The sequence below is a fragment of the Syzygium oleosum genome, unplaced genomic scaffold (genome assembly GCF_021117445.2).
Source record: "Syzygium oleosum isolate NSW1041296 unplaced genomic scaffold, Sole_v2.1 Sole_v2.09, whole genome shotgun sequence".
NCBI lineage: Eukaryota > Viridiplantae > Streptophyta > Magnoliopsida > Myrtales > Myrtaceae > Syzygium > Syzygium oleosum.
In genome coordinates, this window is record NW_026607493.1 from 3,663,602 (window position 1) to 3,733,466 (window position 69,865).

General features: G+C 40.6%; 7 protein-coding genes and 1 pseudogene across 16 annotated transcripts; 4 read left to right on the top strand and 4 right to left on the bottom strand.

The window, feature by feature from the left end:
- The first annotated feature begins 3,973 nt into the window (after nt 1–3,973).
- Nucleotides 3,974–10,412, top strand: LOC115673549 (probable ethylene response sensor 1). Of its 3 annotated transcripts, none has more exons than XM_030595757.2 (6): nt 3,974–4,140; nt 4,966–5,895; nt 8,093–8,461; nt 8,580–8,846; nt 9,111–9,238; nt 9,690–10,412. In XM_030595757.2, exons 2-6 carry the CDS (start codon nt 4,987–4,989, stop codon nt 9,925–9,927), a joined length of 1,911 nt encoding a protein of 636 aa, XP_030451617.2. In that variant the 5' UTR covers nt 3,974–4,140; nt 4,966–4,986; the 3' UTR covers nt 9,928–10,412. The 3 variants fall into 3 exon arrangements, with proteins under 3 accessions (XP_030451617.2, XP_056170773.1, XP_030451618.2); XM_030595758.2 differs by lacking the exon at nt 3,974–4,140 and adding an exon at nt 4,221–4,351; XM_056314798.1 differs by lacking the exon at nt 8,580–8,846.
- A 990-nt stretch (nt 10,413–11,402) lies between these two features.
- On the bottom strand, nt 11,403–13,785 carry LOC115673629 (60S ribosomal protein L19-1). The gene is made up of 5 exons (XM_030595844.2): nt 13,624–13,785; nt 12,548–12,670; nt 11,991–12,304; nt 11,734–11,786; nt 11,403–11,653 (listed from the first exon to the last, which is right to left on the bottom strand). Exons 1-5 carry the CDS (start codon nt 13,733–13,735, stop codon nt 11,629–11,631), a joined length of 627 nt encoding a protein of 208 aa, XP_030451704.2. The 5' UTR covers nt 13,736–13,785; the 3' UTR covers nt 11,403–11,628.
- Nucleotides 13,786–14,697: 912 nt separating this feature from the next.
- LOC115673684 (protein SEED AND ROOT HAIR PROTECTIVE PROTEIN-like) lies at nt 14,698–15,722 on the top strand. The gene is made up of 2 exons (XM_030595931.2): nt 14,698–14,910; nt 15,415–15,722. Exons 1-2 carry the CDS (start codon nt 14,700–14,702, stop codon nt 15,720–15,722), a joined length of 519 nt encoding a protein of 172 aa, XP_030451791.1. The 5' UTR covers nt 14,698–14,699.
- LOC115673683 (inositol polyphosphate multikinase beta-like) lies at nt 15,214–18,929 on the bottom strand. Of its 5 annotated transcripts, none has more exons than XR_008817222.1 (3): nt 18,527–18,928; nt 16,479–17,517; nt 15,214–15,601 (listed from the first exon to the last, which is right to left on the bottom strand). XR_008817222.1 is itself a non-coding variant. In XM_056314801.1 (3 exons), exons 2-3 carry the CDS (start codon nt 17,461–17,463, stop codon nt 16,579–16,581), a joined length of 693 nt encoding a protein of 230 aa, XP_056170776.1. In that variant the 5' UTR covers nt 17,464–17,517; nt 18,527–18,929; the 3' UTR covers nt 16,330–16,578. The 5 variants fall into 5 exon arrangements, 4 of the variants coding, with proteins under 4 accessions (XP_056170776.1, XP_056170774.1, XP_030451789.2 ...); XM_056314801.1 differs by lacking the exon at nt 15,214–15,601 and having other exon boundaries at nt 16,330–16,774; nt 16,967–17,517; nt 18,527–18,929; XM_056314799.1 differs by lacking the exon at nt 15,214–15,601 and having other exon boundaries at nt 16,330–17,517.
- A 3,603-nt stretch (nt 18,930–22,532) lies between these two features.
- LOC115673701 (sucrose synthase 2-like) lies at nt 22,533–30,342 on the top strand. 4 transcript variants are annotated; one of them, XM_030595951.2, is made up of 15 exons: nt 22,533–22,700; nt 23,494–23,626; nt 24,471–24,622; nt 24,733–24,925; nt 25,100–25,218; nt 25,318–25,534; nt 25,698–25,793; nt 25,910–26,083; nt 26,844–26,960; nt 27,061–27,227; nt 27,598–27,822; nt 27,895–28,216; nt 28,310–28,554; nt 28,634–28,772; nt 30,025–30,342. In XM_030595951.2, the coding sequence occupies exons 1-15, from the start codon at nt 22,603–22,605 to the stop codon at nt 30,061–30,063; spliced, it is 2,436 nt and encodes an 811-aa protein (XP_030451811.2). In that variant the 5' UTR covers nt 22,533–22,602; the 3' UTR covers nt 30,064–30,342. The 4 variants fall into 4 exon arrangements, with proteins under 4 accessions (XP_030451811.2, XP_056170308.1, XP_056170309.1 ...); XM_056314333.1 differs by having other exon boundaries at nt 27,901–28,216; XM_056314334.1 differs by having other exon boundaries at nt 27,943–28,216.
- Nucleotides 30,343–31,681: 1,339 nt separating this feature from the next.
- LOC130139005 (putative invertase inhibitor) lies at nt 31,682–32,709 on the bottom strand. Its single transcript, XM_056314897.1, has one exon. It carries the CDS (start codon nt 32,439–32,441, stop codon nt 31,896–31,898), a length of 546 nt encoding a protein of 181 aa, XP_056170872.1. The 5' UTR covers nt 32,442–32,709; the 3' UTR covers nt 31,682–31,895.
- Nucleotides 32,710–46,565: 13,856 nt separating this feature from the next.
- On the bottom strand, nt 46,566–47,768 carry LOC130138981 (RING-H2 finger protein ATL64). Its single transcript, XM_056314815.1, has one exon. It carries the CDS (start codon nt 47,513–47,515, stop codon nt 46,670–46,672), a length of 846 nt encoding a protein of 281 aa, XP_056170790.1. The 5' UTR covers nt 47,516–47,768; the 3' UTR covers nt 46,566–46,669.
- Nucleotides 47,769–58,359: 10,591 nt separating this feature from the next.
- On the top strand, nt 58,360–59,026 carry LOC115668856 (uncharacterized; annotated as a pseudogene).
- The last annotated feature ends 10,839 nt before the right edge of the window (nt 59,027–69,865 follow it).

Consider the following 69,865-nt stretch of genomic DNA (forward strand, 5'->3'; position numbering starts at 1 on the left):
TAGAAAGATAGATCGGCCTCGTACCCGTACTTCGCGCGGCTAATCAAAGTCGAGGCAATGAGAGACATAACAACGGTCGATCCTACTATATCAATGCTTAATCGCGAGTAGGATCAAATTTTCTCGAAAGATCATTTCCGGTCGGAATTTGCTTATGTTTCGACTTTGAAATCCTCAAATCGCACGGGCTAAATAGAAGATTATGCTTCCACAGAAGACTAACATATATAACAAAAGACTGTGGCCAATAAACTTGTTTATTAGGTAAGTAACAAAGTGGCACTAGCCAAAAACAAATCAATAAGTTGACACCGCAAGTAAAGCCCCATATGTCCAATCGCCATCCGCGCCAGTAAAAGATGGAGCACATTGCCTCCTCCACCGTCGTATTCTCTTCGAGAGCAATGCACCGGGACAACAGTGGTCCTTTTAAAAATAAATAAATAACCTGTGAAATATAATAATTTGACAATAGGAGAGTGAAAGAGTGAGGTAGAGCATCATGTGCTAAATCGATTCCTTCCGCGGCAAAACAAAAAGCAAGAAAAATAATAATTATTATGGTACGCTCCATAATATGTAATAAGTCCTTAACATATTGTACGGATGTCATTTATTACTAAACTTTTTAGTTTTGACAGTTTAATTTTAAACTTTCGTGCGAAATCTCAATACAGCCTTTTTGGAATTAAAGAAAATTAGGAATGAATTGGCATCCGTAGAAATAGGTTTAGGATTGTTTTGTAATTTTCCACATGGTTAATTCTTCGTATGTCTATGTATTTTTGGGATTTGATCGGTGAAGTCGAGGTACGCCGTGGAAGTTCGTTATCGATGCATCTCGAGTTTATGCTTGCCCAAAGAACAAAGTGATTTGAGTTTCTTCGATCTTTTGTTGCGTCGGTGTAACTTTACTTTCTCATCTTATAGCATGCAATACAAAGTCGGGGACATTGCCATTTACTCACCGCATGCATGCGCTTGTGGAATTGGTGACCGAACTCACTCCCACGTTGGGGTTGCGCGGGTGTGCGAGTATTTAAAACGGTAGATCCAAAGAGATATCAAATCCGAAGGAAAGGGGGATTTCTTCGGGACTCGAGAGATTGAACAAAATTTGGGACGGGATCCACTTTTTGGGGAATAGGAGTCGAAGCAATAACAAGAATGTCTCGAGCGAAACATTTTTCGCAATTCCTGAAGAGATAGTTCATTGATAGATCGAGGGAATTGAGACAAGATTCGGCATTTTTGAACCATGAAACGCTCGGTCTGTATTTCGATTGTAGGTGTAACCAACTTGCAACACCCACATCGGGTATTTAGGACGTGAATGCTAACTATTCTATATTCTATTCCATAGATGAGTTTCTGAGCCAATATACACGTTTAATAATGACACAAAATTTATGTTTCTGAAATAGAAATTTGACACAAAATTTCTCCCTCTCGAACGGGCGGTGGGAGGTGGCCAGCATCGGGCAGTAGGCGGCGGAGGACGGCGAGAGGTGGCCGACAGCGGGAGGCGATCGGCGTTGGGCCACGGGTGGCGGCGGGAGGTGGCGAAGGATGGCGACGGACGACGGCCAGTGGGCAATGGAGGACAGCCAGTGGAAGCGGGAGGCGAGCGGCGGCAATAGCGAGCAGTGGGTACGCGGCCGGCTAGTAGCGAGGGCGAGCGATGAGAAGAGTTATTTCTCATTTCCGTTACAAAAATAGAAAATTAGAAAATTTTTACTTCTGATTTATGTTCAAAACTTATTTTTGGAGTAGAAATTTATTTCAGAAATAGAAAAATGAAATTGCGTTGCAAAATGGATTTCTGTTCCAAACATGTTCCCTGAAACAGAAAAATAGAAAAACAAAGAAATAGAATGGTTATCGTGCGCGCTCTTGGCTTTTTGTTTTGGTTTGATGGCATCTTTGTCTTTGATTTGATTAACATACCATTTAGCAATATTTCAAAACGGAGCTTTCGACATGTTTCCCTATTTCACCATAGATCGGATCGAATTAAACCCTGAACATATCCCCGAACTAATCAATCACGACACATACTAATCGAAGTACTTCATTCCGTCGAGATCGCTCTAAAGCCGCACGGGGACCAAACCGTTTTCGTAAATGATCGGGGCGAACCAGATGGAACGAGAGGATCGCAACACTCAGCGAGGACTATTCCGACGCATAAGAAACCTCGAACACGTGTCGCGTGAATTCGCGACGGCCACGGTGGGGTGTGACCACTTGCCATGAATGGCGAGGACCTCGATCCAATTATGCTTTCGCTTCGGGGCTAGTTTTGGCATCGGCAAGTTGATCTCCTCTTTCTAGGATTCGGACCACATTCCATGAACTTTCATCTTTCTCGTGCGCTGCACCGGACCACATTCTTTGAACCTGAGAGGAGGTGGGGGCCTTCTTCTGTTCCGCCGGCCTTGATTAGTGCCGAGTTGCGTCGTACTTTGTCCTTCTGTTCCATCACAGCGCAAAGTCACTCAGGAGAGGGACGTATCGGTCGCCGTTTTCATTCGCCGACAAAATCATTGATTAACGAATTGCATCGCCCGGACAAAGCGATTATCACGAATTAAAATTAATATCACGAAAAATCTCAAACGGACACATTTATAATAAATTTATTTTAAATTAATTTTTTATCATAAAAAATCTCAAACTGATATACTTGCGACGAATTTATCCTCTGTTAGTTATCACGAAAAACTACAAACCAGTACACCTGTAACAAACGGAGGGTAAAACCTCAAACTGGTACCTCCGTTAACTACCACGTATCCTTCAACTAAGCAATTTAACGGTAAAATGTATCAGAAACTAACGGAGGGTAAATTTGTCATAAATTTGAAATTTTTAGTAGTCAAAAATTAATTTGGAATAAATCTGTCACATGTATACCGGTTTGGGGTTTTTCGTAGTATTAACCCTACTAATTAAGTATCTCTCGGTCTAGAAATTTTTTTTTTTTTTTTAATTAGGGTTCATCTTTTCCAATCCAGGTAAAAAATGGGCTATCCATCGCTTCATCCGAAGATTTTCAAAAGTACCATTTGCACAAATATGATCTCGGACAGAGGATAAGGGCAACTATCCATCCGTGCGTATGAATATTCCATTGAAAGGCCCCAGTTGAAGATCCAAGCATTGCAGATGTCACTTACTCACGAGATCACACAACCGCGTGCGATTCTTGCTTTCCATTTCAACGCGGATTTTTTCAAAAAAAAGCATAGCTGTTTTTTTTTTAGTCACTACTGCATTCCGCACCACCTAAGAAGAAGAGGGAAAAACCTCAAGATAGGCTTTTTACTTGGACGACCGTCTGAATATTCAATTAGTAAATTAGGGATTAATAAACAATAGTATCCATGTGAATATTTTAATCAGCTTGCTACGGAAACACGACCTTAGGCACGCCTTCATTTTTTTTTAATTAATCCCCCATCACCTAATTTGGGAGGAGAGTGGGACCCTTGATGACCCTAAAATGTCCTTACAATCATCATATGGGTGGGGCCATTTGACCTGACACCAAAATACATCGCATGCTAAAGAGCTTAATTATTTTTGAAGATTGCACGTCACCGATCTACAAAGTGTATAAACTCTTTATAAACATATGGTCTCCTCTCACTTATTAATTTAAGATTTTGAGTTGAAGTTTCATGCGATTACGCTTATTTTATGAACGGAGTCTGCATTTCGCGGCGCATGTGTTTTGATTTTTTCGCAGGAAAATGCTCGAAAACCTTTAAAATGTGTATTCGACACCCTAAAATTGGCAGGTAATTCTCCCAATAATTTCGAAAATGTGGATAAAATTTTGAATTTTGATGAAAAATGAAAAGGATTGCTTTTGACCTTTTCTTGGAAGCCAAAATAAACGACACTGGTCTCTCTCCAAAATTCTTTCCCTCCGAAACATGTCTGCCAAACAAAACAAGAAGTTAGAAAAGAAGAAGAAGTGCCACCTTGTCCGTGACGCCGTGGCTTTACTCAGTTCCCGTTCCCTCCTCTCCCCCTTCAGTTCTCTGCCTTCTCTCTCTCTCTCTCTCTCTCTCTCTATCTTCATGGGGAATTACAGATTCGGCAGCTGATATCACTTCCTCTCCTTCTTGTCCGGTACCCATTTCTCGTTGCTTTCTTTCTTTCCTTTTTTCTTTCTTGTCTGTTGATTTTCTTGCATGTTTTCCTTTCCTCGTTGTTAAGTTCAATTCGAAGTCTTCGGTACGAGCAAGACCATGCTAAGAATAATCCTTTTTGGGGTAACTAGAGTGCTTCATTTGCGCCGAAGAAAAAGGAGAAGAGGCAGAGGCCAATTCCCATCTGCTTGGTCTCTCTCTGTCTCAAAGAATTTGTTTGGCATTTTACGGATGTGGGATACTGGGGATAGAGTTTTTAGCTGTTATATTTGGTTGATCAGTGGGTGTAGTATGATGCCTGTCCCTTTGGTCTGGATCATGTGCTTGCCTTTTCTATTGGAAAACTTTCTGTATAATTATCTTCAGACATCAAAGCTTTCTCTCTCTCTCTCTCTCTCTATCCCCCTCCCTCCCTCTCACACGCGCACGCACTGACAACGATGGAATCACTTGGAAGGTCCATTAATTTGTTTATTTTTCAATCTAGCTGAACTTAAGCAGAGTTCACCATATTGGATCATTAGCTTTTCCTTGCCCAATCAAGCATCATCTTGATAATGCGACACATTGACCGATTTCGTCGTCGGATGTGCTCAGTCTCTGCCTCAACCATTCCGAGTTTGTGATAGAAGTTGTTGGTTGTTCATAACCCACAACAGAATTTAAACCAGATCCATTTTTGAGGGCACAGAAAGCAGCAGTTCAAGCAATTGATAGGAGCTTTGCACGTACACCAAAGTTTTGTATGCTTTTTTGTAGGTCATAGTGGGTGGTGATGTTAATTGTTTTTTTCTTGAATACTCAGGTTTAGAGAGGGGTTTACTATATGATGGAGGCCTGCGATTGCATCGACACCCAATGGCCTCCTGGAGAACTACTTGTGAAGTATCAGTACATATCGGACTTCTTGATTGCTTTGGCATATTTTTCGATTCCCCTCGAGCTCATATACTTTGTGCAAAAATCTGCGTTCTTCCCATATAGATGGGTGCTGATGCAGTTTGGTGCGTTCATTGTTCTTTGTGGGGCGACTCACTTTATAAATCTGTGGACAATGAATATCCATTCAAAAGCTGTTGCTATGGTGATGGCAATTGCGAAAGTTTCTTGTGCCATTGTGTCATGTGCAACAGCTTTGATGCTTGTCCACATAATTCCTGACTTGCTGAGCGTAAAAACTAGGGAATTGCGTTTGAAGAGTAAAGCTGAAGAGCTCGACAGAGAAATGGGCCTCATTCTTACACAAGAAGAAACTGGACGGCACGTTAGGATGCTAACTCATGAGATTAGAAGTACTCTTGACCGCCATACTATACTGAAAACAACTCTTGTAGAATTGGGGAGGACATTAAGGCTTGAGGAATGTGCCTTGTGGATGCCATCACGAATGGGCACGACCTTGCAGCTCTCCCATACTCTACACCATCAGCTATCGGTTGAATTTACCATTCCGATAAACCTTCCCACAGTCAATGAAGTTTTCAGTAGTGGACGAGCGATGCGTATTCCCTATACATGTCCTCTGGCTAGGATCAGACCTCTTGTGGGCAGAAATATGCCACCAGAAGTTGTCGCAGTTCGAGTACCTCTCTTGCACCTATCAAATTTTCAGATTAATGATTGGCCTGACCTTTCGGTGAAAAGCTACGCAGTGATGGTTCTGATTCTCCCTACAAACTGTGGTAGACAATGGCGAGAGCATGAGTTGGAACTTGTTGAAGTTGTTGCGGACCAGGTTTGTCCTGTCTTACTTAATTGAAAATTTCCTGGGTACCTTCTCTTCTATGTACGTGGACACAATGCCTTTCACAAGTTTGGCACTGGGCGTACCTTCTCACAGTTGCTTGTATAGCTGTAAATCTTTAGAACTTAAGCATGGTAGTCCACAAAGCAGTGGTTGAAAGAAGGATGAAAACAAATAATAAAGACCACTATGAGTGGAATTAGAGGGGCTTTACTGTAAGGTGGCCTAGGCAACGCACAGCTATGAATAAGTTTCATGGAATGGGAATCGCATTTCAAGAAGTTTGCTCTCCCTATATCCCCGTTTGGTGGATATATAATAACATGGAACATTATTGAACTGAGAATAACAGTAGCTTTGCATAATCACAAGCTAGAAGCTATTCTGGCCATTACCTTGCTTTTGCACAGGTCCCTCTCACTGGATTTTGATATCATGCTAATACAGCAGAGAAGTGGTGCTTTGATATCTTTCCCTCCGAAATTTATTAGTCGTTATACTCTTTCTTGATGCTATTAGTTCTGATTTTAGCATATCCTCCACTATATAACAATTTCAGACGTCATCTCTATTTCAACAATTGTAAGGGAGAAGTATGCTGCTACAGTGTGGGCCACATGCAAGTTCATTAAGATGCATGTTCCTGTCCTAGTGGTTTCCAACTGAGAGTAGATGCTAAATCACTAACGAGCTCTTCATGAATTAAATATGTCGGCTTGTCTCCTGCTTCTGGTTCTTTCCTTATTCTGCTTTTCACTTCCCCTGCCTGATCCATGTCTGATGTCAGGACTGTCCATCATGCATTTTAAATAGTGGTCGACACCGGACGTTGCGGTCAGTATAAAATGGTAGCGGCGGCCGCTACCGCTATTGGCCACTATTGCAGCGAGAATCTGATACTTGCCCATAGTGGCTGCTATATCTGCTATTGCGGCTATCGCGGATTTATGGCTGCTATTTGTGATATTGCAGTGGTTGCAAGAAATATCTCGGAAACTCAAGAAACAATTTCTTTCCAAATCTTGCATTCTTTCGCAAAATAAGAAGAAGAACAAAAAAAGAAAAAGAATAACAAAAGATAAGATCATGAGAGAATAAGACGGTAACTTTTTTTGTCAAATGTTTTTAGGCGGGTGGTATTTATGTATTGTGGTGATAAACCATAATTATTGTTGTTTTCATGTGTGTCTGTGGTATTCTAATTCCTATGTGTCAGGATATTTGTGTTTAGGTATATTGTGCGATATCTCTTTGTTTAAACGTAAACATGTCATGTATTAGTGTGATTCTTCTGACTTCCTAGTTTATCTTTTCATCACTTATAGCCATGTGTGAGAGTAATTCATCAATCCAAACTATATCTCCTATCCTCTCTGTCAAATCTATCCATAAATTTATATAACTCAACTTTTTGGCACCCTTAAATACTTGAACTGCTCTCTAACATAATATAGATAAATAAACCTTATACACTTCACACAAGTTAATTGAGGACTTTGGCATGTTTTTGCAAATTTTATGAAATTGCACAACCACTATCACCTATTAGGAAGCCACTATGTCAGCATCCATGACAACTGCGGTGTGACGGTTTCCGCAACCGCAATTTAAAACCTTGACTGTCCTTGTTTAAAGTTTGGGCCTTTGGGGTTTAGTTTAGCAATTGCTACATGAAACCTTCTGCGGAGTCTGAAAATTAAAAACCTAGAAGGAGCAGGCGATACTGGTGGATAAATTGGATATATCTGCTGCTATAATAGGATCGGAGTGTATTGGAAGTAAGAAGAGGGTACAATTTTGAAGATTGATTCTAACTAATTTTGAAACTCTGCCCGCTTGTTAGTTTCTTTAGATAATCTCTCCTTGAGAGAGATATTATGGTCTGGAACATCACTCAAACCGGAGAAAGAAAGAATGTGAAGGTTTCCTCGCCTTATGTCTACTTTGTGGTGGTGTGTTGGCATTCTTTGGATGATAGTCTTGTGTTACATTGGGGAATATGTTGTCTTCATCGTCTTGAAGCTTCTCATCAATCATTCACGACTTTGATATTTCCGTCCACAAGTGCCATTCTATACTTTTTTTTTCCTTAGGTTCCTTAGTTTTTATTGCTTCAAAAATCATGAAACTGGTTCCAGGATTTCCATGTTATCTGGCTGCTGAATTTGCATCTCAATTTCATATTTAGGTAGCTGTGGCTCTCTCACATGCTGCTATTCTTGAAGAATCCATGCGAGCTCGGGATCAGCTTGTTGAGCAGAATATTGCTTTAGATTTAGCTCGCCGCGAGGCAGAGATGGCAATCCATGCTCGCAATGATTTCCTAGCAGTAATGAATCATGAAATGAGGACACCATTTCTTTCAATTATTGCGCTCTCTTCACTGCTTCTAGATAACGAATTGGCTCCCGAACAAAGGGTTATGATTGAAACCATACTGAAGAGCAGCAACCTCTTGGCGACACTTATTAATGATGTTCTTGACCTTTCTAAACTTGAGGATGGCAGCCTCGAGCTAGACATTGGAACATTCAACCTTCCTGGTAGCATCAGAGAGGTAAACATAGCAACTTTTTGCTATCAGTATTTAAGAAGTTTACAATAATCTTCATTTTGTCCATTAATTTGCTTTATCCGAGAAGCAACATGATTAATTGGTTATCTTATAAGCCCAGGTTATTAATTTGATAAAGCCCATTGCTTCTGCGAAAAAACTATCCATGACTGCATTTCTGGCTCCTGACCTGCCTACCCATGCTGTTGGCGATGAGAAACGCCTTATGCAAACTATGCTAAATATAATTGGGAATGCGGTGAAGTTCACAAAGCAAGGCTATGTATCAGTTGTAGCTTCCATTGCAAAACCAGAGTCTTTAGCGGAGTGGCGACCACCCGATTTCCATCCAGTCTTTAGCAGTGCCCACTTCTACCTGAGAGTGCAGGTTGATGGTTTTTGCAGTTTAGCTTCATTTAGCATGTATAGATTGTCCTTTTGAGCAAAACTCCTTATCTTCAGCTCTCTCTCTCTCTCTCTCTCTCTCTCTCTCTCTAGGCTTGCTATATATTTTGCTTTGCTTCACGTTCTCTTGCTCTGATAAATTTGAATTACAGCGCATCCCATATCAGAAAACATGGCTATCTTTTGTAAAAATCGATCTGGGTTATCATTGTCTTAATGACGCAACTGACTTGGATTCTCATAACAGGTTAAGGACTCTGGCTATGGCATACAGCCACAAGATATTTCTCAAATATTTACGAGATTTATTCATCCTCAAAGTGGATCTAATCGAGGTAGTGGCGGTGCAGGACTTGGACTTGCCATTTGCAAAAGGTAGATTGCACACTGCTTAACGCTTTTGCTCAAATTGCAACTTTCTTTTCTTGTGTAAGCATATATGGTCGTTTGGACGCTTTACTGATTGCTAGTTCCTCAAGCATATGAAGCCCTATTGTCTCATGCACACTGAACCGTGAGTCAGAATGTCCAACCTTGGGAGGGCTTCAAATAAGTTCAGTTGAGTCAGAAAAGATCCATGGATCTTTGAACCTTAAATTTAGGCTTCTCAAAGCATAATATCAAATAGCAACCCTCGAGGTTGTGGATTGATTTATTTGCAGCGGTTACTATTTTATTTTTCTGATCCCTTTTGGACACTCCTGATATCTCAGAGATAATTTTCTCGACCCTTTTGTCTACTAAAGTTTGCAAGCCACCGGATGAAATTGCATTATCTTGGTTTTGTGATCTGAGATCTCGCCTACTCTCCTTTTCATGATTTTAGATTTATAAATCTCATGGGAGGTCACATATCCATCGAGAGTGAAGGCCACGACAAGGGCACCGAAGTCACTTTTATCATCAAACTACAGAAATGCAGCAATGCAAATGACTCGGCAGCACACAAGAGCACACCTAGAGCTCAGTCTGGTCATGGAAGCGCCGATTTTGCTCAGCACAAACCTCACAGAGATACTGACAGAACGGTCCCCTCTAGCTCCCAGTATCAAAGAAGTTTTTGAAGTCTCGAATGCAAGTTGGTGTATCCCAACGAGGTCTTCCCAAGATATTGTTCAGGTGAAAAATGGGTATTAACTGCATAATGCCTCTTCATCTTGGAGGCCTACACATCTGATACTTGAGTGATACTTCAAAGCATCAACTTTATGTCTTGATTAGAGAGGTCTCGAGGTTGTGAGTAAGAAGTTTTGCAGGGAGGCCCTTCTATTTTTTTGTAAGTAAAAGAGTTTTTGTATGATCCAGTAATTATCATATACTACTGAAGGTGGATTGGGATGAATTCTCTAGAACGCGGGGGAGCTGACGCAAGTGTCCAAGCAGTCTTGTGAGTATAACTTTCTGACTGTTCCAGTAGAATAACCGTTGATCCCTGTACTCTCAGTTTTCTTGCGTCTGCACTTGCCCTACATAATCGTAGGAACCAGGTCCATGATGCACTATTGTATAGTTTGGGATGATTCGCAATGATGATGGTTCACATTCTCTATATGCGGAGCAATGACTAACATGCACTTTAAGAGTTATTAGCAAAATCTATTACCAAATCACTCTCCTTCTGCAAATTTCTTAGTATTATAATAGCAATAACTATTAGTATTGTTGTTGTTCTTTGCCTTTTTCTTTCCGGGCGGGGATTGGGGGATGGCCGAATCGTGGCCGAATTGAACGCGGCACGAGCAAGCTCTCGGAATTACTCGCCTAATTTTTGCGAATGATATCTCAAGCTTTTCACAAGAGCCTCTCACGCAGATTTACATGCGATGGAAGCTTTGTCCGGAGGAACTCTCCATTTTCTGGGCAAAATATGAATCTGACTAAGTCTGGAGTTTTCTTTGCAAGAAATGTGTATTGATTAACACGACTTGATATCTGCCAGTAGTTTTCTTTTGCTCAAGAAAGCATTTGAGATTTGTTCCTGCGACCTTATTCAAAACTCAGATTTTACCTATGCCAGAGATTAGGCAAGACGATGCTCTAACTTGTGAAAACAGACCTTTTTATCCTAAACAGGATGCTAAATTTTTCATCCGGCTGGTCATTTTGTTAAGTCCCAACGAAGAATTTCCCATCTTCCACTCCAGAAGCAGACCTTAATTCAAAACATAATCGTTTTTGGGGTCAATTTTCTTGATAGACAAGATTAACACACGGTGCTTGCCTGTTTTAAGCAGCACAACGCTTCTTACCTGAAGTATGCAGGACAATATCAGCTTTGCTTATTCTGACGCAAGATAAACCCCCACATGATAACAGAAAACCACGAATTGTGATCATTTTCGACTCTAGTCACGACAAATGTAACTGCTATAAGTAACGCACCCTGCTGCATCTACGACGTATGGGTGTACCAGCTTCCAATGCTGCCACTCTCTCTCTTTTTCAGAAGAGAAACTTCATTCATACAAATTGATAATGCGCAAAGATGGATCTAACGAAGTGAGTAAGGATGAATCAGAGAAAAACAGCCACACCCGAGTATTCAAAATAAGTGCAACACTAAAAGAATGAAATCCACGGTAATAATTGGAAAGACAAGGATCTAAATAGAACTTTCAAAATCATCAGACTCCGTCTTTCTACCAGATGAAAGAGTAAGGTCCAGGACAAACAGAAACAATTAGGCAAAAATAATCTAACATAGTTACTAAAGACACAAGGAACACCAAAATTTGTGTACTCTTCAGTGTTCTTCATCACGGGTCTCACTTCTTTGCCTTCTTCGGTACCCTGAAAGCCAAATAAAATTCTCTCAGATAAATCCAACTGTGGATAAAGAGAAATCTGCCCATTTTGTTGCATATACTAACTCAGCTGCAGGTGCTGTAGCTGGTGGTGCTGCTGCTGGCTTCTCACTAGGTCCCTGTTCAATTTAGACAAGGGAATCAATTTAGAATCCACCTATGATACATAAATACATTTTCATTCATCTGTTCTCAGAGCTTGTTTTACTTCATTTGGCTCTTTAAACACAAGATAATTACTTTTGGACTCAAACTACGAAATTCAACTTAATTGATTCCCTCGTCTAATCATTATATATTGTCTAGCTGGTGATAAGAGTCACCTGGGCCAAACGCTCCTCCCTCCTAGCAAATTTCCTTTCCCGGCTTGCCTTGTTCTTTGCCCTCTTAGCCTCGAATTGGTCAGACAATGTCTTCTCTCTGGCCTTCTCTGCTTTCGACTTGTGAATGCTCTCCATCAGCACACGCTTGTTCTTGAATACGTTACCCTTCACCCTCATGTACATGTCATGGTACATGTGCTTGTCAATCTTCTTTGATTCCCTATATTTGCGGAGCAAACGCCTAAGGACACGCATCCTCCTCATCCACAAGATCTTTGTGGGCAGCCTTGCCTCCCTCGTACCCTTGCGCTTACCTGAAATCAGGTCAAGTTACTCTTCACAGCCTCCTAAGGTTTTACTAGCTTCCCAACAGCAATGGTTATGTCATAGAGACTAAAAATTACAATACAGACACATAATACATTGGGAAAAAGCTCTTCCTTTCAGTACAGAGTTGTTCCCACTTGAAATAAAAATAAAAATAAAATAAACATACTGAGCTCATACTATACTGAAGCTCTAATTTCGGAAGATCTCTCCATTCAGATGAAACTTACCATATCCTGAGTGACGGCCCTTTCTCTTGGCCTCCTTCATGCGCCGTGCCCTAGATCGAGAGTGGATCTTAGTGGGCTTCCTGATAATGAAACCATCTTTAACCAGCTTCCTGATGTTCTGGCCTGTGTAAACATCCAAATTGTTGTCAATTGATGAAGGCAAGAGAAACTTAACTATTGAGCCACTCCTGGCTGACAAGAAGAATGCAACCAGTGCTCAGAGGAAGTGCCACCACTTTGCGAGGGGTGATGTTGAAGCAAGGGAATGCAGTGCTAGTGAAATTACTCGTGAAACTGGATCAACAGTTCTAAATTGAATGTTGTCCTCTATGTGGAATCGATTAGAAGAACCCAAATAACAAGCAAGCCACAGTTGAGATGTTGATTACTTTGATTGCGATGCGAACCCAGATAGAAAGTAAAGGAGTGGAAGTTAGTAGCGACTCAACAAGCAAGTTCAACTGACACAACCAAACGTACACAGTCTTAACACAATAACTCTAGCCAAGATCCCACTCAGCCCCTCTAAATGAAGCTGAAAAGAAAAACAACAACCAGAAGTCCTCCAAATGTTCCTTTCCTTCCTTACGAACCAAACAGCAGAATCGAAGGCCAGTCGCGGAAACCACACAATCGCTTGTCGATAAATTCTCCTACCCACAACACCAACTCTTCACATTAACAGCAACGGAAGACCAATTGATCCCGCCCCAGCAAGCACACTAAGCAAAGAGCACAAGAAACACGAACGCCACACAAAAAAAGCAACAAACACAAGCGAATTCACATGGCAGCCAACCAAGAAATGCCTTCACATCCTCATCCTCCATACTAACAGCGCCAGAAACTTGACCTCCAAGTACGTAAGCTCACCAATCAACCCAAATACTTAAAACCCGTTGTTCAATCTCTTCCCCCCCCCCCCCTCCCCCACCCACCATTTGCTACCGAGACAATGACAACAGAAGCTCCGAACGGACATCTAGGAGACACGACACGCACGAGCAGATAGACGCACGAAGCATACAGCAGGAAAAGCAAAACGAAGAGAGAGAGAGAGAGGCGTCACGACTTACGGGAGTTGGCCATGGAGATTTCGTTGACTTCATTGGGATCGAGCCAGACTTTGCCTCTGCCGCACTTGAGAACGCTGGCGGCGAGCCGCTTCTGAAGCTTCAGCGACACCATCTCTCACCTCTCTCTCTCGCTGGTCGCGATGCTTGGGTGAAGAGCTGAAGAGAAGATGGAAAGCGATAAGGCGGAGTGTTTATATACCACAGCTTCTGCCTAGGGTTTTCCAGAGCTTCCTCTGTGATGGGCTGGGCTTCTTCGCCTGGTCTTTCCTTGTATTTCTTACACCCATCACCTTGATTTGAAGCTTTGCTGAACTCGTTCGGCCCAGTTTGGAGATCCCTGTAAAGTTTCAACCCTGAAAAATGAGACAGGATCGCCTTTCCCTTTTGGGATTAAAATACCACGAAATATCCCAATATAGTACACTCGTGTCACATTTATCCTAATTTTTATGTCCCAAAAAATCTGAACCGATACGTCTAGTTTGGGAGTAAATGTGGCACGAGTGAGCCAGTTTGAAAAATTTTTGTGGTACGAAAATTAGTTTGGGGTAAACGTGGCATGGGGCGTACTAGTTTGGTATTTTTGGTGAGTCAAAAGTTAGTTTGGGGTTAATGTAGCATGAGTGGACCGGTTTAGGATTTGCAATGATATTAGCCTTTAGAAGAAGGGGAGGTTACTTCATGCCAAAGTAAAGCATAGCACAGGCCTAGAAGGTCTTATAGTGGATTTACAAATCACCTTCTAAAGGGATTCCTGGCAGCAGGATTTGAATCTGGTTATGGTGTGCAGAGAGATCGAACCTTATCAGCTGAGCCAATCCACTTTGATGGTATTAACAATTTTTTTTATATATGAAAAAATTGATTATTTCGTTCGCGATGAAAAAGCATTGCCAATTGAAATTGCATTGTTGCCTCCCACCAAGATCAACACCCCAACGTGCAGACATGTAAAGCATTCCAAATGCGAACTGTTAGCCACTAAGAATGGACACTTTCAATACGTATAAGATGCAGAGAGAGTTTGATGGCCTTAGCCAACACTGGTTGACAACCCAACTCTGTTTCAAACGAGAATGGCTCTTCTTGCTCATCTGTGTCTCGCCAAATGTTTGCTTCTCTTGCCCCTGTTTGCGGTCGTTTTCGCCGCCGACATCGATGCTTATGGATCCAGATCCACCCTCATGAAGCCGAAACAGCATGGAGACCAAAGCCTCCTGTCCACAAACATTGGGATTCAAGGAGTCATTTACTGTAGATCGGGCTCGAAGCTCGTCCCGCTCCAAGGTACCTAATGCTCCCATGTTCTGTCCATGCCGGTTTCTGATCTTCTACGGCTATTGTCTGTCTGTGCTCACTTGTCTTTCGTTGCTCACAATCATTTAAAACGAGATGTTGCGAATTTTGGCCCGCTCATCCGCAAATGTAAGAGTGATTTGCACATGCCAACGCTATCGTAACCAAGAATAACTGTTAGAGCGACTTGATCACGTCGAAGTATATCATTCGGTCTCTGTGTTGGATCTCATACAGCAAATCCACACACCATCGTCTTCAATTTTGATGGCGATAGACACTAGACAGTTCCGGTAAAGAAAATAGAACAGTTGTTGAACTGCCTAAACATGGTACATCCTCCCAGCTTCATTTCTCCTCTCTCTCAAATTTACATTAGCTAATGAGTGGAATTCCATATGTGGTGATAGATAAAATCATGGGTAAGTCGCAATACACATGACAATTACTCTTCCACAAAGCGAAAAGAAATTGAACACAATAATGTGATTCCAGGTGCTCGGGCGAGAATAACATGTTTGGCTGTGGACAAGCGAGGGTACGAAACTGCTCCGTTCTGCATCTTGAGCAGACCCACTGATGCAAACGGCTATTTCTCGGCGACTTTGTCGCCATCGGAGGTCGAAGATGACTGGAAGCTCACACGTTGCAAGGCTTTCCTGGAGTTTTCTCCCTCAGAGACCTGCAAAGTCCCAACGGATGTGAACAGGGGGGTCACCGGTGCTCTTCTTTCATCCTATCGCCTCTCAAAGGACAAGAGAATGAAATGGTTCTCCGTGGGGCCTTTTGTTTACACCTCGTGATTACGAAGAAATGAAGAAAGGAAGCTACTATTTATCTGAGGTCGTTGTCTAATTGAAATTAATTAGTGTGATCAAGTCTTTTGGCCCTTTGCCAATAGCTTAAGTTTCGATATTGGCATGTGATCAAAAAAGTGTTGCCCAAAGCTATAATAACTAAACAACTGTTTGACCAAAGAGGCCAGTGGAAACTATTGGGTTGTTCTCTTACTTAACAAAATAATAAACAAGTATTGGAGGATCAGACTTCGATCCGTATTAGCCTGGTTCATATGGGACCATAATCTAACAGCTCATGCGGAGCGGACTAGGCGAACGAGAAATTATAAAAAGTAAACTCAGAGCGTTTCATGCGTTTCTCTGTCACCTATTTCTATGCCAGAAATAATTACCATATCCAAAGTTTTAATTGGCGATTCACGAGAACTTCACCTTCGTATGGACAGAATCAAGCACTTTGCACGGCCATGGAGACACGGGGTGCTCGAGTCAACGCGACCAAAACATATACAAATTACTGATCTAATGCGCTGAGCAGAACTTTTTGCAGACAACAAGTGCAGCAAAACATGAACATAGAGCATGCTAGTTAGCCAAAACAACAAGCATGTTGGCAAATGAACTGTCTCGTGCAAATAATAAGAAGTACGGTTCAAAGGAGAGATGAATCACCAGCAGATTCCGGCCAAACAAGTACAGTAAACAAGCATGGCCATTGAGAAATAAAAAAGCTACGACTAATTCAGACTGTTATTATACCTTCTCTGAACCACTAATCAGAGCAGGAATGCAGTTAGTCTCCAGTTCCCACAGGGAACAAGCTCTGCTTCCGTGTTGCTCTTATATAGGCCTTTTCTTTCTATGATTTTTCATATCCAAGCTTGACTTGGCAATTTGCGCCCTTGTTATCTTCATCATCAATGTCACGTATAAACTTGATCAAAGAACAGAGGCCACCCAAGAAGTTGTGATCGATCACGCCGCGGCCATCCACCACATGTGCAAAGTCCACCAGTTTAACTTTCGGGTCTGCACAGCCGTCCAAAGCCGACTCCCTGTCATAAAAGAAGAGGATCGAACAAGAATAAAAGTGATAAGTCGTCTGAACCTCAAACCATTGCTTCAGCTGTAACAATTGTGCCAAAATCCCACCCGAGTGACCGTAAACTGTTGATGCATACGAACAATCCGGATCCGCATTCGAACCCACAGACAAGTTAGAAGAAACGAACTTCCTCAGTGCCAACCTGACACCATCCGCATTAAAGCTATAAACAACCTTCTTGTCAGGTTGCCAAAACCCGGCTTCGCTATTCTGATATACCTTTAGCCCCGAAATCCTGAACCCCAGTGAAACGCTCGTGCTATCTCGATCTTTCTCTAAGCACTTCTGGATGTACTTCTCAGAAGCTTCGGGATACCATGTTCTGGATCCCATCTTGATGTCCATGACAGATGGGTTCACACGACCCGCGACGAGATCCTCCAGAACCAGGTGAGGTTGAGGACCCGATCCATCAGATGCCTCTATACTCTGAGTTCCGTGAAACACCGGAAAGAATTCGCGAATGTGACCTGGGATCTCGGCATTGGAAGAGAATGACTCGTAAAAGGCCACTTCCGTGGCTCCGCGCTGATCGCTCTGGAGAGGCTTATAGAAGCGGCCCGAATCATCCACCAGTGGCCCAAGCATTCCGCCGTCTGCTCGGTGACCGGCGACTTGATGATCCGGGACCTTGAGCATGGTGTGTATGATGCGGGAAAAGTTCTCCAAACTTCCTCAGATTCGATTATCTATCTGTTCAAAGCAACAAAGCCAGTCTTGATTGATCACAGCCGAATGAACTAGGGTGAAAATCTAAGTAAATGGGCAACTACTCCAAGAATGACGCTATGCAGGATGCTTCCTCGCAAGCAATTAACGAAAATGATCGAAAACAGAGTCCTGACTGAAATTTCACGCGCAAGCGCAGGGAGATGAAAAAAAAAAACAAGCTTTTATAGGTTGACCGTAGAACTAACAACCACCATTTAAGATAAGTAAACAAAATTCAGAAGGCAACAACTTAACGAATCAAAAAATAAGAAGGCGAGCGATGAGTCTACGCACTCCACAAAAACAATCAGAGGCCACGCCATTGTGGACCCTGTCGAGAAGCATGAACGACGGTTTCCTCGGATTTAAAAAAAAAAATCACACTTTCAGACTTTCTTTCAATCCCTCTTTCTGCGAACTCACCCACCGACCAAAGGAACCCCGGATTTTACCACATTGCCATTGACCCGCGAACCTTATCCTTGCAATGACTCGATGTGAGCACGCAATCGACTTTATCTCGGGGTATTTCAGCAGTGATTAAAGACTCTCATACCGCGGATTTGGGCGACGCCAGCCAGGGACGAATGTTGCAAGGTCAGAGGTGAAGCTCTTGCCCGCGGAACACCTCGCAGACGATGAAGGAAGGCCCAGGAAGAGAAAAGAAAAGAGAGAGACGAGAGTTAGAGCGAGAGCGAGAGACAGAGTCGCCCGAGATGCTGCCGCGAGTGCCGCGCATATCCGGTGGATGCGAGACATGCATTTCGCCTTTTCTTTTTTAAATAAAATTTCTTTTCCCGAGGAACAAATTTATCGCCGACCAGACGAATTTCGATTTGACGCACGGAAAATCGAATAAAAAATAGTAAAAAGGAGAACTACCAGAGAAAAAGAAAAAAAAAAAGAAAAACCGCTTCGGCCTATGGGCCAAACCCGAAAGAAGGTGTGGGAACCGGACCGACCAGACCGGTTTTTGGAACCGGTTACTAACCTCAGCAGACAGCCGCTCCTCTGTTTCTCATCGTCATACACACTCCTTTCCTTTTCGCTAAAGAAAACCCCTTAGTTTCCTCGCCGCAGGATCCCCTCGCCGTCGCCGTCGCCGTCGCCTCCGCCGCCGCCGCCGATCCTCTCTCTCATCTGGTTGTCGATGGTGATGATGAAGATTGTCGGGGGTCCGTGTGAGAGGAGGGGAGATCTCTGTTTTCCTGAGGGTGGGTGTGTGGGTGCGGTGGGATTTGCAGAGTTAGGGCTTCTGAAGAGGAGAATGATGATGATGATACTGGTTTTGATTCGAGGCATCTTCTCGTTGATCCGTGAGGTAAGAAGCGATTTTGGTCGGGTTGGGAAATTCTTTTCGGTCCCCCTTCCCCGTTTCATTTTCAATTTTCCGTTTTTTTTTTTATGTTTCCTTATTTCGGGGAAAAATAAAGGAAATTGGTCGACCAGAGTAATATGTGCGGACAGTGTGGGGAAAATGCACGGGGATGGCCCACGGGTTAAATTGAAAGTATAATTGAGTCATAAATTTTATTACTAAAAGTAATAAATAATGCAATCTCATAAAATTTATCAAATATGTGTAATCGAGTTATTTCGTTAATTTCATATTATTATTTTCTCTATTATATGTAGCAACGATGTCATTTTGATCTAAATATAAATTTTAATACAGATTTCATTTAAATTAATTTAAAAAATAAGCTAAATTTAAAGGTTAAAAAAGGAGACGTGCGAAACAGCGGCCAAGGCTTGCTGCCGTTGCCATCATCGAGAAGGGCGGCGAGAGTGGGGGATGGCCGGTGGGGTTGAGCCCTAGCTAGTAGCCGGAGACCATCGCCACCCTTAGGTGAGGGTTGCGGCCCTCCCCCACCCCAAATCAAGCGAGGGTTGCTGGCCCTAGTCTAGGCTTGGTCGAGGGCGGCCATAAAATTTTAAATTTAATTTAAATAAAATCTGTATTAAAAATCAGATTTAAACCAAAATGATGTAGACCTGATCGAGGACCGCCATTAAATTTTAAATTTAATTTAAATAAAATTTGTATTAAAAATTAAATTTAAACCAAAATGACGTCATTTTAGCATCATGTTTCATATTTTAGCCACATCATCGCAACGTATGAGAGATAAAATATTAAGAAAAAAGTCACGTCGGCATTGTTAGTCAAGTTGGATGGAGTTAACAGAATGACTCGACTGCACCAATTTAACAAGTTAAAGGATTTCATCGTACTTTTTGCAAATTTTAGGACTCAGTTGTACTTTCGTGCTATGTTTTAAAACTTTTAGTGCACTTATCCCTATTTTTTATTATCTGACATGAAAAAGGCGCTTTTATTTCTTTCTTTTTTATCGCAACGCTTTTATTTCATTCGCAATCGACTTTTTTGCACAAAAACTTCCTTTTATAGACCTTATTTTACATTTTACGTGCTTTGAAGTATTTATCATTGCGATGAATCGAATACCGCCCGTCGACGAGAGTATCAATCGATGAACAGTAATATTTGGATTTTACACGTCAAAGTGCTCGGATTTGATTCTTTCACTGGATTTACAAGCAATCACGTTAAATTTGTAAGCACCGTGACCCAGATATTTTTGTTCCATTCCCGTGTGTATGTTCGTCTCGGTGGTGATGGTTGGCGTCAATGGCATGTAAACGGATTTGAGTCAATAGCCTGCATGTCGATTCCTTGTTCTGTGTGGATTCGTTTCTTCAATCTATGTTCTGTCCATTTTCTTACTGTTGCCATCGTGGAGGATTGAGTTAATGGGGACGGATGGCCGTAGGATTGAGATGTGTAATTAAGCTTGTGCAAAAATCGACTCGAATCGATGGGGCTTTTTATGAGTGACGTCCTTACGAGTTATTGTTGTTGAGGTTATGATCCTAAAATGAAATTTTGCTTCGATCTTTTGTCTAGGCCCCTTGACTGTAGTGCATATTACTTGTTTGACAAAATGTCTAAATGATATCAGAATGCATGTTCATGAAAAGAGAGAAAAAAGGAACAAACAAAAAAAAAATGGATTTTCGAGTAGATGTGGACCGGAAAAACGGAGTAGGTTTCAGGGCAAACAGAATAGATTTCAGATTTCAAAAACTAAGAATCGGTTATAACATGGTAAGTTTTAGGTTCCAGGTTTGGGACCTATTCACTGTGAAATGAATCACCCCTAGTTCATGCTTCGAAGGACCCGATGTATGCGGGGCCCACTCTAGATTGGTGGCAAGAATTCTTAACATAATTTCAGGTGTAATTTTTCTTCGACTTATTTTAAGTATATTCCCTACTCCTCTTCACGAAATGCTCACATGAAATTAAGATTCTTAAGAATCGCATGCAAATTAAGATAATTGTGCCTATTGATTGTCAAGGTAGGACTAATGATTAGAGTGATCGTAATAAGGTAGATATATTGAGAGATAAGACACTGCTAATTAAAAAAGAATTGCTAGAGATGATCGTCGCTTGGGCTGCGTATACGACGAACCAAATGAGCTATGGTTTTCGATTTGATACATGGAAAAATGTTTTTTTCACTGTTTCCCATTTTCCTTTTCTCTGTATTGATATCGTTTTTTTTTTCCTTTTCCGTTCGTCAAATCAAAAAGTTAATACTTGCCACCCACATACGACTTGACGTATGAAACTATAATAATAATTTCGTGATTAGTAATAAAATATCTAAATTATATACGCCATTCAGCAAGGACCATTATCATTTTTCTCGATTGCGCTTCATTTGGTACGAGAAATGGCACGCGAGACTTGCGTACATTGTCGACGGTGACCTAATGTTTGCTAAGATCGGGGGCTAATTAACACGAACTTGTCAAGTTCGTGGGAGCAAATTGAAAAAAATCGACGTTTAGGGGGCAATTCGAACACCGATGTGCAAACACATGGTGGAATCCGGAAACTTGTGGAATTTAATTTAGTAGATTAGGCCATATCATATGGGATAAGAGAATTCCACCCAACGGAGGTAGATCGACTAATAAAATATCAATTTACAAGAGTTTACGGCTAATGAGATAATTTTACACTTTTTTTTTGTATTTTCTAGTGGGCTAATTCCAAAAAAAAGTAAAAACTTTAAGTTGAGTGATAATTCTGATTCAAACTTTTTTTTGTCCAGTAAAAAAGTACAAATTTTAGGTCGAGTGACAATTATGGCACAAACTTTTTTTATCTTATAAAAAATCACAAACTTTTACTATTATCCCAAATCTGGCTCTTCGTTGACTTTCTGCCTGAATTCACCCTTGTTTGAGAAAAAATGTTATGGTCGTGAGCTTGGCGGATCTCGTCCATGGCGTTTGTCGACGGGTGGTGGTCTACAACTTCAAATTATGAAGTGTGACTAAAGAGATTCAATTTGGAGATCTTTTTTACGTGTCGGTAAAGTGAATGAGATGAAGAGTTTCGCCGTTATTCTTCAAGCTATGGCTTAGAGAAAAAGACAATGAATAGTGCTTTAAATCCAATCAGTAAGCCACGTGGATTCATTGCTGAGGTAGAATAGTTAAGTTAGATAATCAATGGTTCTAAATCAGGGGGGGCTAGATTTGCGATTTAAATGAAAATTAGTGATTTTTTATAAAACAAAAAAAAATTAGGGCCAGAATTGTCACTCGACCTAAAGTTGATACTTTCTTAAGAAACAAAAAAAAGTTGGAGGCAGAATTATCATTCGATTTAAAGTTTGTGTTTTTTTTTTTTTTTAATCAGGCCATTTTCCAGCCAATAAATATACGAGATTTTGACTCGGGCAAACGAGCTCGCGCGCGCAACGCAAGATGAGAGCGCGAGAGGGGAACACATGGCAGCGATTCTCCATGGCCGATCACCATCACCACCACCACCATCACCTTCCTCCTCCTTCAATTCATCTCTCCTCTCTTCTCGCCTCGAAGTTCGATTGCTCTCGCTCGCTAATGGTTAAAACTCAAAACACCCCTCTCTCCGTTCGAAAGACTGTGTGTTCCCCCCCTTTTGGCGAACCTTCGAGAGTTTCATAGCGGAAAGATAGCAAGTTTCGAGGAGCGAACGAGGTCATGGCGACTGCCAAGCTAGATCGCGTGCCGAGCATGAAGGAGCGAGTCGAGGACAGTGTCAGGGCTCACTGCAACGATCTGTTCTCGCTTCTCTCCAGGTCCGTTTGCTCCTTGCCGTTCGCATCATCCTCGGCCGTGTGTTCTTGCCTGCTGGATGCATTCAATCCGTGGTTGTCCGGGAGGTGTCGAAGGAGGTTTCCAGAAGAGGAGGAGAATTAGTCATCCCTAATAATCAGTCATGGCTTAATTTAGGAGAGATGAGTTAGTTATGCATCTCCGTTATTTTTCCATCATCATCAATAGAGGAGACGGTTTTCCTGACCTTATAGTGTTTACTGAAATGGTTGTGGTGGATAGAAGACAAACTCGTTATATTTCGTCGGATCTCGTTTGCGGCTTTATCTTTGGTTCGACCTTGAGTAACTATGGTTGTACTTTGTTTAATTCGCACTGAGATGGTACGGAAGTTGGAGATCTAGTGTTTGACATCCGGTTCCGTCAATTGTTCGTTCGTTTGGTAATTGATTTGTCTCGGGTGTAAACGTGTCAAGGAGACAGAATATTATTTATGCATCACGTTCAGATATTCTACCAGCTCAGCTTTCACATAAGCGCGTTACCGTCTAACATGAAACTTCAATCAAGAAAAACATTGTACATCCCTTTTTTTTAGTTTACAAAAACAAAGATAATCGGGGGTTCATGTGGTTTTCTTTCATGCAAATCGCATAGCTATTCATTTCACTGGCAATCAAAGAGCTTAGTGAGAGCTTGTGGAGTGGGGGTTTTAATCATCTGGGAGGAGCATGTCATTGTCACTTCAGTCTGGCTGTTTGAAACGACTGGCTTGTATCGACTTTTCCCCTGTGTGATTTTATTTCCAATTTTAAGGTATGTGAAACAGGGAAAAGGGATATTGCAGCCGCATCACTTGCTGGATGAGCTTGACAGCATCATGGATGATGAGCAATCGAGACAAAGTCTTAGCACTTGCCCCTTCAACGAGGACCTAAAATCGGCACAGGTGTATCTTCGTTTTAGTTACTTTTCCTTTCATAAGATGCAACTTTCGGTGAAAGGGAACAGAAAAGGACACAAAGAACGAGCCAAAATGAAGTTCTTTTCAACTTTTTGAATGTTGAGTTGATTTTGACGCCTGTAGAGGTTATGTAGAGCTATCGGAAGTAAGCAACTTCACTGCAGCTAGGACCATGGAGCTCAGCAGAACTTTATGTTTGTTATTTTCTTTCAACCTCAAAACGAGATGACAGCTGAGACGGCTTTTGCTACCAGGTTATGAGAGGATATCATTTTTGGCTTCTGCATCGACTGTGGCTATATACTTTGTACATCCATCATAGCTATATGGTGCAGTTGCAAGTTGGCTTTTGTCATGACTTCTGCTATCAGCCTTTGGGGAGCTATGTTTTTGAATAATTTTGACTCTGAGGTTTTTGTGAAATACTGAATGTCAAAGCCAAATCATGTGATTGTCCTCAGGCATAGGCTTTTCTTGCTATTTTTAGCATTTACTTCTTTTCAGTTCCATCACTTTGGTTTGTGTAAAAAGAGAGGAGACTTAAAATACAACCAAGCAATGTTTAATCTACATATATACTTGAGTTGCAGTTTCTTCCCACTGCATATAGTTTGTCTAAATGTTTTTGCTTTATTTTAAGGAAATCCTCGGTCACATTCTTATCATTTGTTAACCTGTCCTGGCTGGGTTGACTGAAGAAATACATATATATTGTTCTCTCTTCAGAAAATTCTTACCTGACTCAAATAGTTGTTTGTTCGGGCTCTCAACGTGTCATTCACCTGTTTATTTGCAAAGTGTTAATGTTTCTTTTTGCCTATGGTAACAGGAAGCCATAGTTTTACCTCCATTCGTAGCAATAGCAGTCCATCCAAGACCTGGTGTTTGGGAATATGTCCGTATCAACGTGAATGAGCTTAGTGTGGATCAATTGACTGTATCTGAATATCTTCGATTCAAAGAAGAGCTTGTGGATGGGCTGTAAGCAACTTTTTTTTTCTTCCTAATAATGCAGTTATTACTCTAAATTTTCTCAATGAATCATGTAATTTCACGTGTTCCAGTTTCATTGCCTTTTGAATGTGAATCAGGTCAAATACCCCTTTTGTGCTTGAGCTTGACTTTGAGCCATTCAATGCAACCTTTCCTCGATCAAATCGATCGTCATATATTGGCAATGGCGTGCAATTTCTCAACCGCCACCTTTCTTCAATCATGTTCCGTAATAAGGATTGCTTGGAGCCATTACTTGATTTTCTTCGTATGCACAAACATAAAGGTCATGTAAGTCTCTGAAATTGATTCCTTTCGAGAGAAAATTGTTGGCGCAACTATTATAACCTTATAATGTGCATGTGCGTCACCCTTATGTTTATCTCTCCAACATTCTTGTGAGCTACTTCAACATCATGTGTCTCTGGCTGATGATCTTGCACTACTAATGAGCATCCTTTGCAGACGTTGATGTTAAATGACCGAATACAAAATATTTCGAGACTTGAGTCTGCTTTGGCTAAGGCAGAGGATTATCTTTCTAGGCTTCCATCTGACACACCCTACTCAGAGTTCGAATATGAGTAAGTTTGTTTTCATGAATTTTTTGGACAGATAAAATTTTCATGCATTTTAAATCTCTCTTCCTGACATGTTCACTCTTTTCTCACAACTTCATTTAGGTTACAAGGTATGGGGTTTGAGAGAGGCTGGGGCGATAGTGCAACTAAGGCATTAGAGATGATGCGTCTTCTGTTGGATATCCTACAGGCTCCCGATCCCTCCACTCTAGAGGCATTCCTTGGCAGAATACCGATGGTATTTAATGTCGTCATATTGTCCCCCCACGGATATTTTGGGCAAGCTAATGTGTTGGGGTTACCGGATACTGGAGGACAGGTAAGTAAAACTTTGATCTTTTTTATAATACTTTTTTTTTGGTTAGATCTTTTTTGTAATACTAGGAACAAAATAAATGAAAGTTTTTTTTTTTGCCTCTTCTTTATTGATGCGGTCTCTGGGAGTCACCATATCTAGTTATTATGTTGGCTACTGCATGCAGATTGTCTACATTCTCGATCAGGTTCGGGCACTGGAGAATGAAATGCTCCTCAGAATACATAAGCAAGGACTGGATGTGACCCCTAGACTTCTCATTGTATGTATAAACCGATTTATTACTTTACTTGAGCATGCTATCATTGCTTTCTCTGGTACTGCCATTTGTTCTCGGTTCTCCCTTTTTTTTCTTCTTCTTTATTTTTGTTCTTTCAGGTTACTAGGTTGATACCTGATGCAAAAGGAACTACATGCAACCAACGGCTGGAAAGAGTCAGTGGAACACATCACACATATATTCTGCGAGTTCCCTTCAGATCTGAGAAAGGAATTCTTCATGAATGGATTTCAAGATTTGACGTGTGGCCTTTTTTGGAAACTTTTGCTGAGGTAAATTGTATGACTTTTGTTGTTTCAATAGCTATCTGTATCCCCTAAACTTTATCCATTCCTGATCCGATGATGATACATTACAATATAAACTTTATTTCTCTGCGATCGATGAACGGATCAACTTTACCTCCAAAGACATACACAAAGTCATTGGTCCTCGTTATCTCAAAGAAAGTATGCACTATCCAAATGTTACTAATTTCTGCCCTTCAAATGGAGGAAGCTTGACCGGCACTCTTCCTGGTTTTCTTATTTGTTTTTTTCTTTCTTTCTTTAATTGGAGTGAGGCTTAGAAGGGAAGAGAGGCCGACGGGAGGGATTTTCTCTGGAAGAAAGCTCAGTTCAAGAACTTCTACAATCACTTTCATGCTACCTAGTCCCAATTAGTGTTGTTGCTTATTGTGTTTCTTCCGGGGGTGATTGATACGACTTGATTTCACCAGAACTGTCAACTTCTCTGACACCATTTAGGGAAAAATCTGTGGTGTGATCTTGTTTTTCCAAATTGTGGATGCCATTCTGTGGCTTCAAGTTGCAACATCTAACTATGCATAATCAACTTTTAATCTGGACCAGGTTTGCAAAACTGTGTCCTTTTTCCTGATGCAACATGCAATTCTCCCGGTTTACTAGGTTATCTAGTTTTAATATTTCTGTACGTGCTTTCTCCTGTCTCGGATGGATATGGATGTCCTTATTTATACCTTGCTGTACCTATACTCATCTATCATCATTTTGTCATGTCATCACTTATCAGGATGCGGCAGGTGAAATTGCCGTAGAGTTGCAAGGCTATCCAGATTTTATTATTGGGAACTACAGTGATGGTAATCTTGTCGCATCATTATTGGCTCATAAGATGGGAGTTACACAGGTTTGCCACTGTTTTTGGATCTGAGTGGGTAGAAGCTAAGCTGTTTAGCTAGTCTTTCTTTCATGTATTGTTTTAGTTATACAATACCTGTTCTGCATAGTGCACCATTGCACATGCCCTGGAGAAGACGAAGTACCCAGATTCTGACATATACTGGAAGGATTTTGAGGATAAGTACCACTTCTCCTGTCAATTCACTGCTGATCTAATTGCGATGAATCATGCCGACTTTATCATCACCAGCACATATCAAGAAATAGCGGGAGCGTAAGTTTCTCCACTGTCCAATTATCAGTATGCCCCCTCTATGCTAGATGCTTTGAGCATACTTCACCTATAATCAACATACAGATTGGAAAATAACTGATAGCCATGTGGTAACGCTCAAAAATCTTGGTTCAAAGTCGGGTATGCTCTGTATAACGGATTGATAGTGCTCGCTCAACTCTGTACCCAAATAATTTTTTTATAGGTAAATCAGTGTATTTGGTTATAAACTATGTGGCTCAATCGTGCTCTTTGTGACTGTAATTAATGTGCAACTCATCTTGTTTGTCCTGTTTTTCCTTCTGAGACCCTTGTGCGTTGTGGAGTGAACCATCTACCAATATGACTCAATCTTCGCCATTCCTTTCAGGAAGAATACTGTCGGGCAGTATGAGAGCTACACAGCCTTTACGCTTCCAGGGTTGTATAGGGTCGTTCATGGAATTGATGTTTTTGATCCGAAGTTCAATATAGTCTCTCCTGGGGCAGATATGAGCATTTATTTTCCGTACTTCAAAAAACATGGGCGACTTACAGCTTTACATGAATCGATAGAGAAATTGCTCTTTCATACTGGGCAAAATGAAAAGCACATGTGAGTCCCATCTTAATTGTGGATTCCTTGCCTCATAACTTTTTTCTTATACCAACATATGAAACACTGCAGTGGCAGATTGAGAGATAAATCCAAGCCTATTATCTTTTCCATGGCAAGGTTGGACCGAGTTAAAAACATCACTGGGTTGGTGGAGTGCTATGGTAAGAATTCTGAACTGAGGGAATTGGCTAATCTTGTTGTCATAGCTGGTAACAATGATGTGAAGAAATCCAAAGATAGGGAAGAAGCGGAAGAAATTGAGAAGATGCATGACTTGATTAAGACGTACAACTTAGATGGGCAGTTTCGATGGATGTCTATGCAAACAAATCGCGCTTGCAATGGTGAGCTATATCGATGCATAGCAGACACAAAAGGTGTTTTTGTTCAGGTGAGCAATTTTTGCACATTATGTTTGTTGGTGAGTCTTCATTTTCAAGGCCTTCCCTAAACCCATACTTATTTGTTCACTTCTGGAGCGCAGCCAGCTCTGTATGAAGCCTTTGGACTCACCGTTGTAGAGGCCATGACTTGTGGCTTGCCAACATTTGCCACTTGCCATGGAGGTACTGCAGAGATCATTGAGCACGGTGTGTCAGGTTTCCATATCGATCCTTATCACCCAGACCAGGCTTCAGCTCTCATGGTTGATTTCTTACGACGGTGCAAGGAGGACTCTAGTTGTTGGAAGAAAATATCTGATGCAGGGCTCCAGAGGATTTATGATCGGTGAGTGGTAGACAGCGCCAGTATGATGCATCTTCAGCTTGAATACATGCGACTTAGTCGGACTTTCACTGATCTGCAGGTATACGTGGAAGATCTATTCTGAAAGGTTGATGACACTGGCTGGGGTTTATGGCTTCTGGAAGCATGTTTCCAAGCTAGAGAGGCGTGAAACGCGACGTTATGTGGAGATGCTTTACATTCTTAAATTTCGAGAACTGGTAAGAAGCGATCAAATTGATAGGCTGCTTCCAGGGCCTGGTTTTTCTACTTTTGCTATTGTTTTAGAATGCTAACAGGTGGAGGATCTTGACTTGATCTCCATAATCAGGATGTAACGATTTGCAGATATGTGGATAACTGGAGTATCAATAGAAAACCCTGAGAGTAGTTGTTAATAAATAAGATAAGAATTTTGAGCAGGCGCGCATTGGAGAATCTTTTCTCCAGAGTCACAAACACTGTTGAACGCACAGAAGCAGAGATTTCCACTACATTAACTACTCATTCCACACTAGTCATGCAACCAATGGTGCTTGTGGAGAAGTTTTCTCCAATGTCGGTGGATTTGATATAAAAGCTGCAATTAAAATTTTAGCCCCTTGTTAGTTGTAAGTTTGACAATTATCATGCTTGACCTACTTGTTGCTATGGAATTACACATCTTACTCTCGATCAGCTACTTCAGCAGAAATATCTACTGAAGCATTAAAAATCCATGGAAGATTTACAATTCAAACCCTTGTAAGTGTGACAGTTACCATTCATCTCCTACTGTGCCTTCCCGTACACTAACCACCCTAGTAGTCACGCTTTGAAGCTGAGAGTAGACTGCATGAAGAGACAAATCTCTAATTGTTTTTATAATTTCCATGATATGGTTGTCGTTATGACCATGCTTTTGCAAGAAATTTGATTTTGACCAAAATTCTAGAACAAGACTAAATGATAGCTGTAGTTTGTGCGTGGATATCTCTTAAAGGGTCCTTTTTACTGATTTGCTATCCTCATTTTGCTGGGATTTTGTTTCCTCTGTATCTTCATGGAGAGTTCATTCTTTAGCCAGTTAGCACATTGGCCAGAACAACTGTATAGGCAGGTTTTTTGTAGACGTGACCAAGTAAGAGAATGGTCAAGGCTTATTAGCTTACTGGGAAATGATCAATCATACATGCACCAGTAATTTAAACAAGATTTATTAGGAAAAGGAACTACGGAGATGCCGAAGTGTTGCGGCTGACCCTGCATCATGTCTTTTATTACTTTTGCCTCAATGTTGTCCGTGCTACTGCTGCCATCATTAGCTGTTCAATAACCAGACTTTCAGAGATATCATGATTACGTCAAGTCCATCTTTTCCAATTTTGTCTGAGCAAAACGTGGGAGAGCACTTCAGTATGCGACTACCAAATGAAAGTCCTGATTTTCTTAGGAAATTGTTTGTGCTGATACGTTCATTCTTTCCATGTCCAGGTGAAGTCGGTTCCGCGGGCGATTGATAATTCATTATAAGATGTAGATCCTGGAAGATCTATAGCCCACGAAGAAGTTATTCCCATAGGTGATCAGGTATGCTGAAACCAGAGAGTGCAGCTTGATTATCAACAACAGATCACTGCATGCTTCAAGGGAAAAGAAGGATGAAGTATGCTTTGATTCATAAAATCTAAGTTGTAGCATAGACCAGCCATTGAAGTGCAATCTGTAAGTTCCATACTGCTGATGTTTGACGCTTATTTGTACCGTTCTGTTCATGATGAGGAGGGTGGTCATGCTGAAATGCCTTTACCAGCTGTAGTTGCGCTTGCGTCCAAGTCGAGTTCTATAATAGTGCAAGGACTGCTTAGGCAAAAGTAGTCATTGCATCTCCTCAATTTATACCAAGCATATCAACCAAATTGTGCTATTATAAGGATACTTAAAGTCAGCTAAACCGATGCCCATGTCCAGTTTGAGGCGAATCTCCAATTCGTTTTTATTGTATTGCTCTTTTGTCAACCATTCAATCTCAGCTTATATAACATATTCGCTGATACTTTCTGGTAAAAGGTATGCTGTGCTGATTACATTAAGTTGGCCCGGGAAGCAATGTAGACAATAATTTGATTTACTTGATAACAATCACACTGTTGTATTGAAATTCGAATTCTGCAAAAAGTTCGTAAATATGCTTATTAAGAAGTTTACATCACCTCGTGCGGTACCATGAACGAACGGGGATTTATGGGTGCTTGTTTAGCAAGGACTAAGCTCCGACTACTATGTACTCTTGTTGGATACAACTGAAAACTTGTACCTGCAATGTCATGCACTGTCTATCAGGATAAATACAGCAAGAGTGCCTATCTTGATTTTTTTTTTGCTCACTTAAGTTTCACAAATTGAAAATCGATCCCTTAAGTGCCATCAACAATTTGCTTTGTTGGTTATTTTATGTGGCATCGCCGATGCTGATATAGATAATTTTTGTAAATTTTTTTATATCTCTTCTCCTTTTTTTCTTTGCTTTTTTTTTTTTTTAGTGCTGGGGAGGGCCTTCACGGAAAGGCCTTGCCGGGCGTTGGGGAAGGCCTTTGCAACCACGCCGGTTGCCGGCCAGGGTGTGAAGGCCTTCGCAAGACTGGGCTAGGGCCGCCTCATCGACGGCTAGCGATGGTTTCGCCTAGGGCCTTTGTAGCCCTGTTAGCCAAAGCCAAGGTGGCCCTCGCCTATTTTGGGTGAGGCCTTTGCGGCCGGTGACCCTCGTCGGCACTGAAAAAACAGGTCAAAAAAAAAGGGAAAAGAAAAAATAAAAAAAGAAAAAAATTATAAAAAAAATCCGCGTAGGACGATTTGTTAGAAATGACACTTAAATGATCGATTTTACTTCCAATGTATTATGACACTTAAGTATGCTTTATACGAAAGTAAGTTCTAATGACACTCTTGCTGCTGTTGTTCTCATCCCGTGTCTATCTATCAAACTAGAAGCTCGTGAGCATGATAGCACCGAAAGCCTGAAAGGAGATCAGCTGGTTAATGCATCCTGTGAGAGCTTTACCAATTGTTTGATGAAACTCCAAGACGAGTGAACAAGCGCAAGGCCAGTAAGGACATTTCCATATGTTTCTGAGAATGCAATTTTGGAGGATTAAAAGGCGAATAAAATGTTCTGTACAGTTTTCACGGTTCTGCAGAAGAACAGCTCAGTCCTACCCTACTCCTCCTTCCTTTTCAACATTTTCGCGCTCTTTATTGCCTCAACGATTCTCAATTTCCACTCTCTCTCTCTCTCCTCGCGCCCTCGTTTTCGACCGTCCCTCCGACGACGGAACGCGTCATCCATCCATCGTCGCCTTCGTCAGTCAGGCGAGCACCAGCAGTTCCACGATCCTCAGCGCGGTGTCGCACAGCAGCCTGAACACCTTGTTCCGTCGCGACATCATCATCTGGTCGCCGCCCCCGGCCTCCATCCTGAACCCTTCCTCGCACGACTCCGCGTCCGCGATCGCCGCCCTCACCCACGGCCTCAGGCCGCCGTAGTCCCCCGCGCTCGCGGCGGCGATCGACGCCTCCACCTGCTCCACCACGTCCGCGTACTGGTCGGCGCACTCGCTGAGGCACTGCTCCACCGCCGGGCCCAAGCTCCCCCCGCCGCCGCCGAGCATCCGGCCGATGAAGGGGGCGGTGTCCGTCGCGTTCGCGGCGGCGAGGCCGAGCGCGACCGCCGTGAGCCCGGCCGTGTCCGCCCCCTCGCTCCTCGGATCGGACCGGAGCGCGGATTCGCAGAAGCCCCTGCGAGGTACGTGCTCGCAGACTTGAGAGATCAAATCGGAGCCACTCGTTTGTGCATCCATCGAGAGAGCTAGGGTCATTAAGATGGAGAGCATCGTGATCATCGACCTGTTCATTGTTTGTCTCCTTTATCTTCTTCTTCTTCAATTGGATTAATTCTGTCGTCGTTCATCGCCGCTTGCGCCGATCTGTGATTTTTAATGGAGTGGTTGGCGGTTAAATCTGTTTCGATGAATGTCCGAGTCCTGATCATCGTCGGATTGAAGAGATAGTTAAGAGAGGCCGTTTCAAACAAGAAAAGAGAACCGTCTCGCCATAGAAAGCTACGCTTCGCCATTCTCTCCTTCCTCTCTCTGTGTGCGTTGCGTTTGTTGAGGAAGCTTCGAAACCTTCAACCCGAATGCTGCAACTCACATCGCAAATACAAACGAATTCTCTAAACTTTTACGAACAATTCTTCTTCTTTTATTTTATTTTTTTGGTTATGAAAAAGAAGTCAAGCCGATTACAAAAACTTAAAATCTGTGTTCCCTATTTTATTACATAATAACACATGAAGTGACGTAACGAAAAGAAATTAGTATCCAAGCACTTATCGATTCTAATGTGACGTACAATTTAACTACTCCTTAAACAGTTACTCATACCCAATTTCTATCGTACATAAACTGAGACGATGACCGGATCTATGCACTATTTAAATTTATTTAAACAGAAGTTAGTACATCTAAATATCTTTAAAGAGTTCCATGGATAATGATATGCACCTCGGGATTGCACATTCATTTCAACTTTAGTAGTGTCAATCTGTATGGGCGATTCAATAAGAGCGTATCATGTCACTTTGAAAATCAATTTTGTAGTTATATGCTCAACATCTCCACCATCGCTCTTTAGCAAGAGCAACAAAAACCAAATAAAAAAACAAAATGAATTGGGGAGGTTAGTTTATTGGCTTTTAGATTATACATAAAAAAAGTTCAAAGACATGATAGTCTCGAGGTAAACGTGTGGCAATAAAGATTGATCTTATGAAGGCTTATAACATGGTAAAATGGGATGCAGTTCTTGGGGTTCTTAAAGCTATAAATACACCTCAATACTTGGTTGATTTGATATCCGAGTGCATCACTGCACCGAGGTTCTCAGTGAACTTCAATGGCGAATAGGTCGGCTATTTTAATAGTACTAATGGACTACGCCAAGGTGATCCTCTTTCGTCGTACTTGTTTGTCCTGGTCATGGAACTTCTTAATCGAATTATTAGTGCGAAAGTCGCTGTCTCTGCTTTCAAGTATCATTGGCGTTGCAAAACACAACGGATTACTCACTTATGCTTTGCAGACGATTTGTTCTTATTTGTTCATGGAGATGTAGATTCCATTCTTTGCCTTATGGATGCCCTCGACGAATTTGCAGTTCTCACTGGACTAAGGTTTAACCCTGACAAATGCCAAATATTTTTCTGTGGGTTAAATGAAGATGAGAAGCTCCTTATACTGGACCACACACCTTTTTCCACAGGTACCCTCCCTATCAGATACTTGAGTGTTCCCCTTGTTACAAGAAGATTTACTCACACAGACTGTAAGAGTCTTATTGACAGGATCTTTAAAAAAATTGAAAGTTGGGGCATGAAGCATATGAGTTATGCAGGGCATCTACAATTAGCCAAATCGGTCTTCATCTCCATCTACACCTATTGGATGCAAATGTTCTTACTCCCAAAACAAACAGTATACGAGGTTGAGAAGAGGATCCGTCAATTTCTATGGGCAGGTAATACAGCGAATCATGGATAGCACAAGGTGGCATGGCAGGTAGTTTGTTCACCTAAAAGGGAATGAGGATTAGGATTGCTCGATCTTAAATTATATAACAAAGTATTGTTAGGCCGCGTGCTGTAGAACCTCATCAATTGTCCATCCTCTTCCCCTTAGAGTATATGGGTTCACAACACCAAATGCAGAGGCACTTCAATTATGCATGTCAACATTACGGGCAGCATGGCTTAAAGTTGGCGATATCTCCTTAAATTACGACATGTTTTAACCTCGGTTATCCATAGCTTAAGGTACATTGTTGCCGAGAAATTTATGATGAACTCGGACATGCGGGACCGGTTGTGGAGTAGTATGACCTAATCGGACCGGTATTAGCAAACACAATTTTATTGGCTGGCTCGTTTGCGAAAGCAGACTACGACAGCGAAATTGGCGTCCAATGGATGACCTCAATTGATATCCAGTGTAACTTCGTAAGGCGGTATAGAAGACAGAACACATTTATTCTTCCAGTGTGAGCGGATAAGCAGCTTATGGCGCAATATCTTTGCACAATAAGGGATTAGGCATCCTTTGAGAGGATGGAATGAGGAACTTCAATGGATGATTAGAGCAACAAAGGGTAAAGATTTGGCAGCTAGACTCCTTAAGGTATCCTTTATAGCAACCATTTATGGCATATGGATGGAGCACAACTGAAGACGGTTTCAAAACAAGTCAACTGATATTCATATTATTTTGGTCAACGTGCGTAAAAATATAAGAGGTAGAGTGAACATTAGACCTTCTCAGACAAATGTTGTATTGGCTGCTATGTGGAGACTTCCCATGTGACATTCTAAATTTCGACCCACTTGGTATTTATGAAATGCATAATTTCAATAACACACTTATAGTAAATATCGCCCAGACTTGATCACTCTTGGGACACTAATCAGTAGGGAAAGGCTAATTAGGGATCTAGATTCGTGCGACCATAGAACCTGACCATGGATTGACTTTCGACCATAAGGATTATCGAGGTGATATTTTGGGCTAATATAGACCGATCTAAAGATGGTCAGGGATCAATTTGCGAATGTGGTATAATTGGATCGCGGGTGATTCCGTCTCGCCAGAATACGAAATTTGCGAACGATCTCAAACTTATTCCAAACAATCGCGTCCTTTAGAACTAATGATTGATCCTCGCAATTACTTGACAATCGAGGTCGCCATGGCTCAAGTGAACTTAAACGTGGTTCGATTTAGTATCGACCACGGGTCGAATGTATGAATTTTCTCGAAAGCCACCCGTTAGTTTAAGATAAGCTCAAGTCGCGTTTATTTGAGTTTGGCCATTAAATAGAGACTGAGTTTGGGTGTTGAAAATTTTGAAAGTCATGACAGAGTAATTGGACGACGTCGTTATTACCGTGGTCAGCCTCGGATTTGTCCGGATTAGTCAGAAAACTGAAATTTTGACAGGAAGTGAAAAATGACCGTTTTGCCCCTGGTATTTTGTGAAGGCTAAGTATAAAAGTGGAAGGGCATTTTGGTCATTTCACCCCCACTTTAGAGATATAAATATTTGGACGATTTTGCCCCTACACTTTTTGTGAAATTCCTATTTTACCCTTGGATATTTTTTGTAAGAATTGATCTTGGCCGTTGATTTTTGGATAAGCTTGGATCTTGGCCGTTGGATGGAAAGTAGAGAGGAGGGTAGGATGGTAATTTTGGCTAGGGGTAAGTGCACCAATTATTGGTGCCACTTATTTATTTCGTTTTTCCTTTCTCTTTCTCTCTCTCCCTCTCATTCCCACGCCAAAACCCTCTCTCTCTCCCCCTTGGCCGAACCAACCCTCTCTCTTCCCCTTAGCCGTGTGTTGGCCAGAGCCGTGCCGGATCACCGCGTGCTCGCCGTCCGCCGTGCGTCCGACCGTCGGACCGCCGCGTCCTCACCGCCTTGCCGGCCCCTTGATAGGCTGTTCTTGCTTGGAAATTTCAAGTAAGTGACACCCTAATCCCTATTTAGGATATCGGGTATTAACGGGCTCGTTTAGATACGGTTTAGTGTAGTTTTAGGGGCTGTTTTGGATGATGGTTTTTATGGATGAATTTGTGGTGATTTGGTGGGTAATTAGAGGCTAAATGAGGGCTGAGTATGGTTGGTATAAGTGCTGCAAAATTCGGTTTGGTGCATAGGGTACATAATTTGGTTCGACTCTTAATTGTGTGAAATTGTGGTGTAATGCCGTGTTTGTTGTGCCATGATTTTTGTGATGAAAAATAGCATGTTATGTGATGGTTGTATGTATATTACATGGGCTGAATTGAGATGCTTGAATTGGGCGAATTTGAGTGCATTTGATTAATGTTCGAGTATGCGAACGTGTGAAATTTGAGGCGTGTGATGTGCGTGTGATCATTAAAAAGCCCTGAGGTGTGTTTACACGGGATACAGATAAAATAAGGTGTGTTGGCATGTTCGCGTGATCACTTAATCCCTGAGGCGTGTTTACGCGGGGAATTGAACCGGCCTGAGGCGTGTTTACGAGGGTCGTGATACGAATGTGGAGCCTGAGGCGTGTTTACGCGGGCTGTGGAAAGAGATTGAGAATGAGATGTGTGATGTGGCAAGTGGAAATGAGATCGGACCTGAGGCGTGTTTACGTAGGTCGCGATAGGAATGTGGAGCCTGAGGCATGTTTACGCGGGCTGTGGAAAGAGAATAAGAATGAGATAAGTGATGTGGCAAGTGAGAATGAGATCGGACCTGAGGCGTGTTTATGCGGGTCGTTGGCAAGTTTATTGAAAATGGTGTGGTGGTGCATGAATGAGTGTGAAATGCGGAGTTTGGAAATGCCATGTGTTCGACATTTGCTTTTGGGCATGAGATTAGTTTGGAAAGTTCATGTGGTTTGAAATTTGTGGATTTGAGACTAACGTGCAGATTGTGTGTACTAAGAGCCCAGGTAAGTGCATTTGTGTGCGTGTTATGTGTTTATTGAGTGATAGTGTGTTTGGACTTGTCTGGAGGTACGTGATAGCCTAAGTGGGGTTTAGGCTGTCGACTTATTGAGATTCGCCTCATAGTTGTATATTTAAACCTTTTCAGAACCCCGGCCTAGACCCTGAATCCTCCACCGCCACCGCCTCAGCGTTTTGGCATACCTATGCATACCGATCATGCAGTAGTAGAGTACCTTATAGATGATAATATGGCTTGGATTAAGCACACCACAGTAGTCTGGGTAGATGTAGGATAACTTCTTTGGCAAGCCCATACTTATACAGCCTGGTGTTTCCGGGAGGGTTTGGATGAGTTCGGACCGGTTCGTGGTTTCGATGGAGTGGGAGATTGGGACCCATCGGCTATACCTCCTCCTGATGGGGAGATGACCAGCCTCGACACTAGCCTCGCACAGTCAGGTCATCAGCCTGTACCTGCAGAACCCGAATCCACGGTGGCTGAGCCTGAGCCGGAGCCGGAAGAGTCACAAGCAGGGTACGATCCGATGGACGTGGATTTAGGTGAAGAGCCTGAGGGGGAGCCCGAAGAAGAACCTGAGAGAGAACCCGAGGAGGAATCGGAAGAAGAGCTAGAGGAAGAACCCGAGGACGAGCCGCCGATTGATGTTCCAGACGATTCCGATGATGAGATTATCGAGATTGAGGCGGATTCTGAGTCTTTAGAGGAGCAGGAGGATCAGGTAGAGTCAGATTCAGGTTCTAGGGAGACTGACTCAGAGTGGACACCGTCTAGAGGTCGTAGGGGTTAGTTGGGGGTAGGGTAACCCTTTTTGAAGTGCCCCTTTTTGGAGTTAGTTTATACCCAGACTACTGGTCCCTTTTGATGTTGGTGGTGCGAACTTTAGAAGCCGATATGCGTGTATAATATGTTTATTGTAAATAGTATGTAATGTTATAAGTTTGATTTGGTAATGAATGTATATTCTTCCTATTGCCCCTTTCTAAATATTGTTTGGGTGTATGTTTGCTTCCGTTAGTGCTTTATTTCTGTGTATTTGGGGTCGGCGATATCCTGGGACGTCGCATTATTTCGACCAAGCTTGGGGTGTCGCGCGCTCGTCGGGGTTCGGGGCGTGATATCCCACCTCCATCTTCTTGAGCTATTAGCACTATTTGTAATGCTGGGGGATACCCCTAAGCTGCTGTACTTCATTCGCTCTATAATACTGACATTTTACACTAAAAAAAAAAATGATAGCCTGGAGTCATGTTATTTTTGCATAACGAAGTGAAGTTATAATTATCAATCGTGACAAAAGTAAATGATTTAATAATCATGCATCTAGTATTTTAGTAAATCAACCATCCATCATATGGTGTTTTACTCATTTACTTTTTTTTGGTAAATTAAAAATTCATACTATGTTCTTTAATTCAGTATGGGGAAATGCTCTTTTTTTTGCAGTTGTTAAAACATTAAGAAAAACTAAAGTTAATTTTAAAGAACAACATGGTTTAGAAATGTCTTCCCTCTAAACTAATTCGCAAATAAATCCACCGACTGAGCCCAGATGTATATAATATCTCATTATCAGAGCACAAGTATCAAAGTTAAGTATCAAGTGTCCTATGCTTTATGTTGGAAAAGTCTTTTGATGAATTAGTTTATCATAAACCTATTACAGTGATACCAATTTAATCCTGAATTTTTCAATTGAACCAATTTATTCCTGAACATTTTCATATTGATACCAATTCAGTCATCCGATCAATTTAGGCCGGAAATCGCTGACATGGACGCCGACTGACCGTCCTATGTCGCATGGCTAACGCTAACGTGGATATTTCTAAATATTTTTAATTATTTTTTTCCCTTTTTTTTTCCTTTTCGTTTTCTTTTTGCCAATGGCCAATGACCAGCCTTCAGCCACAAGCGAGGGTTGGCCTCATTGGGTTATGCCTGGGTGAGGATGAGTGTTGGCAAGGCCTCCCTTGCTAGATCTAGCAAGGCCGACCCTCGCCCAGGCTAAGCGACCTCGCTTGGGCAAGGGTGACACCTTGCGAGCCCCATCGTCTTCCTGGTCGTCTGATTTTCCCGCCTCTCTCTCTCTCTCTCTCTCTCTCTCTCTCTCTCTCTATGCTTTCCAGATAGAGAAACCAACAATCGAAGACGACGATGAAGTTCAAGGCGTTTCTTATGGACAACGGCGTGGCTCTCCTTGAGAAGCAGTTCTTGCCCAGGCTGGGGTGAGGCACCTCTGGTGAGGGGGGCTCGCCCAAGCACGACTTGGCGAGGCCGACCCTCACTGGCCATGGCCTGTGGCTGGCGACTGGGCACCGGCAAAAAGAAAAGGGTAAGAAAATGACAAGGAAAAAAAATTCAACAATTTTTTTAAAAATTATTTTAAAATTTCAATGTCAGCGTCGACCGTGCCACGTAGGATGGCTGGCGCCCACGTCTGTGATTTTCTGCCTAAACCGGCCTGACTGAATTGGTATCAATGTGAAAGTGTTTATTACTAAATTGATTCAATTGAAAAGTTTATAACTGAATTGGTTCCAATGCAATAGGTTAAAACTTTTTTGGTACTTTTCCCTAAATTAGTTTGCTCTTTTGTTGAGGGGCTTGGACATGGAAGCTCGACTATCTGGAGGGCTATAAAACACCCTACAAATATCATGAATATGATAAGTTCGACTTCAGTTCTTAAGTTGGAAATCCTTTGAAGCCTCGATGAGCCAACCCGCTAGATAAATAAGCTTGTTTATTCATTTCTTGTGATCATTTGAGTAATGACAGAATATATCAATTTAATCAACACTGTGCTGGAACCAAATTCGTTATACTTTGCACATTTGCAAATTGGGACATGGGGTCACATTTGCATCATTTCTTCAACTTATTATTATTTTTTTTGGCCACTGAAATTCATAATTCATTAAATGAAAAGTGAATTTCGGTCTTGGAGGTTTTGCATCAAAAGTGAATAATTCATAGCTCATACAATACTTATCCTCAAGATATATGCAACCGATGGATCAATAATGAGTATATGTACAATGGTCAACTATTCGCAAGGATCGAATGAACGCTAGTTTTGACATCATATTTGCAGGTAGGAAAAAAGTCCTCGCAGGAGTCATTAGGGAGGAGCTGTTGGTTGTTTGTTTGTAAAACAAACAAAATAGTGCTTTTTTCCTTTGTCCCATATAGAAAAGTTTTGAGAAGGTGGACCATTTTATATGTGTAAGTGTCTTCTTCAATGTTAAAATGAAGACAATGGGATATGGACTAGACTTCTCAATACCCGCGTGCGGGTGCGCGATTTTGGCACACTTTAGCACTGATCCTCGTTTATTATTTTTATTTATTAAATTTCGAATTTATTATTATAAAATAACAATTTTATCTTATTACTGTTCGCAATAGAGTTGCGGTTATTTTTTTATTAATTAATTTCGAAATTTATTATTTAACCTAACGGTTATTAGGCGTTCTTACAACCTTTGAAAGAATTGTGTGCCTTCGGACATAACTACTTCACCTTTGGAAGGTTATGTCTTTTCGGACATAACTCCTTTAATGTTGAAAGGATGTATTTGTTTAAAGATTATTTTTCAAAATTATAAAATTCGGATTAATAAAAATGATTAAAAAATATTATTCTTTTATTTTATTATTATTTTATTCCGAATTTTCATATATCCTTTTTCAACGTGACTTTTGATTTCGTACCAATTCACTATACATCTTTTTTATAAAGGGACGCCTTTGTTCGAAATGGTGTGATTAGTGAGTCAGTTTTACATGGTTGAGTATAAAGTCTCTTCATTCAGATTTTTAGATACTTTTTCATTCCGAAAAACTGCAGCCATGAGAGAGACCCTAGAGATATACCAAAATTGCTATTCGGTATTCTCAATCGAGACTTTGTTGTATCCCGGAGGAAATTTGCCGATGACCATTAGTAACTTCGTGGGGCAAATAATTCCTTAAAGAAAGTGATATCACGCCTTAAAGTCTGACTTCGTTATTCATCCCGTTTGAAGTTGAAGTTTCTTTTCTTCTACAATTCGAAGGAGCATATTTTCTCCAATAGGAGCAACCTATCTTGTTCAATGCTGATCATCCGATTGATCCAATCTTGGAAATCGCCATCCTAGTTTGCTCGCGTGATTCCGGCAGACTCCGGCCAGGTCGTGTCACCATTAGAAACCAGCGGACTATCCGTATAAGGAAGAGGTCCACCATAGCTGCTGATGAAGGGCTTCCCGTTTGCTCGTTGAATCTCCTGGTAAACAATCGTACAAGGCGTCAATGAGGATTGTGGACGAGTTGTTGTCGACGAAAGGAATTGTGCTTACATGTTCATCAGTCTCGTGGTGAACAGCGATAGAAGGCGGGAACGAGGCTGAATAACCCAAACTGCTGATTCAAACTATTATAGGCAGCTTTTCCATCCGTTTTGCTCGAGCTGCTCTTCATTTCGAACGAGAAGAGTCGTCCGGAACCAACTTGCTCGCCTTGCGAATTCTTGATCTCCACCTTATTTTGGCCTTTCCACATCCCCTAGCCAGCTGTCCATTGAACCCTCGATTTGATCTTCTTCAATGTCGTGAAATGGTTGAACATCTTCCATGGCTCCTCTTAATAGATATCGCGCTTGGGAATAAGATCGGACGGTATCCGCATTCCTTTCACCTTCTCCACCAAATAGAGGTAGTGTTCCTCGCCGGTAGGTGCAAAACAAAAGCCTAGATACATGGTGTTGAATCCGAACACTCCTTTTCTACAATCTCTCGCCAAAATAGTATCAATGACTTTCTCTTATCTCTTTTCATAGTGCTTTGATGTATTATATTTATATGCGTCCCGACTTGCCATATTTATGAATCTATCTATAACTTCTTGAGATGAAAGAGATGTAGATAATCATCTCAATCTTTTGTAAATAAGACCATTTTATGAACCTATCTAATTCGAGCCGTTGCTTCAAAATTGTATTTTGCTATTATCTTATTATGTTAAATCTAGATATAATTTGAACACATTTCTAAAATTCCAGCTTAACACAACAGGACACATATGACATATAAATATATAAATTGGTTTTTAGACGTATAAATCAATTTGATGTGATAAAAAAAGAAAACAAAAAATATACATGTACACACACATATTTTTAAATTACATAAAATTCGACAAGTTTCACAATTCAAACCACTTTGATCTTTAAAAATAGAGATTTCAATATCCAAATTTTGGTCAACAATACTCGTTTGCTGTGTCGAACATGCGTCATAATTTTTGCACGACAAATATGTTAGTCAAAAGGAAATTCCTCAATAACAATTCAAAAGCAACTAAAGAGTATCCTCGAAACTTGATATTTAGGCCATGTGCAAGTATTTTAACTCAAAGTAAACTCAACAAGCACATTCGTCTTCCTAGCTCAAAACTTAATGTCGAATCATTACACTTAAGTATTCTCTTGGGCCCAATCCCAAGAGCTCAAATTTACATATCTTCGATAATTATCTGATATGTATGGGACAGAGAGAAAAAACACTCAATGGGAATTACTCAGGTGAAGAGTCCCGGACACCCATTGATATTAAAAAAAAAAAAAACATAAGCCAAGTACAAATAAAGTGCTAAAGGAAGCTATATTTTAAAAAAAGTACAAGTTATCTATGTTACACTAGACTGATTTATATCACAGTGCAATTACATATATGAATGTAAATAATGCAAAGGAATCCAAAACTATCTTTGAAATCTGAATGATTTACAAAGTAATGATCTAAATTTACATATATATCAAATGGCCTAGAATCTGGGGATTATAAATGGAGAAAATATTATATAGAAGATGAAATCTAAGAACTGGATCTAGGAATTTGTAATAAAAAGAAAAGAATAACAAAGATGTATGTAATTTTTAATTTTCGTTCTAAGTATTCAAAATATCTAATATATTGAGAAAATAGATAAAGGATCTCAGATATATCTCTAGATCTAGCAACAGAGAAAATATATTTTAATATAAAAGTGCAGATTTCTACACAGAAAACTATTAAATAAATAAAATTAAATAAAAGCGCGAGCATTATAAATAATAAAGAAACCGTAAGCAATATATAGAATGAGAAGAAGAATTGCTAGAACTTCTAAACCAACCATGTAGGTGGTATTGTTATGCAAGAATGAAAAGGGCAAAACGGTAATAAGAAGTAAGGATATATAACAAATGCAGAGAATTGCTTTAAAGTAGAGTACAAACCATCCATAGGCGGTTCGACCTACCGTTTGTGGGATACGTAAACGTAAATGTATGGAAGAAATTAAAAGAGAATAACTGTTATATAAATAGTATGGAAAGATTACAACAACAGTATTGAAGGATTGCAACTAAAAATGCAAATATTGAAGTACAAGTGCAAAGTTTATAAAAACCTTTGTATTCTCAGATCATGAGTAAGATCTGGAATATAAGGTGATTCAGGGATCTAGGAAGTAATGGAACTTACTGCTTATGGAAAGGTTATGAGATGTATGATCTCTTATTTCCTCGAAGAAGGTTTGGAAAGATCTGGAGAAACTAGAGAGATTTGGAATTCTGAGAGAAAGGGTCTGAGAAAATTCTGCCCTCTCAAGGGAGTGAGGTATGATTATGTAAGCAGGCTGGGTTCCTGTAGAAATAGTTTACGGGTAGTACTGTGGTAAATAGTAGTAAGTGCACAGTGTTACAGTGAACAGTGAACGGACATAATTATGAAAATTTGAAAAAGGAAAAGACTGACAGACTCCTTTCGGTTTAGAAATTATGATGAGTTATGAAAATAGTAGGAGTCTTTCGGCGCCTTTCACCTAGGAGAATCTGGAGAGATCTTCTACTGGTTCAGGCTCTTCTTCTTCTTCTTCATCCTTCACACTTGCCCAACGAATGGGGGCTATTCCTGGGATGCCATAACAATCATCTTCGTTGGAATTGCCGCTGTGATGGGAATGAGAAGAACTAGAATCTTCAATTTGAGAAAGGGCCTGTTTGAACATTCCTGCTAACTGCTGATGAGATTTAGTAGATGCTAATTTGGACAATACAAACCCTTTATCATGCAGGAATGGAGTTATATCCATATATATATATAATAAAAGTAATTGAAGTTTGTGGCTAAAAGCCATAGCCTTCAATTGTTTTAAGTTTTCTACTAAAGTATTTGAACTAGTTGAGAGTTTTTATAATTTGGACATTTTTTGTTTGTGACTTGAACTTGTTAAGTTCTATAACTGTTAAGTTAGTTCTTTTAAAGAATCTAAGGATGTCAAAACATCATAAAATAATGATATAATAGCACATATACTCAAATTGTAATGGGTATTTCTTAAAACTATGGGTAACCTTGCTCAATGTCATGTGCAACCAACATTCAAATTCTCAACTAGGATAAATAATATACGACTTTCAGGAACGTAAATGAGTTGTTTCATAACTATATTGTTTCGAATATTGGTTTAATTTGAACATATCAAATTCATTCATCGGGAAAATTGTCTAAAAAATCCTAAACCTTTTGCATTTGTGCCAATTTAGTCCATCCGACCAATTTTGGCTGGTTGGTGCTGACGTGAACGATGACCAACGTCGGCCATCTGGCCAACGCTGACATAGCAATTTTTAAAAATATTTTAATATTTTTTTCGAATTTTTATTACTTTTTTTCCTTTTTTCTTTTTTTTTTTCTGCCCTTCTTCTCTCTAGCTGGTGAGATCGACCTCACCAGCCTCTAGCAAAGCTCACCCCCTCCGGCCACTGGTGAGGGCGGGGCTCGACCTCGCCTACTAGTGACGGGATGTGGTCGAGCCTCACTGGCCCTCACCTTTGGCTGGTCCGGCGACCGACCAGAGAGAAGAAGGGTAGAAAAAAAAGGAAAAATATTAAAATATTAAAAAAATTGCCACGTCAGTGCCGGTCAACCAAAATTAGTCAGATGGATTGAATTGGCACAAATGCAAAAGGTTTAGGACTGATTTGGAAAAATTGAAAAAATTTAGGACTGAAAGCAAAATTACAATAAGTTTTGGACTTTATGAACAATTTTCCATTCATTCATATGGGCAAAAGGACACCAGAAGTGCCACAACTTGTGTACGGAGATCACTTTGGTGTCATAACTTTTTTTCGGAACACTTTGGTGTCAACTTTTTTGAAAAATGATCATTTTAGTGTCAATACTGACGTGGCTCGCCGGAAATCCGATGTGGCGCTGACATGGCTCGCCGGAGAGGTCCAGTCAGCATTAAAAATAAAAAACGACGTCGTTTAGCCCGCTGACGTATACTTTTTTAGAAATTTCTTTTTAAATTATATAGAAAAAAAAAAAAACGTTGCAGCAGCGGCGGCGAGGGAGCCCTCGCCGCTGCTGTCGCCAACCCACCGCCGCTGGGAAGGGCTGGCGGTGGTGGGCGGAGTGGTTGGCGAGGATCGCCGGCCCCTAGCCGAGGCCCGGCGACCCTCGCCCAGACCCAGTGAGGGCCGGATCCGGCGAGGCGAGACCTCGCCGTCGCCTAGGTTGTGACGGCGAGGTCTCGCCTCGCTCAGCAAAGGCGAGGTCTCGCCTCGCCCAGCAAAGGTGAGGCCAGATCTCGCCGTCGCCTAGGTCGCGACGGCGAGGTCTCGCCTCGCCGGATCCGGCCCTCTCCGACCGCTCCACCCACCACCGCCGGCCCTTCCCGGCGGTGGTGGGTTGGCGGCAGCAGCGGCAAGGGCTCCCTCACCGCTGCTGCAACGTTTTTTTTTTTTAATCAAAAAATTAAAAAATTCGAAAAAGGCACCTAATTTCCAAAAAAACCACATAATTTCCACGTGTACAAGTCATATCATTTTTTTAAAAATATAAATGCCAGGTCAGCTTTTTGGCCAGAATTTTGGTCGGAGTCACTAAAATGATCTATTTTCCTTCGACTTGGCACCAAAGTGATCCGAAAAAAAGTTATAACACCAAAGTGATCTCCGCATACAAGTTATGGCACTTCTTGTGTCCTTTTGCCCATTCATATGTGTCAAATTTTTGAAACTCCAAAAAACGAAACTTTGATCAAACAAGTTCCAACATGCAAACATTTAGAAATGTTTACACGAATATGAACATTTCTAATTGTATCTAAACTTATCGTGTTGATAAGACTATAGTGTTAATCTATTTATCTAAAATATCTAAACATGTCATAAACAGGCTAAAAAGGTGAACTCGCGATCAATACATTAATTATTTGTGTATAAACCGGTCAAGTCGTTTACAATATAAAACATAATTAAGCTCAATCGAAATATGCTTAACTATATGTATTTAACAAAAGGATCTAAAATTGCCAAGCTTTCAAACAATCTATACGAGCTTTGTTAATTTTCGTGAGAGTATTACATGATGTACATACTGCTTACACAGACATTACAACAGCAACAGGCCTTTCCTATAAGCGTCATCTCCTAAAAAACAGAAAGAAAAAGGACTAAGATTAAAAAAAGAAATTACATAAAAGCAAAAAGGAAAGAGCAAAAAGTAAAAATAAAAATATAAAAAAAGGAACACTTTTTGCCCGACTAGATACTCCAGATCCTTTTCAAGGACAGGATCCGATAACCCGGGGACTTGGACCGATTTCGTTCGGGCAAACCCATTTTCTCCAACTCCTTATGTCTCTCCTCCATCGGCGGCGGCGGCGGCGGCGGCGGCGGCTCTTCCACCGTTATTTCCTCTAACTCAACCGCCTTTCTCGGCGGTGGCGGCGAAGAACAAGAACCACAACAAGACGGCAACGACATCGGTGACAGAGACAAGGACGAACTCATGCTCGTCTCATCCTCGGAAACCTCAATTAACCAAACCGCCCCCTGTGCCGCGGCAGCGGCGCCGACGTCCTCCGGTGGAGCCACCTCCGTAGCTGCCTGAACGTCCTCCTGGACCGGCGCTCTGCAGAGCGGGCAGCTCGAGTGGGACTCGAACCACGTGTCGATGCAGTCTGCGTGGAAGACGTGCTCGCACTCGGGCAAACGACGGCCCGTCTCGCCGTCCTCGAAGTCCGACAGGCAAACGGCGCACTCGACCAACTGGCCAACGTCGCCGTTCCCGGAGCCCGCAAAAGTGAAGACGGAGAGGGACTTGAGGACGGACACGTCGAGGCCGCTGCCGCCGCCACCGCCGCCGGAGGACGAGTTGGCGGCTGCCGGAGCGGAGCGGCGGCGCTGGCGGACACGGCGGCGGCGGGGGATGGACCAGCGGGCGTAGCTGTGGAAGCCGAGGATGGCGAAGACGGCGACGAAGAGGACGACCACGGTGCAGAGCATTATCTTGCCGTTGAGGGCGTAGTGGCTGGCGCGGGCGGCGGCGGCGGCGGAAGAGGCGGAGGCGCTCGCCGTTGGGGTAGCGGAGCCGTCCAAGTTGTCCATACGATAGAGAGAAACAGAGAGAGGTGAAGGTGAAGGTGAAGGTGGAGGTGGAGATTTTTGAAGGGAGGGTTTTAATGGAGGGAGGGAAGGAGGGAAAAAGGAGAGGAAGGTTCCTTCCTGTGTGCTGCTGCTGTTGGTGGTGGACACCGTTCAATCTCTGAGGGACTTGCACAGGTGGCGCGCTCTTTTTACTGCCTTCCTTCCCTCCTTTTTTAGGTCAATCGTGCTCCCCTAACCATGCGTAATGCACAGTTCTTATTTAAAGAAAGGTAATGTTACCGCATATAAAAGTAGATTTAAGAGCAATGGCCTTTTGATCTTTTGATATGTGCAGACGGCTCGAACCTAGAACGGTCTGCATAAGTAATTTGCAAAATTCATACAGACGAGATCTTTTTGCTCCGATTTTAGCTACGTCGTCATGCTTGACGTCGACCATACATGAAATGCCTGTGATTTGTCAATATCAAATCGCAAGTGGATTTGTATGTCTCGTACTCATAACATGGGCAGTAATGTGCAAAAAGAAAAGGCTAGACACTCGTGTATTATAGAGTGATCTGCTATGAAACTCAAAGCACATTTTCCATTGTAATTATGTTACTGTAATTATGAATGTAACGGCTCTATTTGTTTTACGGAAAATAAACGATTTCGAAAAGCATTTTTCTAAGAACGATTGGAAAGTATCATCGTCGTCCACAAAAATATTTAAATATAAATTGTCGTCGATAATAAAAATATTTTTCTATTAATTAATTATTTTAAGTGATGCAAGCGATTTTTTAAAAGAAAATATTTTTCTAATCATTTATTTTTTTGCGAAATAAATGGAGCTTAACTTGCATAATGGTTATTAGTACTACTAGTGCTACACGAGAGGATCAAAGAAGCAACTAGGTGAGGGAATGAAACTATCTGCGCTGCTGAATGTACTTATACAGCTACAGATAGAATTAGGACCGTGTCGCCCAAATGTGATTGAGAAAGAGCTGATGCGAGAATCAACTCTTCCTGGACATCTATCGCTCAAATATTGTATTAGGCGACAGGAACAACACATCGGGCACAGGCGCTAATGGAGGCAAACCCATGGGAAGTTAGGCCTGCTCTGTTTCCTTTCTTGTTTTGTCAAACATGGCTTCCCGCTGGAGAAGTCTCTTTCTTCCTAGGGCAGAAATTGATGGGAATGATCGATGGGCACATCTCTTGAAGGCCATATATATCAGGTCATCGATGGGCTAACTGTCGAATGCAAGTCTCGTTCAAATGGGATCACGAACGAAACTAGGGAATTTAAGTAAATATGGCTCTTGGTTTGACCATCAAACGTAGTATCCTTATGATTTTTGACTCGGGTTGTATGCTACGAGTTAGAGAGTGCACATATATCTTATGGTTCGTGTCGGGTCTTGACCCAATCCAACCCATTGACACACCTAGTTTGGCCTGTGGGGAAACTATCATGGAAGTTAGATATAGAGAATATCACACCCTAAAACCTACCGGGATGGGGGATGACATGGCCGTCCTTCCATCTGAAGGACGCAGCCTCAAACCACAACAATAAATCCAACTCCCAAAAGTCCCCACGACATAGCTCTCGTTCTATTGGCTACTAACCAAGGAACCTGTTCGATCAAAAAAAAAAAAACCAAAGAACCTGAAAAGATCAGGGAAGAAAGGAGTGTGAACAATTACAGCTCAGTAAGTAGTGCTTATATTTTCTAAGCAGATCAAGCACCCACTATGCATATACATATAAGTATAGAGTAACACCAGAACTTCATAAGCCAAACTCATGGTGTAAAATACATATTGAATCACATAGGAATTGTTTCATTTCAACAAGACTTTATACAATTTAGAAAAATACTCATTTAAATCATCATAAATATTAATGGTCAAGTCCATTGATCAATCTCTATTAAAAATCACGTTAATGGTTTATTCCATTGACTAATCTCAAATCACAAATCAATGGTCTATTCCATTAACGAATCTCATATTACATCACACGTCGATTGTGCATTTCATCGACCAATCTACTGCTCAATATCAAACCACGGTCATGACACAAAGTCTTGTGATAAGGCTACCAAGATTCTCCCTTAGCATGGTCTCCACCTACAAAACCGGTGGCTCGGCATAGAAGGCTATCCTAAACCGGTATGCATACCCCGAAACCCCTACCTGGGTTCACAGTCAAATTGAGCATCAAACAATCATCATCAAATATCAGAAATCCAATCCAGAATACATTTCACAAACCAAACAAATAACTTTATCGCAACACGGCTCAACTGCCTAGAAATACATTTCGTAGAGCATTTCTTGAATCATTTCCGAACTCATTTCATAAACTAGTTCATAATGCAATACACATATGTATCCTTTCACAATACATTTCCAAAAATGATTCTCAAATACTAAAAAGTAGTAAATGCCTGATCCATGCTTTTATGTAATAATAATGCTATAATAACTCATACGATATTCAAATCCTTATCACTTTCAAAACATGAGTTTATAAACTCAAAAAAGAGATAGCACCACTCACTTGGGAATGTCCCAAAACCAAACAACGTAGCTAAACGCACTGATGATCTCGTAATCCTATTAAGTGAACGAGAATTGACGTCAAAACCAAGTAAAACACTATTTTAACTAACAACTCAACTAAGTTACACTTAATCGCTAACAAAACGACTCTCACGGGCCCACATATCACTCGTCCAAAGCGATTATTTAAAGCCGTCCGCAACGTGAAGCTTAAGTGCGAAACTTGATCGTGCCGTAATTCTCTCCGCTGGATCCCGTTCGAAGCGAGCTTACAGTTAAAAAGGAAGATCTTTCAAAGTACTAGAAGACCCACAACTTGGCCATTCCAAAATTGTGCTCAAAACCAATGAAAATCGGCCTAAAGCCCGCTGGTCGTATACTGTTCACCACGTGCACTTAACTTTAAAAATTCGTTTCGGGCAAACGGTAAGTCCAAATTGAGTTCCGTAATATCCAACAGCTCCATGACATTCTAAACTACCAGTTCTATATATAAATGCAACTCAACGACTCAAAAATCGGACTTCGCGGCTTGATTTTCACAAAATTTCGAAATTATGACATAATCCCAAAAAATACTTCAATTGGCCAAATGAAGAGCGCGAGTACTTATTGGGCATTGCAATACGTAAGTAAATCCGGCATAGCAAGACGTCCATAGCATCAACGTGAAAAGCCCTCTCTCTCTTCTTTCTTCTCCCTCTTCTCTCTTTATCTTTTCTGTCTCGGTGAGCCCCTTTCTTTTCTCTGTTTATTTGCGTGCTCTCGGTCCGTTTTGTAAACTGAAGACATAACCTTTATGCTTCTTTGACTTTTTACCCTTTTCTTTTCTTGTCTTTTTTTTTTTCCTCCCCCTTTGACTCTTTGACCAGCGCTATTACGGAGAACGTCATCGTCGGGTATCCAATCACTATTGAGTCGACAGTTCATGCCATTTAAGGATACTTGACACAGAGCTCCATTAAGGACAATACCAGACTGTATACAGAAGTGGAGATAAAGATGAGCCCGCCTTTTAGCTGCTGGTGTTGCAGAAGATGCCCCCGAATTGGCACTCGCCAGCTTTCGCCACTTGCGCATTAACTCCTTGCATGTTGCTTCCCCTCCATTATTATAAAACTTTAGATTCAGCCACGTTTGGAATGGCATTTCAACAGCTCTTCCCGAAACAACAATGAACCCCACAGGATTCACCTCTCTTGCTCGAGTGAATTCACTTTGTCTATAGCCACGAGCAAGATATGTTTTCGAACTCTCCATACGGGATAGTAAATACCAAATTCTTATCCGTTAACGAGCCTCTTCAAAGCATTTGGTTAAGCATACAAAACGAGGAATAGTCTGCTTTTCAAAGCATCGACTATATGCATAGTACGAGACAGTGGGTGCATCGGTAATTATAAATAAAAAAACTTTTAATTAGCTGTTTCAACAAATGTCATGGTAAGAAAGTTCTATTCTCTCATTGGGCATGATTGATAAGTGTCGCGAGATGGTACCATGATTTGGTGAAGTCGAGTCTGACAATACTAGGCTTTAAAACAATAGGAGCTACTCATGGGTCATCCTGAATGGGCTGGGCAATTGTACCCAATTAAAAAAGTCAATTATATTATGTAAAAAAAGACTATTATTTCTCATAAAAAAGATCAAATCTGAGCAGCGAAAAAAATAATACTGGGATTGTCATAACTTCTGTACGACATTTAGGCTGCGCATGACAACGATTCGTGCAGAGCAGATTCTCGCTAAGAAATGATTCTTTTTATTTCGTCGAATTGATTGAGCATTTTAAGGCGTTTGTTAACGGCCCAAAATTCCATCCCTGGAATAGAAAAAAAGAGAAATGCGTTTGGTAACGCCACAAAATTTCTTTTTATTAATAATATTTTTAAATATTTTAATATTTCTTTCTTTTTTTCTTTTCTTTTTTTATTTTCCTCCTTCTTGGCCATAGCCTCGCGCTTTGGCCATGCCAGTAAAATATTTTTTATTAATAATATTTTTTTTTTTTTGCCATGGCTGGTCTAGCCATGACCAGGTAAAATATTTTTATATTAATAATATTTTTATTAAAATATTTTTATTTTTTTGGCCATGGCACTGTCACGGCTATGGTGGTAAAATATTTTTATTAAAAATATATTTTTTTCTTTTTTTTGGCCATGGCACGATCGCCGGACATGGCTTGTAAAATATTTTTTATTAATAATTTTTTATTTAAAATATACATTTTTATTTTTTGCTATGGGCTCGTGGCGGTAAAATATTTTTTTATTAATAATATTTTTATTAAAAATATATATTTTTCTTTTTTGCCATGGCACAGTGGCACCCGACCATGGCGGGTAAAATATTTTTTTATTAATATTTTTTATTAAAAATATATATTTTTCTTTTTATGGCCATGCACGGTTGCCATGGCCGTAAAATATTTTTTTATTAATAATATTTTTATTAAAAATATATATTTTTTCTTTTTTTGCCATGGCCTGGTCACCGACCATGGCAGGTAAAATATTTTTTTATTAATATTTTTATTAAAAATATATATTTTTCTTTTTATGGCCATGGCACGGTTGCAAGCCATGGCCTGTAAAATATTTTTTATTAATAATATTTTTATTAAAATATTTTATTCTCGTCGAGATCCAGCGAGGCGGTCCTCGGGCGGACATTAAAAGCTAAATTAAAAACCAAGAAAAGGAAGAAGAAAAAAATTGATTCTCAAAATTGTTCCCTAATCAAGAAGCTACTTTTTTTAATTCTTGATTTTGTTTCAAAATGATTCGGAACAATTTTTGACAAAATTGTGTCAGAATCAAAAAATTAAATAAACGCATTTGTTCCCAAACCGATTTTGGGAACAAAAGAATGTAATTAAACACTGTTTGGCAAGTTGTCATGTGCCCTTTACTCTAGCGCTAAAACTTTTCGCCAAATCACTTTAGTGTCATATCGGAAAAAAAAGGATAACTTAAGTAGCTCCACCCTTTGACGACAAATTTCGAGAAAAAGTCATAATAAAATGTTAATTCCAATGTGACTTTTTCCTTAAAAAAAAAAAATGTGTAGCGCGGATGAGGAGGAATCAGTCAAATAATCCAAAGAAAGTGTGGCCTTTTATGACAAAACGATGCCGCACTCCTAAAAAAATCTCTCTCTAAAAAAAGACAAATCTCTATCTGTCGTTGTCTCTATTGACTCGCGCGCACAGGACTCCAGCGAGAACCAGCACGAAGACAAACGGCCTCATCGCCATTGGAGTTTCGAGCTTGAGGTTCGATTTTGATGGGGAATCAGTCAATTAGGTTTTACTTTGCTCATTGGCTAAGTGAAGCAGCAACGTTAGCAAGGGTGAGAGAGCTTTGGATAGAGATGATGGAGGGGGAGTTTTGTCTGTACGTGTTGGAGCTTGGGAAGAGAGAGCAAATGCCTTTTGTCTGTATCTCTCCTCTTTTGCAGTGGATTAAGTAAGTTTTGAATGACATGAACTTGACCCGCACGTGCCTATCCTCCTCTCCTCTCCGTCGCAAGATTCAGCTCTTAATTTTGCCCCAAAATGCTATTGAATTGGGGTTTGAAGAAGATAAGAAAATTGAGCCGATTTGTCCCCAATTCCGTTAAATTTAGAGCAAACAACGTACCGACATCGTTTTTGGGCATTTATGCTGAATTTTTGCCCCGTTAGATTTCCAGAAAGCCACGTTGGTGGAAAAAATGTTAAGATATCGCCACGTCGGATTTCCACTGTCCCAAATTGGTTATGGTACTCAAGTGATAGTTTTTTTTTATTTATCAAAGTGACACTGAAGTTATCGTTGAGAAATTTTGACATTAAAGTGAGCGTTGTTTAAAAGTTATAGCCCTTCTAGTGTCATTTCCATCCGAGCGGCCTACGCAAAAGTGCCCATATCAAGGAGTAATTTTTTTGGGAGTCTACTAAATAAAATGTGAGAGGACACATAAGTCAGTGAGCAATATGCAACAAAAGAAAAGTTTAGTTAGTCGGGCAACAAATCATCAATATTATCGTCTTTTCAAAGCTACTACCATAAGAGGGAATTATTAAAAAAAAATTTTGCAAGTTTTAGGACTCAATTGCACTTTTGTGACAAGTTTTAGGACTTCCAATGCACTTATCCCTTTTTTGGGGAACTAGAGACGAGGTTAAGTGATGCAAAAAGAAATCATGACTTTTTTTTTATGTCCGGATTTATCCAAACATCCGTAGTCGTAGATATATCGTCTCGAGCAATCAATACACCTTTCTCGACACCCATGGTCGGTTTAGTGATTCATTTATAGGGAGTAAATACACGGCACGTGTTCGATTCCTACTTGTAAAGTATAAAGTCTTTTATATTTCAGTCATCTATTTGGATTTTGAAATCTCGTCTCATCTCAGTCTATCATATCGCCAAGAATATCATAAGTATTTTACACCCGACTTGAGACTGAGTGGCGGGATCATTCAAAGAGTCATAGATTCTGCCATCAAACACTTCAAGCCCATCATCAAATCTGAAAGGGAGATATGATGGATCATGAGAATGTTGGGAGACAAACTTAGAGAGCATATGGGACCAAAAAATATCTCTCAAAGGGAGTGCTAGGACCGGTGCTTAATGCTTGTACATCAAAATCCAAGTGGGCTCCCATATTCTCTCCAATCCAAGAAAACACACACACACACACACACACACACATATATATATATATATATATATATATAATGGATAAAGGGCAAAAATAAAAACAAAAGAATAGATAAGAACAAAGGAGAGTGCCACTACATATTTCACCATGCTCCCTCCCAGCGCCACCAAAGATGATGCTTCATCTTTGGTGAAATAAAATGCATTCGAACCGATGTCGTATGCTACATTTTAATCGAAAGGTGAAATAATTATAAGGGCACGGTACTTCCTTGGGATCATTATACATACCCTAATAGTGGTTCCTTCGTGGTCCTTTCTGAAATAACCCAAAATGGGGTATCGAAAGTGACATTGCCCGATCCTCAAGTCCCTTTCACAAGCCGCGCCCCCCCCAAAATAGAGTATCGAAAGTGACATTGCCCGATCCTCAAGTCCTTTTCACAAGCGCCCCAGCGCGCCCCCCCCCCCCCCCAGAAAGTCTTTTGTCCCAAGCTAAAGAAAGGGAGAAGAATGAAGAAAATCATGTGGAAAATCAGAAGTCTTGGGAAGCAATCCGTTGGAGACCCCAGACTCGCCCCATATTTAGTTACCTGCCTAGCATGACCAAAAAGGTAGGGGGTATGAATCGAGGCAAATAATTAAAACTATGGGTATCCCACGGTTTCTTGAAGTGTTATGTCCTGTTTTGGACCGAAGCTGTGGGTGAAGCAGTTTGGAATTTGGCAATACGTTCTTGATTAATCATTGTAGTTTTGGGTGAGCACTACTACGATCTTGGTCCACTGAAAAGAATTATTCCTCAGCGTTCATGATAGTGCCTATGAAATGTGTCCCCAGGTCTTCATCGAAGACAACATTGGAGCTTTAATTAATTCTATTTGGATGGACTCAAGCGGGTCCAAATAGAAGTTTCAAACTGAAATAACCTGTATATGGAGTAAGAATCTCACATCATCTTTTGGTTGATTCGAGAACACTTCTCCAATCCTATTCGAGTCATCATTCACATGTCACGAGATTCACGACAATATACTTTTCTTATAATCTAACTCTTGAGTAATGTTTGACGAACGGGATATTACTCTGATTATACTAAAAGCTATCCCATCTAATATGGGGTGCAGCTTTGGGTCTGAATAAAGAATCTCACAGCAAAAAAAAAAAAGAAAGGAAAATGAATTTAATTATAAAAAATAAAAATAACTTAGCCGAAGCATATAAGCGAGAGACCGCCGGCGAGGGAGGGGAGAACAATAGTAACCACCATCCACAAGATGATCCAGCATAGCCCAACACTATTTAATAAACGTAGCTCGTGTATGAGGCAATTCTTTTTCCCAAATTTATGAAATATGTTTTTAATCTTAAGCTTAATTTACATTAATCATATCCCAGCCAAATATCTCATCCATCTTATGTCCGGTCATTCATCAAATAACAATTGGATATAAGAAATCAAATAATACGCTCATCTATCCAATCGTATCCTATTTGATAAAAGGGACCGGATGACCAAATGCACCCTTTGAGGTTAAGCCAAGTGCGATTGAAACTAAAATCTCACACATTGTGTGAATACAATAAGTGTCGATAATATTACTATGCACTAAATTTTTTTTTGGGTCAAAACTATATACTAAATTGACATGTTGGAGTTGTCTATAGTTGTTCATCTTATTTTAAAAGGTAGAGCTAGCGTGAGGCTCTGGGCTCATCATTTGCCAACACCACAAGCCATCGCTAAAGCCCAGACCCTCACAGACGAGTGAGCTCCAGCCCAAATTATACGTGTCTATAACGAATGTGGTGGGAATAGTGAAAACTGAAAAGAGTGATTTGGCCTCTTCGAAAGATTTTCAATTTGTTTATTTCTCTCTCTCTCTCTCATAGTTCTTTTTTTTTTTTATCGAAACTCTCTCTCATAGTTCGTTCTATTACTTTTCCTACTTTTTACCTAACCAAATAATACCATTTGAAAAATATATTAGAACACAATTTATGTGTATATCGTAAAAAGAATTTTAGTAACAAAGAGGTTATGCGTCTTCCCAAGTATTTGCAATGTTTATGTTTTAAGTTGCACTCTTTACTTAATTTATATTCTTGTTACTTCTCACCATATTTACATGATTATTTGAGGATATATTGAAAAAATCAATAAATGTGTATATATTGGTATGGCGATGAAATATGAGGCATTGGTGTTTAGACGATGTGGTCTTCTTAGCATTGTGAGATTTTTTTCTATGTTTCAATTACAAACTTAGATGATAGGTATTATATCATTTATTATAATTGCGTAAAAGAGAAGGGGGAAGTAATGTTACGGACAAAAACATCATATTATTCTACAGTACTTTTGCCAACTCAAGGAGTGACCTCCTAGTCTTTTTTTCCTCCGATCGCATGGTAGAAAACGAACTTGATCTTATCAAAATACTAATAGTGATAATGACGATTATGGTAGATACATATTAGATAGATAGATGATTTCTCACGATGAAGTTATAATGAATTCTTTTTGGCTGAAGTTTGTGCACTATCCATTCTATAGGGAAAAGTGTCAGAAAAGTCATAAACCTTTTTGCATTGGTGCCAATTTAGTCATAAACCATTTTTTGTGCCAATTCAGTCAACTTTTTGTTTTTTCAATCAGTATTTCGGTTAATTTTGGCCAGATTTTTGCCGACGTGGATGCCAGCCTGCCTACGTGGCACTGCAGCCAACGATAATGTGGACAACTTTAAATAATATTTTAACATTTTTCCAATTTTTTTCTTTTTAAATTTTTTTTCTTTCCCTTTCTTCTTCCTCCAGCCAGTCGCCGGTCCGGCTGGAGGCTAGGGCCGGCTTGCCCCACGGGCTAATGGTGAGGCTCGCCCCGCCGACCATTGGCGAGGCTCGCCCTCGCCCTCGCTAGTGACGGCAAAGGTGAGCCTCGCCAGCGGCTGAGTGAGGAATGACCTCGTCGAATCTGACAAGGTCGGGCCTCACCCATGGCCAGCGAGGCTCAACCCTCGCCAAATCTGGCGAGGGCAAGCCTCGCCCAACCTAGCGCGAGGCTCGAACCCTCATCGGATGGCTGCGAGGGCGGCCTCGAGCTGGGCTAGGCGAGGCATGACCTCGCCGGATCTGGCAAGGTTGGGCCTCTCCCATGGTCTGCGAGGCTCGACCCTCGCTAGATCCGGTGAGGGCGAGCCTCGCCCAGCCCAGTGCGAGGCCACCCTCGCAGCCATCTGGCGAGGGTCGAGCCTCGTCGCCCTCGCCAGTGGCCGGCTGGGCAGGGCTCGCCCTTGCCGGCCCCTGGCCTCCAGCCGGTCACTGGTCCGGCGACCGGCTGGAGGAAGAAGAAAGGGAATAAAAAAAAAGAAATAAGAAATTCAAAAAATAATAAAATTTTATTAAAAATTGTTTACGTCATTGCCGGCAGTGCCACGTAGGCCGGTCGGCGTCCATGTCAGCAACTAGCCAAAATTAGCCTGAAAGACTGAATTGGCACAAAGACAAAAGGTTTAGGACTGAATTGGCACAAAAAAAAGATTTAGGACTAAATTGGCACAAATACAAAAGATTTAGGACTTTTCAGGCACTTCTCCCCCGTTCTATAATTTGGGGTTGGCCACTAGATGCCAAGAATTGTCAAGAGGAGAACATTTAGATGCGAGCTGTGATTATTCGTTATATGCCAAGAAGCATGAAGACAATATCATGTGAACATCCGAACTTGTTTCATCGCTTCATCTTCTTCGCTACTATATTCATTCGAGCGGGAAAAAAAACAGGATAACACAAAAAAACTTGGAGAAGATCAAGCACGCATCGGTTCGCACCAACGGTATAAACATGCACGTGGCATCAGTCGGCGACGGCCCCGACACGGTCCTCTTCATCCACGGCTTCCCGGAGCTCTGGTACTCGTGGTGCCACCAGATGGTGTCCCTCGCGGCCCTGGGCTACCGCGCTGTCACACCCGACCTCCAGGGCTACGGCAGTACTGACGCACCGCCGTCCGCAGCGTCGTACACGGGTTTCCACGTGGTGGGGGACCAGGCGGGGATGCTGGACGCGCTGGTTATCGGGCGCGTGTTTGTGGCGAGGCACGAGTGGGGGGTGATGATCGCGTGTTACCTATGCTTGTTCAGGCCCAACCGTGTGAAGGCGGTGGTGAACATGAGCATCCCGCGGTTCCCAAGGGATGCGGAGAGGAAGCCTGTCGAGTCGCTGAGGGCAACGTTCGGAGATGATTTACTATGTTTGCAGGTTTCAGGTGAGGGCTAATGTTAAATAGTCGAGATCTAGCATGATTTGGGCTTCACCTTTTAAAATTTTGGAACTTTCAATAGTCATGACTAGCAAAACGTAGATCACAAACAGTACCGGCATCCCGTGGTTCCCAAGAGGACTAATGTTGTTAGGAGTGTACAATCGATCTTAGTTACTTTCCTTGCTATATATGTGTTGACATCCAAAATTATCCTGGTGAGAGTGGGCCGTTTACAAGTTACAAAAGATATAAAGTGCGGCCCAAATAGCGAAAACCAAAAAGGCCTGCAAGTCGCCCGAGGCATTAAGAAGATCTAAGGTAATTGTCGACGAGACACGTCATAGAGGTATCGACAAGTTCAAAATCACGAGCTCTTGCACGTGACATCGACGCAAGCTCAAGATCACGAGCCTTGCACGTGGCGTCGACGAATCCAAAATCACGAGCTTTGCACGTGACGTCGACAAATCCAAGACCACAAGCTTTGCACGTGATATCGACGAATCCAAGATCACAAGCTTCGCACGTGACGTCAACGAATCCAAGATCACGAGCTTTGCAGAATCATGGTAATACATGGCGGAAAATTCATTTACACGTGTCAAAAGGTAAAGATAAGACCGTGGGCGTGAAGATCAAGGAAGAGATAAAGAAACACGTGGAAGAAAATTAGCTACTACGTGATGCCCAAGGAGCGTAAGCAACATCGATAAGTCAGGAAGCGGTTAAAACGCGAAATGTAAGGAAGTGGAAAACGACTTTCAATGAGAAGTGCGGTCGACAAGTTATCAAGCTGCTCTATAAATACTCAAGGATTTCCAACGAAGAGAGGACCTTCTTCGACAAACACAACACATCTTTTATCTAGTCTTTATCCTTAACGCATTAGGAGTAGTTTAATCATAGCTTTCAGATTCTTTGTCGTAGATTCAATTCGACGAGGGTCTTTATCGGGTCAGCATTGTTGATTAAATTCCAATGTTGTGCCACCAGTTCAGCGTCATTGATTAAATTCCGGCGTTGTGCTTAGAAGTATATGTTGATTAGATTACCATATTCTCTTAAGCTACGTCATTGATTAAATTCGGCGTACTTTGAAGTTGTGTCGTTGATTAGATTCTGACATAGCTTAATTTTAATATTTGCAAGCTGTCGTTTCATTGTTAGTAATGTCGAGTCTAGCATCGTATCAAGTCAGGGTGTAAGATCTAAATTGGGATTAATAAATGCATTTGACATTCTCTGTCCAAGCTTGATTCAGGACCCTGATCTCCCTTAATAAAATCCGAAATGCAGCGTTCGGTGAAAGATTTTCGACGGAGTAAAAACCGGTGAAACAGTATGTAATCTTTATACTTATTTGGTAGGAACCTGGGGAGATTGAAGAGGATTTTGCAAAAGCCGATACCGCCAAACTCATGAAGTTGTTCCTCACGAGGCCGTGACCGAGCCCACCTATCGTCCCCTAAACATGTAGGGTTCTTAGGATTGACCAAACTATTCGAGGACCACCGGGTTGACTTACCTCTTGGCGACCCAGGATGACATCAACTACTACGCCGCCCAATTCAGCGAGGACCGGCGGGGATTGAACTACTTCCGATGTATGGACTTGTACGTTTCTCTCTCTAAGTTCATGCTCTCTTTTAGTTTGGGCGTTGAAGATGATATTTTTATAGATTTGAATAATGGCGCCAGCAGTTGCGCAACCTAACTTGAGTTATGGCGGAAGTTATGGGGTAGGAATCTAAATGCTAGAACGTTTACCCTGAACAACGGTAATTGATTCACCTAACCCAAATGTAATATATCATAGTTGAAGGACTTTTGAACATTAATGAATTCAATTTGACGAAAAATATTGTTTTCTTTCCTAATCAAAATTAGTAGTTTTTTTTTTGGAAAGTAAAAGTTTAAAGGAAACCTTATAAATTCTCAATCTAAATACAAAAATTTGATTATATTGTGATATATGTGTTTGTAGTAGAATAAATTATGTGCAACAATTATGTGAATGAGAGAAGTACTTCCGGTGTATGGACTTGTACGTTTCTCTCTCTAAGCTCATGCTCTCTTCCAGTTTGGACGTTGAAGATGGTACTTCTATAGATTTGAATAATGGCGCCAGCAGTTGCGCGACCTAACTTGAGTTATGGCGGAAGTTTATAGGGTAGGAATCTAAATGCTAGAACGTTTATCCTGAACAGCGGTAGTTGATTCACCTAACCCAAATGTAACATATCATAGTAGAAGGACTTTTGAACATTAATGCATTCAATTTGACGAAAAATATTGTTTTCTTTCCTAATCAAAATTAATAGTTTTTTTTTGGAAAGTAAAAGTTTAAAGGAAACCTTATAAATTCTCGATCTAAATACAAAAATTTGATTATAGTGTGATATATGTGTTTGTAGTAGAATAAATTATGTGCAACAATTATGTGAATGAGAGAAGTACTTCCGGTGTGTGGACTTGTACGTTTCTCTCTCTAAGCTTATGCTCTCTTCCAGTTTGGACGTTGAAGATGGTACCGTTGAGGAAAACTCCTATTGATTTTGATGTTGACAAAACCTTCCATGTTATTGTAAATTTGATACTTATTCTGAACTATTTTATTCCAGGTATGTATATATATTCTGGAAGCTCAGAAGGAAGTTTTTCATACTTTACAAGCTGGCAAAATAAGAAGTCCATATCTTATTGAAGACCAACATAATCTTAGTTACGAGAAGCGGACGAGAAGTTATTCGGATGCGAGGACGAAGTTATTCGGGCCGAGACGCGGCGCGGGCGCAGAGAATTATTCAGACGCAGAACTCAGAACGAAACATAACAGCTAGTGATCTGGTATAGATTTCACAGAAGGAAAGTTTTGATTGTCTCAATCTCAATCAAATTGATTGACAATCAAATATTATGACAAGTATGCATTACAACGGATAAAGCTCTACTTATGGAAACCAAGATTCTGATTGTATGGGCGACCAGAATTAGCGGGATTCAGAATCTGTCATCCAACGGCTACTCAATCCTTTTATACAAATCTGTCCAAAGTGAAGATTGGAAGATGATCCTCTGAAAGCTGTCCAACGGCTAGTTTGGAAGTTGAGGAGTATTTAAGGAGATCAACGAGCAGCAGAAGGAGATACAGAATCAAGAATCAACAAGTCCAAAGTCTGAGCATACTCTGATCATTTCTCTTGTCTTTCTGAGCCAAAATTAAGATCTTGAGGGACACTTTGTAAGAGTGATTGTGTGAGATAGAGAGTCCTATCATACACAAGAGTGATGTCACTCAGAAGTTGTAATTCGTCTTGATTACATAGTGAAATCCAGCCGGTAGGCTGTCAGCGTGGGAGAGTGGACGTAGGCTTGCTATAAGCCGAATCACTATAAACTTGTGTACAGTTTTTCTATCCCTTATCTCTTACTTTACACACTGCACATCAAAGAGCACTGTCTATATAAACTGTTTTGAATCTGAATTTTATTCAGACTCAACTGTGATCTTTCATTTCCGCATAAATATATAAAAATTGTTTAAGATCACCTATTTACCCCCCTCTAGATGATCCTTGCTAGCTACATCAATTGGTATCAGAGCAGGTTGCTCATTTATTGAAGTGTTTTACTTCTGAGCTAACGATCTATATGGCTAGCTTGAGTGCTCCAGGGCTCATTGAAAGACAAAGCAACAACAGACCACCATATTTCGATGGCAAGGAATATAGTGTCTGGAAGAATAAGATGAAGGCATTCATAAAGTCAATTGATCACATGCAATGGGATGTCATCATCAGAGGAGTCAATCCAAAATCTTCTGATTCAAAAGAAAAGGCAGATGCAAGCAAAGCAGCAGATCCTCCATTATCTCAAACTAAGATATCTAAAAGAGAAGCCTTAGATTCTAAAGCAATTTATTCTTTCTATTGTGCCTTATCACCTATTGAATATAAAAAATTGCTGCTTGTGAATCAGCCAAGGAAATCTGGGATACTCTCCACACTACTTATGAAGGAACAGATCGAGCCAAGGAAACGCAAATCAATCTTTTGCTTGGTCAATATGAAGCTTTCAAAATGAAGCACTGAAGAATCGATTCTTGATATGTATATGACAGTTCTTCGACATAGTAAACGGTCTTGCATATCAAGGACAAGCAGTCCCAGATGCGATGAAAGTCAACAAACTACTGAGAGGACTGACAAAGTAGTGGGATAATATCAAAACATCTCTTCGAGAGACACAAAGGATCAAGCCTCTATTAGTGAATGAGTTAATTGGAACTCTTCAATCATATGAGACTGAGCAACGGAATGAGGAAAATGAATCCAGAGGTAATAAGTCAATTGCATTAAAAACTAACATTGATTCTGATGCAGATTCTGAAGATGAAGATGTTGATGATGAAGAACTGGCTCTCTTCATAAAAAAGTATAAGAAGATGAAAATCAAAGGAAGAAATCTCAAAGGGAGGAAGCCTTTTGAAAAGAAGAAGGCTATTGATGAAACAGAAAAGTCAAAGGAGGTGATTTGCTTTAATTGCAGGAAACGTTGACATATTAAGCCAAATTGTCCACTTCTGAAAAAGAAGACCAAATTTGAGAAAGCAAAGAAGGCCTTAAAAGCAGAAACCTGGAGTGATACAGAGTGCGAAGACAGTGATGAAGATATCTCAAATTTATGTCTAATGGCTAAGTCAGACTCAGACTCAGATTCAGATTCTGATCCTAAAGTGAAAATTGAGGTAAAGCATTCTGATATGCCTATTGAAGTATCAAATTACATTGATGAATTATGCTTTGAATTTAAGGCTGCTCTTAAAAGAATCTCTTCTTTGAAAAAGGAAAATTCAACACTGAGGCAACAGGATGTTTCACAAAAAGAAAAAATTGATTTCCTTCAAAAAAAATTTCATCAAGTCAAGGAAAGTCGAGATTTTCTTTCCAAAGAAAATGCTGTTTTGAAAAAGGAAGTTTCAGAAATTACTTCCAAGTTTTCAAAAGGTTCAGAAACCTTGAAGCATATCCTTTCCATCCAAATTCCTTACTACAACAAATCTGGTCTCGGATTTGTGAAGGAAAGTAATAGCTTAATTGATTTTCCAAAGGTCAAGGAGAGATTAAGACAAAGACCTCCTCGACAAGTTTATAAAAATCATTTCAAAAGGAATTTTGTCAAACCTGTTGGCCAAAGTGCTCTTAAGTGCTCAAAATGTGGAGATCCACAACATTTTGAGCATGAATGTCCTAAGGTCTGGAGACCTATTCGAAGAGACTTTGTTAAGACAGCCTATACTAATGCTCAAGGACCCAAACAAATTTAGGTACCACAAAGAGAAAAAGAAAGTGGTACCTAGACAGTGGATGTTCTAGACACATGACAGGAGATCCAAGCATATTTGCTAAACTACAAAGCCTGAATGGTGGAAAAGTTTCCTTTAGAGGAAATAAAAAAGGAAAGATAGTTGGCAAATGAACAGTTGAAATTAGAGGACTCACAATCAATGGCGTGTCATTGGTAAAAGGACTCAACTACAACTTGATAAGCATAAGCCAACTATGTGATACAGGTTTCAGAATCAACTTTCAAGAAGATACATGCTCAGGAACAAGCAAAGATTCTTCTCAAACATTCACAGAAAGAAGACATGGCAATATTTATCTTCTAGATGTCAATCCAAACTCCACTCATTGCTTGATCTCAATCAAAGAGGATGAAGATCTATGGCATAGAAGATTGGGGCATATCAGTATGAAACAAATCTCAAAAATCTCAAACAAGAAATTGGTTTGAGGTTTGCCAGATTTGAAATACAAGAAAACAGAGTTATGCAATGCCTGCACTCTAGGAAAACAAGTAAGAAGCTCTTTTAAGTCTATACATCATATTTCCACTAATCGTGCTTTGCAGGTTCTTCATATGGATCTATTTGGACCAACCAGAACACAAAGCATTGGTGGTAAGAAATATTGTTTAGTTATTGTTGATGACTTCACAAGATTTACTTGGGTGTTCTTCCTTGCTCATAAAAATGAAGTATTTTCATATTTTTCAAAATTTGCAAAAAGAATTTAGAATGAAAAGGGCTATACCATTTCCTGCATTAAAACTGATCATGAGGGAGAATTTGAAAATCAAAGTTTTTCAGAATTCTGTGAGGAAAATGGTTTTCAACACAATTTTTCTACTCCTTATACACCAAAACAAAATGGTGTTGTGGAAAGAAAAAATCGTTCTTTGCAAGAAATGGCAAGAACTTTGTTGATTGAAGCAAGATTCCTTTTCATTTCTGGGCAGATGCAGTTTTTACGGCATGTTATATTATTAACAGAGCTTTTTTCAGACCCATTCTTGAGAAAACCCCCTATGAGCTTTACAAAGGTAGAAAGCCTAATATTTCATATTTTCGTGTGTTTGGTTGTAAATGCTTTATTCTCAAAAATCCAAATGATCGCCCTGGTAAGTTTGATGAGAAAGCAGATGAAGGATTTTTCCTTGGATATTCAACTACAAGTAAGGCATACATAGTCTTCAACAAGAATTCTCAGACTATGGAAGAAACAATGAATGTAAGGTTTGATGAAAATATTCAGACTCACAAAGATGAATCTGAACCATCTCCCAACATTCAAGAGTTATCAGAAGCTCAACAAGAATCTCCAAAGATCGTAGAATCTGTAGAAGAAGGAAAAGAAGATACAATACAGACTCAACCAGAACCTTCAGAGTCTGATGATATTCAGAAGGAAAGATTTGACAGAAACTGGAAGCATAAATCCAGTCATCCGAAGAACCTTATCATTGGAGAAATAGAAGATGACATCAAGACCAGATCTAAACACAAAGAGAACATCAGCAACTTGGCGTTGATATCAGAAATAGAACCAAAAGAAGTTGGAGAAGCATTATCAGATGAAAGCTGGATCGAAACTATGCAGGAGGAACTTCAGCAGTTCAGAATCAATAAAGTATGGGAACTTGTGCCGAGACCCAAAAATCATCCAGTAATTGGAACAAAATGGGTATTCAGAAACAAACTAGATGACAAAGGGAAAGTCACAAGAAACAAAGCAAGACTGGTAGCAAAAGGCTATTCTCAAGAAGAAGGCATAGATTATGATGAAACTTATGTACCAGTTGCCAGGTTAGAAGCCATCAGGCTACTATTAGCTTATGCTTGTTTCCATAACTTTAAATTATTTCAGATGGACGTGAAAAGTGCGTTCCTGAATGGATATATCAAAGAAGAAGTATATGTGGATCAACCACCTGGTTTTGAAGAACCAAGGAAGACTGATTATGTCTATAAACTCAAAAAGGCCCTTTATGGTCTGAAACAAGCACCTCGTGCTTGGTATGAGGGGTTAAGTAACTTTCTTCTGCAAAATGACTTCACAAAAGGTAAGGTTGATACAACCTTGTTCATTAAGAGAAAATGTAAGGATTTTTTACTTGTTCAGATTTATGTTGATGATATCATTTTTGGTTCCTCTAACGAACTGTTTTGCAAAGAATTTTCCAAGAATATGCAGAATGAGTTTGAAATGAGTATGATGGGCGAATTGACATTCTTTCTCGGCCTACAAGTGAAGCAAATGAAAGGTGGTACATTCATTTGTCAAGAGAAGTATGCAAAGGAGATTGTCAAGAAGTTTGGATTGCAGAATTGCAAGAAAACAGACATTCCCATGTCTCAATCATCCAAACTGGACAAAGATGAAAATGATAAAAAGGTTGATCAGAGGGTTTATAGAAGCATGATAGGTTCATTATTGTATCTTACTGCATCTAGACCTGACATACTATTTAGTGTCTGTATGTGTGCAAGATTTCAATCAGACCCAAAGGAATCACATTTTTCTGCAGTAAAGAGGATAATCAAATACATTGGAACTTATCCAATGTTAGGTCTTTGGTATTCCAAAGATTCAGATTTTACTCTTTACTGGTTATTCGATCTTGATTTAGTTTGGATGTAAAGTGGACGGGAAAAGTACTACAGGAACATGTCAACTACTTGGAAACATGTTGGTATCCTGGTACTCAAAGAAGCAAAACACAATTGCACTTTCTACAGTAGAAGCATAATATGTAGCCTTGGGAAGTTGCTGTGCATAGATTCTGTGGATTAAGCAGCAGTTGCGAGACTTTGCTATTGAAGAATCAAGTGTTGCAATCAAATGTGACAACACAAGTGCTATTAATCTGACCAAGAACCCAATTCTTCATTCTCGTGCTAAGCATATTGAAATCAAGCATCATTTCATTCGAGATCATGTTCAAAATAGCGATGTGAATATTCAATTCATTGATTCTAAGAATCAATTAGCTGATATATTCACCAAACCTCTTGATAAGTCTTCATTTGAGCACATTAGAAGTAAGCTGTGCATTACTTATCCATTTTCTTGAAGTATCTGGTAGACATGAATTTTTCAGACTCAAAAGTTCTCAGTCTGAATGTCCTTTTCAGACTCACAAAGAAAGGTACGTCCTTAATTCAAATTTTGGCGGGTATATTTTTGGCATTTCTGGCAGGATATTTTCATATTTGTTACTTTCGTAAACAAATCAAGTACGTATTCTAATTTATCTGATTAATTGTGCTTAATATATTATTATGATATTGTCGTGATTGTTTGTGCTTCAAAAAGTATATTTCCTTCCTACATATTTGGGTTCACTTATTATATTTTCTAAAAGTGATTTTTCTTTCCAAAACCTGTCCTCCTCTTTTGTAAACCTGTCCTTCTCTTTTCAAAATTCTATCAGTACGAACTTTTTCTCTCCAAACCTTCTCGATACTCAGAGTCTTCTCCCCTTCCTTCTCCAAAGATCGAATCTTTCTGCTCTACAAGTGATCAAAATGCCTTTCAAGAGAAGATCCTCGCGTATTCTCAACCAAGATTCCAAGTCTTCAGCACCGGCAGAGTTCATGGAAATTTCAGACACATTATCGGACCAACATCAAGAACCTTCAGAAGCGACACCACCACCACGATCATCGCCACCAAAAACAACCGGTAAAACTGATTTTCGCTTCAGTAGCATCAAACTAGTGTGGAATGCTTATCAAAGGTTGAAAAGAAGTAATGCGTCTGCATCGGTCCTTCGTGAATGTCTGAAAGACAACGGCTTTATCTCCGAAGCAAGTCTTATGAAAAGTTATTCTCAGTTTTGCACTAAAACTGATCAGGCAACCACTACCCCAAAAGAGCCTCCTTCCAGAAAGGGCAAGGAGAAAGTCGGAGAATCATCCACTCCTTCTGAAAAGAAATTTGTTCAAATAAGCCCTAAATCCACCAGTGCATCCAAATTTGTCATTCCTGATGATGATGCTCGATTCTTCAATATTTTTGAAATGAACGTGGGAATTGCATCTGGTGTGCAAGGTACTGGAGAATTATTCAGAAGTACTGAGCACAATGTTTACTATAAGCTATTACTTGCTCGAGGGGTCATGCACCATCGGACTGTGGACTTCGACTACCTTGAAAAGGCTCGCATATCAGTGAAGCATCTGTTTGAGAAGTTGGGGATTTATGAATTTTGTCTTCAATCTGCCAATGTATATGCTGAATTGACTGCCTACTTTTATTCTAATCTTTCCATTTTGTCACCCAACTGGATTCAATTCACTGTTGGTGACAAAAAGTTCGATCTAAAAGCGGAAGAGCTGGCGTTGATAATTGGAGCAAAACATTCCAAGTTTACTCCATTGGAAGTTAGCCTAGACGATGCTTCCAAGGTGGCTTCAGAGAATCCAAACTTTGCTCAAGGTTCTAAACGACATCTTTCCTATTCTGACTTGTCCAGAAGATCTGTGATCTTACATAAGATCATCGTAAACTGCTTGAAGCCTAAAGCAGCCTCCAAAACTGGCTTATCCAAGTCAGAAATCAAGCTTATTTGGGCAATTTTGAAAGGTCAATCCTTCTCTCTTCCTCATATCATAATTTTTCACATGTACAGAACATTGCAAAAGGACAAGGGTCAACTTCCATATGGTGCTCTCATCTCCAGAATTTTTATGTTCTTAAAGATTTCTATTCCTACTGAGATGAGCAAAAACAATGTACCTTGTATGTTTGTTGGAGAAAGAATGCTTTCAAAGATGAAGTAGTTTGATGATATAAGGGAAAGAATAAGCTAAGCAAGAGGAAAGGATGCTCAACCGTTAGTGGCACAATCTATTGGGAAGACAAGTGATAAAGAGAAAGGGCACAGGAAAAGAACAGGACCAGCAAGCAAGCAGACTGACTCTCCCACCCCACTCAAGGTGTACAGCAAGAAACGAAAAATTCTTCTACAGGATGAAAGTGATGAAGCAGAACACTTTGAAATAGGACATACTGATGGTCCAGAACATGTTTCTGAACCAACTTCAAAGGTTTCAGAACCAGTTCTTGAAGAACATGTTTCTGCAGACCATACACCTGTTCAGGAGGAGATTCCACCAGAAGCAGCAACAGGGTTTGATCAGTCTGAACAAGCCAATGTCCAAGAACAGCCCTCAGAAAATCAGACCATTCTCTCTCTTCTGCTCGAGATCAAAGATAAGCAAGCTGCACTTGAGCAAGATGTGAAGAATCTACAATAAATTATTGAGGAAAACAACCAGTCTCAACGTTTTCAGGCAGTAAAAGACAAAGCAGAACTTGAGGAAGCTATTGCTCTGTGCTCAACCAACATGGACAAAGCTATGGGTGAATGTTCTTCGAAGATTGAGAAAGCTATCTCCATATTGGAAAATTTTCAACTCATTCGAACCCCTTCCAAGAAATAGCCTGCTTTTTAACATTTTTCTCGAAAACCATCTTTTTCTCACTTGGTCCGTAATATTTTAACAATTCTTATTGT

Coding starts and splice junctions, on each gene's coding strand:
- LOC115673629 (XM_030595844.2), bottom strand. CDS start 13,735: ATGGTGTCGCTGAAGCTTCAGAAGCGGCTCGCCGCCAGCGTTCTCAAG. Junction 12,305..12,547: donor GGGCCGTCACTCAGGATATG/GTAAGTTTCATC, acceptor ACCTGATTTCAG/GTAAGCGCAAGGGTACGAGG. Junction 11,787..11,990: donor GGGAGGAGCGTTTGGCCCAG/GTGACTCTTATC, acceptor TAAATTGAACAG/GGACCTAGTGAGAAGCCAGC.
- LOC115673684 (XM_030595931.2), top strand. CDS start 14,700: ATGGCTCTTCTTGCTCATCTGTGTCTCGCCAAATGTTTGCTTCTCTTG. Junction 14,911..15,414: donor GAAGCTCGTCCCGCTCCAAG/GTACCTAATGCT, acceptor ATGTGATTCCAG/GTGCTCGGGCGAGAATAACA.
- LOC115673683 (XM_056314799.1), bottom strand. CDS start 17,463: ATGCTCAAGGTCCCGGATCATCAAGTCGCCGGTCACCGAGCAGACGGC.
- LOC130139005 (XM_056314897.1), bottom strand. CDS start 32,441: ATGAACAGGTCGATGATCACGATGCTCTCCATCTTAATGACCCTAGCT.
- LOC130138981 (XM_056314815.1), bottom strand. CDS start 47,515: ATGGACAACTTGGACGGCTCCGCTACCCCAACGGCGAGCGCCTCCGCC.
- LOC115673701 (XM_030595951.2), top strand. CDS start 22,603: ATGGCGACTGCCAAGCTAGATCGCGTGCCGAGCATGAAGGAGCGAGTC. Junction 25,219..25,317: donor TACTCAGAGTTCGAATATGA/GTAAGTTTGTTT, acceptor AACTTCATTTAG/GTTACAAGGTATGGGGTTTG. Junction 25,535..25,697: donor TACCGGATACTGGAGGACAG/GTAAGTAAAACT, acceptor TACTGCATGCAG/ATTGTCTACATTCTCGATCA.
- LOC115673549 (XM_030595757.2), top strand. CDS start 4,987: ATGATGGAGGCCTGCGATTGCATCGACACCCAATGGCCTCCTGGAGAA. Junction 5,896..8,092: donor TTGAAGTTGTTGCGGACCAG/GTTTGTCCTGTC, acceptor TTTCATATTTAG/GTAGCTGTGGCTCTCTCACA. Junction 8,847..9,110: donor ACTTCTACCTGAGAGTGCAG/GTTGATGGTTTT, acceptor TTCTCATAACAG/GTTAAGGACTCTGGCTATGG.